The 60,948-nt window shown below is 38.9% G+C and overlaps 1 protein-coding gene and 1 non-coding gene across 2 annotated transcripts; one reads left to right on the top strand and one right to left on the bottom strand.

The window, feature by feature from the left end:
• Window positions 1-3,892: 3,892 nt before the first annotated feature.
• On the bottom strand, window positions 3,893-47,199 carry LOC138743289 (uncharacterized). Its single transcript, XM_069898387.1, has 11 exons — window positions 47,120-47,199; window positions 43,510-43,613; window positions 33,582-33,944; window positions 32,425-32,745; window positions 28,922-29,038; window positions 22,358-22,774; window positions 16,830-17,207; window positions 11,170-11,472; window positions 9,452-9,775; window positions 7,418-7,726; window positions 3,893-5,243 (listed from the first exon to the last, which is right to left on the bottom strand). The coding sequence occupies exons 3-11, from the start codon at window positions 33,922-33,924 to the stop codon at window positions 4,930-4,932; spliced, it is 2,826 nt and encodes a 941-aa protein (XP_069754488.1). The 5' UTR covers window positions 33,925-33,944; window positions 43,510-43,613; window positions 47,120-47,199; the 3' UTR covers window positions 3,893-4,929.
• On the top strand, window positions 13,066-13,172 carry LOC138752116 (U6 spliceosomal RNA). Its single transcript, XR_011350389.1, has one exon. It is a non-coding gene; the product is annotated as a U6 spliceosomal RNA (small nuclear RNA).
• Window positions 47,200-60,948: the final 13,749 nt, after the last annotated feature.

The following is a 60,948-nucleotide window of genomic DNA, read 5'->3' as shown; positions in this document are numbered from 1 at the left end:
AGGCCCTCTGCAGGTGCCTTGGGCTTTTCTATTTCTCCCAGTGGTTGCCCCATTTTTCAGACAAGGTCTGCCCACTGGCCCAAGCCACCACCTTTTTTCACCCCGCCCCAAGGCGCAAGCAACTTTCGCTCACATCAGACAGGACATCGCTGATGCCAAGATACACGCCATAGATGAGGACATCCCATTCCAGGTGGAGTGCAATGCCTCTGATGTTGCCCTTGTGGCCACTCTCAACCAAGGGGGGAGTGATCCATGGCCTTCATCTCCAGGACTCTTCATGGTTCAGAGCTCGGGCACTCCGCCATTGAAAAGGAGGCCCAGGTGATCACGAAAGCGGTCTGCCACTGGCGCCACCACCTGGCAGGCAAGAAGTTCACCCTACCCACCAACCTATGCGCAGTGGCTTTCATGTTCAGCACAACCCACAAAGGCAAAATCAAGAGAGCTGGCCACGTTCAACTACAACATCCAGTACAGACCAGGGAAGTTCAACGATTTCCTTGACACCCTGTCCCGGACCTGCACCATTGTGCAGTCCATCCAACTGTAGGCGATGCATGACACCCTTTGTCGCCCAGGCAGCACGCACCTGTACCATTTCATCAAGTCCCGGAACCTTCCCTTCACTGTCCAAGTCAGGACCATGATCGAGTCATGCAGGATCTGTGCAGAGTGCAAACGCGCTCCTTTTGCCCAACATAAGCCCTTGTCATCAAGGCCACTCGCCCTTTGAACAGCTTAACATAGACTTCAAGTGCCCCCTGCCTTCTATGAACAAGAATATCTACTTCCTTGCGGTCGTAGAGGAATACTCCCATTTTCCCTTTACAATTCCTTGCCTTGACACCTCCACAGCCACCGTTACCAGGGCACTGAGAGAGATCTTCACCATGTTCGGATACCTGGCATTCATCCAGTGATTGGGGTCCAGTTTCATGAGTGAGGACCTGTGCCAGTACCTTGTAGCGCGAGGCATTGCACCTAGTCGCACAACTAGCTACAACCTGAGGTCCAATGGGCAGGTGAAGCATGAAAATGGGTGATCTGGAAGGCAGTCCTCCTGGCCCTGAGATCCAAAGGCTGGTCCGTTGACTACCAGAAAGAGGCCCTCCCTGAGGCATTCCATGCCATTAGGTCGCTCTTGTGCAATGGCTACTAATCAGACCCCTCACGAGCGCCTTTTCTCATTCCCCAGGAAATCGGCGACTGGGGTCTCCCTCCCAGCTTGGCTCATCTCCAGGACTGGGATCCTCCACAAACACATGTGGGCCCACATCTGACCCGCTGGTAAAGCAGGTGCTCCTCCTCCACACCAACCAGAACTACACCTACATCAGGTTCCCCGTGGCCACGAGGACACTGTCTCGAGCAGAAATCTGGCACCAACAGGGGCCCCACGCCTCCAGCATCATGACTACCCAGCCCAACGAGAGCCCCACCTCTAGCGGACCACACCCACCTGGCCACCTCGCCCCGGACAGATGTACGGATAGACACCACACTGCCCACATTGACACCCACCACAGCTATGCTGGACCCAGCCAACCCTCAGGCAGCAACCACGCCCTCGCTGACCTTTGACCAGGAGCCAACCCTGCAATGGACCCAAAGACTCCAATGGCCGCCAGACTGCCTGAATCTGTAAACACCTTTCCTTCCTTTGGCTTGGCTTCGCGGACGAAGATTTATGGAGGGGTTAAAAGTCCACGTCAGCTGCAGGCTCGTTTGTGGCTGACAAGTCCGATGCGGGACAGGCAGACACGGTTGCAGCGGCTGCAGGGGAAAATTGGTTGGTTGGGGTTGGGTGTTGGGTTTTTCCTCCTTTGCCTTTTGTCAGTGAGGTGGGCTCTGCGGTCTTCTTCAAAGGAGGTTGCTGCCCGCCAAACTGTGAGGCGCCAAGATGCATGGTTTGAGGCGATATCAGCCCACTGGCGGTGGTCAATGTGGCAGGCACCAAGAGATTTCTTTAGGCAGTCCTTGTACCTTTTCTTTGGTGCACCTCTGTCACGGTGGCCAGTGGAGAGCTCACCGTTTAACACGATCTTGGGAAGGCGATGGTCCTCCATTCTGGAGACGTGACCCACCCAGCGCAGCTGGATCTTCAGCAGCGTGGACTCGATGCTGTCGACCTCTGCCATCTCGAGTACTTCGACGTTAGGGATGAAAGCGCTCCAATGGATGTTGAGGATGGAGCGGAGACAACGCTGGTGGAAGCGTTCTAGGAGCCGTAGGTGATGCCGGTAGAGGAGCCATGATTCGGAGCCGAACAGGAGTGTGGGTATGACAACGGCTCTGTATACGCTTATCTTTGTGAGGTTTTTCAGTTGGTTGTTTTTCCAGACTCTTTTGTGTAGTCTTCCAAAGGCGCTATTTGCCTTGGCGAGTCTGTTGTCTATCTCATTGTCGATCCTTGCATCTGATGAAATGGTGCAGCCGAGATCGGTAAACTGGTTGACCGTTTTGAGTTTTGTGTGCCCGATGGAGATGTGGGGGGGCTGGTAGTCATGGTGGGGAGCTGGCTGATGGAGGACCTCAGTTTTCTTCAGGCTAACTTCCAGGCCAAACACTTTGGCAGTTTCCGCAAAGCAGGACGTCAAGCGCTGAAGAGCTGGCTCTGAATGGGCAAACACCACCCAGCATTGTTTACACCCCCTCCCCAGGACAATTTTAAGGGGGTGAATATGGTGATACAACCACCAGCCTACCACAGAGGGGGACTTGTGTAACTGCAGGAAGATCACCTAAGGGGCTGACTCCACCTGGTCGGCTATCAATCAGCCGACCTGAATATAAACCTGAGCCAGCCCCTCCTGAACCAGTCACACGGGGAGCCACCAAGGCATAAACTGGTGTTCAGACTTTTACTGGAATAAAGCCTGTCTTTTGAGTTTTGTGCTTGTTTGCTGCTACCTCAGGGCACCACACCTACAGCTTAATTTCTGTGCTGCAAAAGTAATTTGATTGTTTATCTAGAACTCCCACACTTCTTGTTCCAAACAGATTCCAGAATGAGCTGTGTTTATAATAAAATCCTCTCACACCCCATGGCCTTTTCCCTTCATGTTGTTTATTTCTAAAGCACTATAAAATGTTCAGTACTTTCTTTTTTTTAAAATATATTTTGAATGCTTCAAGTCATACGTGTATTCACATTCAAAATTAATATACTGCATATTAATATATAATCATACATGATGGCTTTTAAAACCCAAATCTAATTTACCCTCCCCCCAAAAAAAAAGTTTTTAAATTCCCAAAATGAAATCGATAAAGAACACAGAAAGAAAAATAGAAAGCAATGTCTTAGAACCAACATCCAAACTAGAATAATCTATTTTTCTTGACTTTACCAAGTTCAGGAAGTCAGTATGAATTTCATAAATACAAAAAAAGGGAAGTTAAAATTACATTATTATGTTGTTAGATTCCATTATATCTCTTATCATCATTATATTGAACATTCAAAAACATCATTTCACAAATATAGGTTCCATATTTTCAAAAATATATTAGGATATCTATTTCTTACCACAGATATAATCATCTCAATAATATACAGCTTCACCTTCTTCCATTTCTGAATAATAATTATCAAGTTGCTTTTGCAAGATATTGCTAAAATAGCTCCTGCAAATTCTTTTCAAAACATATTAACTATGACCATTTCATCAAAATCCAATTATTCAAAATCTTACATCTCTTCTTCCCCACTTCTTTAACCCAGTAAATTCAACTCTCCCTTAAACATCTCTGATCCAAAAGAAAAGTAAAAAAGTAATAAAATTAATACATAACTGAAACATATAACCATTTACAACAACCTCCCCCCCCCACAGAAATACTGTACAATATCAGATAGTATTATCCACCCCCCCCCCCCCCCCCCTATTGTTGTCACAGCAAAAAGACCAAGACAGCAGGCTGTGAGCTTATTTAGTCCAACTGGTTTACTTTGAAGCTCGTGCTGCAGCCTTTAAGGCTGTCCTCAACCCATCCCTCACGTTCCAGAATTCACATCACACTGATGTAAGCACGCATGTGCTCTTCCTATCTGCACAGGAAGAGAAGGACCCGCGACGCCATATTTACCACGGCTACCCCACTGACCGCGTGTGACAAGCAGGGCTGATTTGCTGCTACAATTGTACGTTGCCACAATACAAACATTTCAAGAAAATATTCATTACTCCTATATTTCAATCCAAATGAACAGTCAACAAACAATTTCAGTTCACATTAATTTCCAAATCTTCTTAATCAGCCTCCTTCATTTGGGTGATACAAACTTATGAAGAAAGAAATATTCATTAAGTCTAGATTTTAATCTGAATGAACAGTCAATGAACAATTCAGTTCACATTAATTTCAAAATCTTCTTAATCAGCCTTCTTCATCTTTGACACTTGAACAACCTGTGTAGCACTTGACAGATCTTTTTTGAAAACTGTAGTCCACCACACCAACTGATCGATCCATATTAAACTTTGGAAGTGACTGCAAAATCCATAGCATCTTCAATGGGAGGACTGTTGTAGGGCGCCAGAAAATGGGAAGACCACCTTCCCCACTCCTTTTGAGAAGAAGCAGAGGAGATGACCCACAGGATGATGACACCGGTAGCAGACCAATGAGTGGCTCGGAGGCCCATGTAGGTTACATGCTGCAGGTGACTGTGGTCAAGGGCTCACACTAAGCTGGCTTGAGATGAGCTGAAGGGGTACCACGTATCAGAACCATGGACTGCGAGAGCACTGGAGGAGAAGCCATGGACATTCAGTGTCACTAAGGGTCTCTTTTGGTTCCCTTTCTTTCGCTGTAAGGAGTGATGATAGCAAATCTTTGCTTCACTGTAGACTAAAGGAAATTTCCTGTAACTTGTCTAAAAAGTTATTTGGAGGAAACAAATGCAACAAACTCACATTTACATCAAAATGTTAAATGGCACTTTTTTTCTATTGTTTTCTTTGACTCAAAGTGAATTATCTCACATCTTATTTCCAAGTTGTGATCAAATGGTCCTGGAGCAAATTCTATTCTTGTTGTTGAAGAGTAAAGACTATATGCATCAATTTGAGGTTGACTGTTATCCACACGTCCCATGAAGGGTTGTTCTCCTTTGAACCACCTCACTTCAATTTCTTGAGGAATATATTGAGCCAACGAAACTGTGAAAGTTGCCATTTTGTTTTCCTCTAGAGGTGTGGGGTGGCATTTGATTTCAGACACAGTTGGGAAATGACCTTAAAATGAAATAGAATATGAATCAGTTTAATTTTCTATGGCCGATAGCTTTTCTCAAAATTCTGGTAAATCAGTTATCTTAAATATCTTTCATTTAGAAAGGTCAAATACTAAACTTGGTCAGCAGGCAAGATCACGAGAAACAGTTGGAAGAAACTATGAAATAAGAGAAAAATCAGATAAACATTGAAATAACACGACCAAAAGAAGGCTAAAATAAATCTCCATGTGGCTAAATATATCCACAGCGAGCAACAAAATTGAATATTGAAAATTTATGGAGTCTAATAAAAAAAATATTAGAATAGAAATAAAAATAATATTGAATTACTGAGCAGTTGGAACTGGTTAACATCAGGAAATAGGTTGATTGTGTTTCTCATTAGTCCTTAAGATACCTAATAACACCACCAAAATTATTTTATATGATATCTCCATGTATATGTTACGATGCTCTTTATTGACTACAGTTCAGCTTCAACACCATCATCCCCTCAAAACTGATTAGAAATCTCCAAGACCTGGGCCTCAATGCCTAAACTGTGTAATTGGATCCTGGATTTCCTCACCCCAATCAATGAAAATTGGCAAGAACATCTCCTCCACATTATCATTCAGCACCAGAGCTCCCCTGCTCTACTCACTTTACACCTATGACTGCATGGCTCACTATGACAACACCATTTAGAAAATTTGCTGACAATACCACAGCCGTGGCTGTATAAAAATGGGCGATGAGGCAGCAAACAGGAGGGGCAATACTGAACTAATAACAACCTCTCACTCAATATCACCCAAACCAAGGAGCTGAATGTAAACCTCAGGAAGGAAAAACTAGAGGTGCACGATCCAGTGATCATTGTGCAAATCAACAGAAGAGAGGGCAAGCAAATTGAAATTCCTGGGAGTCAGTATCTCCTGGAACCAACACACAAATGTCATCATGAAGGAAATACATCAGCACATCTACTTCCTCAGGAGTCTGCGGAGGTTTGGTACGACATTGGAAATTTTGGCAAACTTCTTCAGCTGTGTGCTGGAAAGTGTGCTGACTGGGTGCATCACAGGGACACCGATGCTTCTGAGTGAAATGCCTTGCAAAAGGTAGTGAACATAGCCCAGTATAAAACAGGCAAATCTCTCCCCACCATATATATGGAACACTTGTCGTCGGACAGCAGCAGCAATCATCAAGGATCCACACCATCCAGCACACACTGTTCTCACTGCTGCCATCAGGAAAGTGGTATAGGTGCTATAAGACTTGTCCCACCAGGTTCAGGAACAGATGCTACCCATCCATCATCAGATTCCTAAATCACAGACTCATTTAAGGACACTTACTTTGCACATTACTGAATTTTTTTCTGTAATTACAGTTTGTTTACCATTCTTTGTTTACATTTCTCTCTTTTGTGTACGCCTTCCTTTCTTGAGTACAGTTTACATTATCGATAACTGCCTGGCCCATAGGAAAAGGAATCTCAGGGTTGCATGTGATGTCATGCATGTACTCCAACAATAAGTATGAACTTGAAATGCACCAAGTGTCTTTTTGGCTCTAAACATCACATCTTTAAAACAAGACTCAACTGTTATCATAAACCTACTGAGGGAGCAGTTAAGGTGCAGTGATTGAACAAATTTCAATCCACAAACAGAATACCACCTCATTAAGCCTAAACTTCATCGAGCTGAGAATTTTTTTCCCCCCCAGAGAGCAGCAATCTGGAGTCACAAACAAGATAGATCTGACAAGATAGCATATTTCCAATCCCAGTCCATTGGTGAATAAAGTAGGTGTTAAAAACAACAAAAGTCCTAAAGTTGATAAAGTTAGCATTCTGTTCCAAACTGGCAATACTGCACAATCTTGTTTGGTACAATATCACACATTATTTCACGGGTTCACAATTTTAGGCATTAAAAAAATAATCCTTTTGTATAAACTTGAAAAATGGATGTTCTTCGACTCAAGACTTCTTAAATGAATGAAAGTATTAAGATTTGAGGAAAATTATGCTTGTTCATTTATTTGGGGCCATACTGGAAAACAACATTCTTGTACAAAATACTTAATTCGAGGAAAACTGCACTTGGTTTATGACTATGATAAATTCAGTTCTCATTAAAAAAATCTTGGTTATCAGGGTTTTGCACGAGTTTAACATACCTGGAAGCGGTAAACGCAACTCTTTTCTAATAGGGTCAGATGAAATTCGAGGTTTCACTTCAAAAGCAAACATCTTATCGTAATGGAAAGCTGTGACTGTCATCACCAGGCTGGAGCATAACTGAGAATATCCTTTATTCTTCTCAGTGACTTGATTTGTGACTCCATCCGTGATGGGTTTTTCATCAATTAGCCAGTTAGTGGAAATTTCATCTTGATAAAAATTGGTGACATTGCACTTAAGAATAAGAGAATGGCCATAAAATGGATTTTCCGGTTCCATGATGATTTCAGAAACTTTTGGAATTCCTATTTGCGAGGGGGAGAAAAAGACAACAGTTTACATATTGTTCTTTATTATTGTTTATAGTGTGCTCTTCTGAGCAATTGTGCATTTTCCAAGAACAAGTACTCTTCTAATCTGATTAAATTTTTTTGAAAAATTCAATCCTGATAATAGTTATTAAAGCAAGCCACTATTCACTGCACTACATTTCAAGTGCACATTTGATGTGTTGGTTTGAAATTCAAAACAAAACCTAGTGTTCTTGATTAAATTCAAAGCCGGGCTGTAGAAGTGAAATGACAAAAACTTTTCCTGTATTTGAGTCAAAAACACAATCAAAATCATTAATGTAAAAGCCAAATGATTGACAAATAATCACTTTGTTCTCTAAACCACATTAAAGTCAATGTAATCTCAAATGCTAAAGCAGGTTGGGCCTGATGCAGGATTCAAGTGGCAAAAGGCCAAGGAATCCCAAGCATCAACATGGCAGTCTTTGGGCTCCAGTGGGGGAACTAATGATGGAGTGAACCTATTCTCCAGTATAATGTTAAAGAACCAGCAGTGGGTTCCACCAATGGAATTCATGGGGAATCCAACCAAACCCACAGTATGATGAGCAACACTGTGGTCCACTAATGAATTTCAAGGTGCGCCCAGCAACTGAGAGTGAAGCAGTTGTCTTCACACCTTCCAGTGAATCCTCACCTTCTATTTTTGACAATGCATGCTGAATACACAATTCTGGGCAATGGATTTTGGACGGCTGATCACAAAAATCACCTTAAATTTTTCCTATCGTGTTCCTTTTTTTAAGATGTAACCTGCTCTACTTTAAGTCCACTTCAAGTATACACAACCATGAAGCGCAACATTTCATTGAAAACTCATTTTCTGGGCATACCATTTTAATTGTGTTATTTGTATTCTCCTTATGCTGTGTACATCATGAAATGTCAATGAAAAGATTGAAAAATTCATCTTCTCACTTGGACTTCCTCCCTGCTGATCTTGGTGCAGTCAGTGACAAACATGGTGAAAGGTTTCACCAGGACGTTGTGACCATGGAGAAGTGGTATCAGGGAAACCATCACTGGTGGCCTGTTAGTGATGGGCACTGACACGAAAGGCATCAGGTGCTGAGTACAAACGAAAATCAGAGGGAAGACATTTATAGGTCAGTTGAACTAATGCAATGTATCTGCATCATTATGTGATTAAACATGCTAAATTCAATTAAAGTTGATTTAATGTTTCTCCAACTTCATGTGTGATACAGAAAATGTGACTATCTTTGTGTTCACCGTTAAGTTTTCTATCATAATTCCCAATTACTTTTCAGGAAGCAAATCTTTTTGAAAAAAAAAAATGCTGTTAGTGATATAGCATGTTTTTAAATGCAACTGCTCGATGACAGTCAGAAAGACCTGGGCATTTCTCATTTTGTTGTAATAATTACATACATTTTCTGGCAAACTTTGAAGCAAATTGCATTTCTGATTAAAATCAAGTATTGCAACTTCAAAATAGCCTTAAACAAATTTCTTCTTCAAAATTTGACTGATAAGTACAGAATATTACCATAAAGTTTGCATTCCATGTATATATCAGCTCCCTTTAAAAAAAAAACACAAATTTTCCTCTAACATCTTTGTGGCATTAAATCTTTGAAAATGTTCATATATCTTTGGAAATATAAAGATTGCTAGAATAGTATAAATGCAATTCAGTACATAAATAATTCATACCACCAAGGTGCAAGATTTGAAAGCTCTTTGTAAGTTTGTGCAAAGTCTGAATATGAAGAGCCTCCACTTTGATTTCAATTTGATGATCTTCTTGTAAAATTACATATTTCCACAAACTTTCGCTGTTGAAGAGACCAGTAGTTTTATCTATCTCCGGGATGGTGGTAGTGATTTCCCTATCATCAATCCTCTTATCATTTTTAAACCACATGAACTGGATTTCCTTTGGAAAAAATCCATGTGCACGGCATAGGAATGTTGTTTCCTCTCCTGGATTTGGGAATTGTGGTTCAAATTTTAGGTTGTCAATTAATGGTGAAGACACTGTAAAAAAAAACATATACACACTTTGGATGATAAAATGTAACAATTTAACAGTCACAATTATCTCAGATTTGAGCTATCAAGATTACTGCATGGATTAGAATCAAACTTCAATCATTGAAAAAAATATTTGGGCTGAAAGGAGTTATGCAGTCAAACAAACAGGCGAGGAGACATCAGCCTTTATCACACCCAACAGAAGTTGTAGGATCCTGACTTTTAACACATGGAACTACTGCTACTTCTTGCCAACAATGTCTCCCACTCACCATGCATCCTTGTGCCCCATAAATTCAGTGCTGGACAGCCACATAATTCGTCCTAGCCCAACCAGCATCGGCTTTTGGAAGCAGCCTCTCCACATTGCCTTGATGGCTCACTCGACCCTGAGCCATGTGACACTGTGAGCCACTGTAACCAATTCATTGCTGCAGCAGCATTAGCAGAAGGCTAATTCTATTAGTAGTCTCAGTTTTGCCCATGCACCTTGAGCCCTAAGCAAAGTACCAGTGTAGTTTGTCAATCTACCTCATTTCTCTTCTCATAGTTTGTCCTGATCAATGTCCTACTTTCAATATTTAGCTTCCCCCCTCCCCCACCCCATCCCGCTCTGATCCATAAAAAAGTTCACTAACCTTTGACAATCTCCTTGTCCCTTTCTCATCCTTCCTGCTTACTTTGACTCAGCTGTACAAACTTGGGCTTCTCCTGTTTCTGAATATATGCTTTCACAGCTCATCATCCAGTGATTGTAAAAACCAGGAAATTTCATTCACCTGTACACTGCCAAGTCTTACCAGAACAATCCCAAACAATAATGCCATGAATGCAAACAAGCTAATGGCCCTGACACACAAAATATTTTGAACCATTCATTTAATTTGCTATTTCTTGTATCGGTGTCAATTTAACTCATCTTAAGTAACAATCCAGAATTTAAGGCTGATGTATTTTAACTTAAATCTAACTTTTTGTACTCTCTTGGCAGACCCACATTCCCAGTTATGTTTGACTCAAATGGTCCAAACATATTTTTTTGTCTGATAAAACCAAAGAAATTTTTTTTTTCTTCATCCATTTTGGCACCAGTAAATCCAGAGCTTCGAATGTATCAGAGCACTAAAAAAAACAAGCTGTACTATAAATAATTTCACGTGAAAAGACAATGTTTTATTCATGTTAACTGGAGCCAAACATAAACTATCCAAACTCAAATAATGTCTTATAAAAATCAACAAGCTGATTTTTCCTTTCTCTATTTTGTTCGCAGATTATCCACATCTCCAACACCAATTAAATTATCAAAATTCCTTGCGAGAGTCCATAATGTTCTAGAAAGGGTATTGGGATCTTGCAAAATAAAACAATTGTTGACCAATAAAACATTTACTTACTCAAATGATCCAATTTACATTCAGCGTTTTGAATTTCTGTGATACTTTCATGCTGGAATTCACATCTTAATATCTTGCCAAAATAAATTCTTTCAGGGACAAATCTCAAAAGACTTGTTAAGCTATAACAACCATCCTTTCCCAAGACAGCTTCACCATCACCATCCAATATTCTGCCATCCATTTTCCAAGTAACTTTAATTTCTTTTGGAAAGAAGGAATATATTCTGCATGATGAATAAGCAAATTCTTCCACTATTGGGTTTTCTGGCTGCAGTTTTATTTCATCATATTTTGGGATTGCTAAGCAGAAAGGAAAGGAAAAACAAGCTATAAAAGATTTCAATAAACTGCATGGATCTTAATAATTAATTTTTAATAGAATTATTAAAATGCATTTAGGATACAGATATTCAACTGGATAAGACCTTAGTAGTATTTTCATCAAATCACTCTACCATTATCTAGATGTCTGGACTCATCTGGAAACTCGATATAAAATCCAATATGATGATAGGGAAAATTAAATTCTATTCATTAAATAGATCTGTAGTAAAACTTTGATATTTCAAAGGAACCAAAGGTGAAGATTTGGTTCCATGAAAAATTATGTAAAGCTTTCTTTCAGTCATATATCATCTGTCCCCCTAAATCATCCCCACTTCTACCTAAATTTTCATCAATGTGCAATTGTTGAATGACAACATTGTCTGACTGGCTTAATGCAACCTAGATTGTATACCTAAAATGGATGAGAGGGGGGAGTGGGGGGGTGGCTTGGGAGGAGGGAGGGGGGGGGGAGAAAAAGTCACTGTATATGTGTGAAAAAGAAAAAGTGTATATCATGGCTAACGTGATTTATGGTGTGAAAAATAAAAAATTTTTTTTTTAAAATGTGCAATTATTGTAACCTCAACTATTGCAGTGATTTGTGGCCAACCTCTAATTCTTGCATCCCAAGAATGAATAAAATGAAAAAGATGTTGCTGCAATCTGTGCACAGAATTCTGTGAAAGTTGGAGGCAAGAGAGGAAGTGTGGAGATTTTGAACAGGTAGATCATCGCATTATTTTGGATATTCTTGGGGATCATCAGTGGGGTCACATGTGTGGAATTTAGAAGGAGGGTGATCTCTTTGATGAAATGATACTATCGGCTCTCCAATAATCAATAGTAAGCAAATATACCAGGAGATCGAAACAAAATCTTTTTCATAAAAATAGTGCTGTAATTGCAAGTCATTTTAACTTCTCTGATATTGACTGGATCTGCCATAGTGCTGAGATTGAAAAGGTCAAATTTGTTATGTCTATACAGGAACATTTTGCAAAGCAATAAGGAGATGGCTCCATTAGAGGTGACAACACTGAACCTCTTAAGAAATCAATGAAGACAAATGACTGAAGTGTCCATGGAGGAGCATTTGGACCATAATTCCAATAGTTATGGAAAAAGATTGGACTGGTCCTCAAGTTAAAATCTTTATTAAATAGAAGGTTACATTCAATGGCATCCATCACGCAAAAAGTTGAATGAGAGAGGCAGATTTGCAGTCACCAAAGACTCTCGGAAACTCTTCAGCTGTACCATCGAGAGCATTCTGGCAGGTTGCATCATTGCTTGGTATGGAAGTGCCAACGCTCAGGACAAGAAAAATATCCAGAGAATTGTTAACTCAGCCTGCAACATCACAGACACCAGTCTACACTCCACCGAGGACATGCTCAAGAGGCGGTATCTTAAGAAAGCAGCCTCTATCCTCAAAGACCCCCACCACCCAAGCCATGCCCTCTTCACTCAACTACCATCAGGAAAAAGGTACAGGAGCCTGAAGTTGAGCACTTAGTGGCACAAGGACAGCTTCTTCCCCTCTGCCATCAGATTCCTAAATGAAACGTGCTCGCTTCAGCAGCACATATACTAAAATTGGAACGATACAGAGAAGATTAGCATGGCCCCTGCATATGGATGACATGCAAATTCGTGAAGCGTTAAAATTTAAAAAAAAAGATTCCTAAATGAAACATAGACACTACCTTACTTTGCTTTTTCTTGCACTACTTTTATTTATTTGGTAAGGTTGGTTTAGATAAATGTTTGCACTATAACGCTGCCGCTAAATAATGAATTTTGTGACATATTCATGACAATAAAAGCTGATTCTAAAAGGACGTCTGGCAAGTGCGAGGTTTTTAAAAGTGAGAAAGGAAGAGTTTAGGCACAACATGTTGCTGTTAGGGTGAAGGACAAAGTGGGCAGGATTAGTGAACCCTGGTTGAGGAGAAATATTGAGACGTTGGTCAGTAAATGGAATAATTTGTCAGGTATTTTCAGCTGGGATGAAACAAATCCCTTGAGGAGTGCAAGGGAATGCAGTGCACAAAAGCAAAATTAGGAGGACAAGAGGATGAAATAAGTTTGACAAGGTAAAAGTGAACCGTAAGAGATTCCATAATTATATTAATAAATGGGTAACTAGGGCAGTAATAAGGATCAATGTGTGGAGCCAAAGAAAACGGATGAGATCTTACTTGAATATTTTTCCATTTGCATTTACCATTGAGAAGTTCATGGAAGTTCAGGAATTCAGGATTTAAAGCACATTATAGTAGATAAATCATCAGGGTCTGTTCAAATGAGACTTTGGAGATTCTGGAAACCCTCACGAGAGAGATCTGTATCATCATGAAAGTAGCTAGTGTTCTTCCTTTATTCGAAAACAAGCCAGGGAACTTCTCACTGGCAGGTCTAATATCAGTGGTGGGAGAGTTACTGCCAGTGTCTCTGAGAAACAGTATCTACATGGAAAGGCAAGGACAGTGGGAACAGTCAGCATAGCCTTGCATGTGCGGAGTCATGTCTCACAAATCTGATTCCATTTTCTGAAGAGGTTTTTCTACATGGACTTTAGGAAGTCTTTGGGTGGGACTGTTAGCATAGCAGTTAGCAGGATGCTATTACAGAGCCAGCGATTTGGGTTTGTATCTGATGCTGTAAGGAGTTTGTACATTCTATCTATGACCTGCATGGGCTTCCCCCTGGATGTTCAGATTTCCTCCCACCCTCCAAGTCGCACGAGGTTGTAGGTCGGAGTAAACCACGAAAGTCTGCAAACGAAGTTTGTAGTTTAATTGAGCGGTACAGGCTTCAATGGCCAGAATCAGCTTTTACCACGTTGATTTATGTATACTAAAAAAAAACCCCACATTTTAGGTAGGTTGAGGAAATTTAGATCACAGGACATCCAAGTAAGCTAGCCAAATTGCCACAGGATTAGCTTGGTGGCAAAGAGTCAAAGGGTTTTATTCCTAGATTGGTGGACCAAAAAGAAGAACGTGCCACAGGGATTACATCTGGGTCCACTATTGTTTATCATCCAGATGACCAATTTGGAGAAATGTGTAGTGACATGGTTAGTAACATTGCAGGTGTTACCAAAATTGGTGGTATTAGGGGCAGTAAAGCAAATTATCTACCATTACAATACGATCCAGATTAATTGGGAATGTGGACCAAAGAATGGGAAAAGAATTTAATTCTGACAAGTGTTATGGACCATAGAATGTGGTATGTTGTTATAAGGGATGGATTTCTGCTAAGAATTCTGTGCAATTTGCGGTACATCCAAGTGCTGACTCGCCAGTTGCTTGGAACTTTCAAGAACAAAGGGAGAATCCACCTCTGAAGCAGAGAGTGGCAGTTGGAGTGGCAGAGGGCAGCTGGAGAGCTGTTGAAAATGCACATGCCTCATAAGTGAGAATTCGTAGGCTTACTGCACTCAACATTAGTCATTTCTCTCTCCAATGTTCAATACGTCATCGTTTGTTGTTCAGTTAAAGAACTGAACTTGGACATTGAATTTCTATGGACTGTATTTTTTTAGACTGACTTAATTGACTGACTGACCTGGATTTTTGGGGGGAATTTTCCTTTTTGAATATTGGGCATAGACTGTAATGTTCTGGGTTACAAGGGCACAGTTCCCTGAAAATGGCAGCAGGAATATGTGGTGGAGAAGGCACACCTGCCTTCATCAGTCAGGACTTAAGTATAGGAATTGGAACATCAAATAAGTGTACAAAATATTGGTGAGATCACACTTGAGGCTGTGGAGTGACTTTATTGAGCTATATAAAATCATGAGGGTCAGAGATCAGTTGAATGGTTACCTATTTTTTTTTTCTCCAGGACACAGCCACCAAGATATGTCACAGATCATGGAAGCTTGGGAGTTCCAGGATGGGAATAGTGCTATCTTAAAAAGAGGAGGTGCTGGCCGTCTTCAAATGAATAAACGTGAACAAATCTCTGGGGATGGGCTTCTAGCAATGATGCCAATCTGTTGTTTAAATCCTAATGTGCATCTGTCATTTCTAGCCTCAATTTTCAATTCCCTAACCAGTAAAAATCAATTTTCATGATGCATTTTTGGTTATTAGCTTCCAGTATCTTTAACACATTCAGATTTTAAATTTCTCATGAGCTTTCCCCTTTCTATACCCTCCTGTAAAACCACAATTCAAATTCCCTACTCACTAAACTCTGATTGGTATATCTCTTCATTCCCCCTCAGTCATGCCATTGGTAATCAGGGCTTCAACCACCTGACCTGTATGTTTAGGAACTTCTTTCAGAAACTTCTCAGCCTCTTTAGCACTTTGTGATTTTTTTTTCCAATTCACCTCAATACACATCAACCCTTTGGCTTAGCCCAGTTATGAATTCATAAACAATCTATTGAAACTTTTCTATGCTACACATGCCATCCAACTGCTCCTATACCATAGCAACAAACAAGAAACGAAGGAAACAGAAATGTCAAAGAATAAAGGAGTAGATGAATGGGACAAGAAAATTATTCAGAGATATCAAAATTGTTCAGTGGAGATAGAGATCAGATGCTGGCATATAGAGCAGCCATTTTCTAATAGAGGCCATGCAGCACACCTCCACACACACCCCTCCCCCAACAGGACCACAGCACATTTAAAGGGAGCATGGACTGAAATCATTTAAAAAATTCAACATAGTAGGTGAGATGTCTAGAAGAAACCAACTAAACTTGACTGCTTCGCAGGGAAGGGGGCCCGTATACTTTGAGCAGAGTCCTAAGGTCTAAAAACAGTCCAGAATGGCTGACCTGGATAACTGACATGTGGATCAAATCCGTGCTTCAGGACTAAGAAAGGAGATAGAAGACACGCAGAAAGAAAAAAAAAAATCCTTCTTAATTTCATAATAAAACAGAACCCAAACATTGGGCAAAAATGTTCAATAAGTTAACATTTGATGCAAAAATTCTGATATTTAAATTCTTACAGTGAATTTTTTTTATCCCCACAATTACAGCTGACTAGATAATATCCAACTGCAAGATGATAATTCATGAAAAGAACTTCATAAATATAGCGAACATCTTTCTGAGCCCAATTTACCATTCCAGGTTGTTCCACATAATCCCTGACATTTTAAAAGTCACGCTATTAGTTAAAGAACAATTAAATGCAAAACAGTTTTCAGCCGTTACTCTTCCTGTCATGCTTAATAAATTTAAATCTTTTTAAATTCTTTCTGGGTTAATTTTGAGTAAAACCTAAATATTCCAGTTAACACAACAGTAAAACATGATACAATATGAAAAAGGTAAATTCTGACTGTACCTTTTAGATTTAGCAGCACTTCTTTTTGTGCTTTTGAAGCCGTGGCTGGATGTTCAACTTCACAAATGTATATTGTGTCATGGTCTTCAAGAATGGTTGGTGTAAAAATTAGAACACTAGTGACACTGTAAGTATGATCTATGTTTTCCAGCTCATTTAGCTCGTGGACATATTTGGTCCGATTTGTTCCATCTTGATCAATCGAATATTGAGTGTCTAGCTCATGTTTTACAACTTTTCTCAATATGTTGTTCTCTCTTTGGTACCAAGTGATAGCCAGTGGTCTTGGTTTAAATCCATCAATTGGGCAGGTCAAAGCAATCTCTTCTTCATGAATAATCCAACGTGGTGCTAGAACCTTTGTCATCTTTGGTGCAACTGGATTTTTTTTAAATAAAAAGAAAAGGATGATGCTTTCAGAATTCGCTGAGCACAACTGACAAATCCCTCATTTCACTTTATCTATTAAAGATAGAGTATAATGTGCAGTTTAGACATTTTAACAGAAGCTGCCCCTCTGTTAAAATTTACTGCGGGGTATTCCAGGCTCATTTGTCAGATACAACTACCAGAAAGACTAAATGTAAAAGGACATACTGACACAAAGAAACAGGTCAAAAGGGAAAAAAAAGTATTCCCATTTTCAGCTTTTACGGTTGTAAGGTGAAGGGACAAATGCAAACAAAAATAAATCATCAAAGAGATTAACAAGAGTGAAGATCTTAACAATTCCAAAGATATCCCGCACTAAAACATTGTACATGGCCAGAAGTCCATGAAGTTAGCACTTACCAACTTGTAGAAAACCCTTGTTCAATATTATACCTGTTTCATTATATCTCATGAAAACTTGTACAAACTGGAGCACACAATAAGAATGCTTATATATTCAGCAAGTTACTCAATCAAACAAAACACCATCATGATCTCTCTGGCTCTTGGTTGAAGTATACACAATCAGCTTCCTCTTTCAACATTGCAAATAAAAGGGTGAAAAAATTGAAAAACTCATACTAAGGATGTTGCCTGGCTTACAGCATCCAGATTACGGAGAAAGATTAAGGAGACAAGGACTTTATTCATTGGAATGTAGATGACTGAGAGGGTATTTGATAGAGGTATTTAAAATTATGAAGGGAATAGATAGAGTAGATGTAAATAGACTCTTTCCCCTGAGGGCAGGGGAGGTTGGAACAAGAGGGCATAAGTTAAGGGTAAAGGGGCAAAACTTTACGTGAAATATTAAAGGATCCTTTTTCACTCAGAGAGTGGTGGCAGAATGGAATGATCTTCCAAAAGAGATAGTTGCAGCAGGGTCCCTTCTGTCATTTAAGAGAAGGTTGGTTGTGTACATGGATGTGAGGGGTTGGAGGGTTATGGGCGGAGAGCAGGAGGGGGAAGCTAGTGGAGTTGTTCAAGTGAACCGGCGTGGACTTAAAGGGCCGACATGGCCTGTTTCCACGCCGTAAACAGTTATATGGTTATATTCTGCATGAAAGAAAATGAAACTGCAAATTATTTCTTTTTACAAACATAAAAAAAAGCTCATGTTACTTCTTGGAATAACTGGAATAAACAGCAGCTGAGTATAATCGAATACTCACCTACAGTTAGCAATGCTACACGCTTGTCTACAAATGTAGTCTGATCACAATGTACTCTAATGTAATTCCATTTGTTGCCTTCTTCAGTTCCCTCTAGTTATTCTTTCTCTTGAACATATTGAGCCTGCATAGTCCACTGTGATAGAGAGCTCCCAAAATACACCCTCAGGAACAAGATAGTTATTCTTATTTTTGTGTATACTGGCCCACCTCCCAAGATGGTGATCCCTGGGCCTGTCTACTGGATGTACAGTATCTTGGTATCTTTTTCACCATCCAGCTTTGATTCATGAGCTATCATTCAAATCATTGATAGAAATTGTGAACAGCTGATGCCTAACACTGGTCCTTGCGGCACCCTCTTTAGCAGGGCTGCCACTGGTGTGGATCCAGGGGAGTGGAGAGCGGATATACAGCACAGGTCTGATAGCTCCCTGCAGGCTTTAAACAGCCTGTTAAAGGGTCCAGTAATGTTTTATTTTTAAATCCTGCGACCAGAAGTCAATGCCAAGATGGCAGCAGCACCCATGTTGGGAAGCATACCACAATAGGTAGCAGACTCGAGGAGAACAATGAATCGGCGCAGGGCGCCAAGCAGGATGTACAGGCATGGGAGATTACGTAAAAGACAGTGGCCACGACAGCAGACAAGCAAATGGCTTAGCTGCTTAAGAACCCAGTCTGGCTGCGGGCTGCTGGCGACTTGCAGTCCAAGGGCTCACACCAAGCTGTGGGTTGCTGGAGACTGGCTCGTGGGGACAGGGTATTTGAACTGGGATCTGAGAGGGTACTGAGAGCAAGACAGGCTTGCGTAGAGACCTCAGACGCTGAAGTCTTCCTGATTGTCCCAGAGGTTTGGATCTGGAGATCAGATTGCTGATGACCGCAGAGGCTGCAGGAGCGCTGGACGTAAATCCTTGGTCAGTGACTCGAAAGGGACGCTCTTTTGCTTCTCTTTCTCCTACTGTTAAGGCTGCCAGGTATTGTTCTAGAAGACTACTTAGAGCAGACAAATGTTGAAGCATATCATGCATATTACCTTTTTAATGTAGTATTATGTGACAGCAAAAGGAACCATTTAACCTACTTTGTCAGTGCCTCTCAGTCCAAAAATGACATGCAGTATTATTTTTCCATCTGTTAACTTAATCCTCAATTTATCTTCAAATATTTCCCCCAACCCCATGTGTTCAAATTTTGGTTTTATAACCTCACGTGTAGCACTTAGTGTAGTGGTTTTCAAACTGCCCCCCCTAAACTTGCATTCCATCTTAAGCAATCTTTTTGCCACAAGTGCTCTGTGATTACTAACAGGTTGTTTAAGTTGATATTTCAGTAAAAGGGTGAAAACCACTGTTTTAATCGTACCTAATTGATTCGTTATGTGCAGGGTTTCATAACTCCAAAAGAAATGGGCCAATGACAATTTTTCTCAAGCAAAATATTTCAGTAACTATTGGGTCTGGAGCAGTGGTTCTCCACCTCCCCCCCCCCACCCCCACTCACATACCACCTGAAGTAACCCTTACTAATCAGAGCACTGATGGCATAGGGATTGTTTCAGGTGGAATGTGTTTGGTTGGGTGGGGGGTTGTTATTTGAAAACCAATGATTTATTGAAAGCTCTCAAGGCCCAAACATATCACATTCACTGGATTTCCCTTATCTATTCTGCAACCGGTTCTCTAAATTGGGGGGATGCTCACTTCCCTTTAACACAAATCTTAATACAAGATTGAAGTTAAACACTGGTAGTACAGTGATTACAAACAATTAAGAAAACAAATATGTGGAGATATTTGTGACATCATTTGTCCATAGTAATTTTCCAATTTGTGTAATGGGGGATCATTTCATTTTTCAACTTTCTGAAACCATTCTTCAAAAAAAACTGACAATTATTCAGTTATGTTCTTTCAGAACCACGTGAAGGTCTTAGATAGACATGTTTTGATCGAGGTCTCCATGAAGAGTATCAGTAAGACGGTTAAAATCTTAAAATTAAGAATTTTTTCACAAAAATAAATGGACAAAACAATATGAAAAAGGTAAATTGTATTAAAATGAAGGTGATGCCAAGATTACAGTATCTTTTTCAATTGTTGCCTATTGCAGTACCAACAAATTTATTTAAACTATTACATAATTATGACATATCAATCAAAACATGTCTATCTAAGACCTTCACATGGCCATGCCTCCCCCAAAATGACTTTCATTTCTGAAAGAACTGAATAATTGTCAGAGATCTTTTTTTTTTAAGAATGGTTTCAGAAAGTTGAAAAATGAAATGATCCCCATTACACAAATTAGAAAATTACTATGGACAAATGATGTCACAGATATCTCCACGTATTTGTTTTCTTAATTGTTTGTAATCACTGTACTACCAATGTTTAACAAACTGTTGGCAATTTCATTGGAAAAGCTAACATAGGACTATAAACTGGGAAGAATTAGGCTTCTGGATTTTAAGAAATACTATATATCAGCACAAGCCAAGGTTTTTTATCATTCTTCTTTGAAGAAGACAGTCCCCCTTCTTGGATCTGAATGTGACTGAATTCAATAAAAGAGGAGACAGTGAAGGACTTCATTTACAAGTGGAATGTTAAATTAATAAGAAAAAAGATGGATAGCCCTATATTAAAACTTATGATTAGAATAGGACAAGAAATAAATGAGTGTATTGGGGAAAAAAACGCAGGTATATCATTAAGAACCCCATTATGTAAAAATGTGTAGCTTCCTATGAATCTAGGGAACAAAATATTGAATTCACAGTATGATTAAAGGAATAAGATATATTGATGATTGTTATGTGGAGGAATCTCTTATGTCTTTTGAACAATTAAGAACTAAATATGGAGTAGCCAATAGGACTATTTTGTTTTCTCCAGCTAAGATTGTTCCTAAGAGCAAGATGGGGGCCAATTTGGCCCCATCTGAAATTAATGAAATAGACAAAACAATTTGGCTAGGAAATACATCTAAATTTATACCTAATATGCACTATTGCTCCATGGAATATGCTTTATTACTATGGAATAACAAAGTGCTGAAAATTGAAAGTATGAAACCAAGTTTACAGAGATCAAGAGAGAGATGGGAGTCAGATCTAGGTGTTGCAATAATGGAAGATGTTGGTCTGATTGGTGTTTGGACAGCATGACATCAATTATAAATGCAAGAAATGGACTAGTACAATAAAATTTCCTACACCAATTATATCTCACACCACTGAAGTTGCATAAATCAAAACCGGAAATATCGGAGATGAGTTTTAGGTTTAGGACAGAAATAGGAACATTCTTACATGCTACATGTGAAGGTGAGACCTTTCTGGCAGGATACTGCTGAAATATTAACAAGAATAACAGGGGTGGCCTTCATGGGCAACCTGGAGCTTTATCTTTTGGGTAACTTCATAGAAATAAGCAAAAAACTAACAAAATTTCAAATTTCATTTGTTAAAATAGCCTTAGCAGTGGCTAAGAAATGTATTGTGATTACTTGGAAAAATCTGACTCCCCTCTACAGGTAGCATGATGGGCTGCCGAGATGAATAGTTAAATACCTATAGGAAAAAATATATATAACAAAGAATAAATAGGACATATTTATCAAGATATGGCAGCCATGTTTGGATCATACAGGGGCCCAATTATATTTATAGCTACTATAATAAAAAGGACAATAATGGATGCTGCTACAGTATAAATGCAAGTGATTTCCCCATATAGAATTTTTATGGTCAACATAAATGTGAGCCCTGATTGTGCATGTGCATCTATAATGTGAGGGTTGCTTTATTTTAAATATATATGAGAATTTGTTATGTATTTTTATGGGGAAAAAAAAAAATAAATAAAATATATTTTTTTAAAAGTCACTTTTAAAGAATTATTTATAGTTTATACTTACTTCCTTCAACTCTAAGTTTGATGGACTTACTAATCTTGCCTTTCACAGTGCTATGGTAAACAGAAAGCGAGAGAATGGCTTCATTATCTTTATCGATATCAGGGCAAAATTTAACTTTGCAGTTCACACTGGCACTCCCATCACTAATCTGTTTGACAACTGACATGCTAAATACAAAAGATTCATTGAAAGAGAGGTCTTCTGAAATAAGTGCATGTTGTTCATTTTCCACAGATGTGCACAAGTTCGCATTTGAAGTCCATCGGTAAATCATTTCTTTACTTCTCCCCTTTCTTTGTAGAAACCAATGTAAGTAAATGCTTTGAGGTTTATATCCTGATATCTGACAACTCAGTGTACAATTTTCCAAATGTATAATATGTGGAGGACTGCTGATATCAGAAACTTTTGGAGGCACTAGAAAAAAATAAAAAATAAAAGTTATTCCTTCCATAGAAGAAAGATTTGTTATTTCAAAAATATCAGAATTAACATCAAAGGGAACAAATAAGAAAATGACAGTACAGAGCTCAGTGTTTCATGAAATAAAAAGCCATTTCTCATGAAGGAAATGAGCCTACTCTAAATGATTGGCATTTCCAAGCTTAAAAATGAGAGACAGAGACCCACAAATACAGTAGATCAGAAACAAAAATTGAGCCAATGCAAAGTAAGAAACATCAGGTTGCAAGGAGAGTAGGACAGGAACTGCAGAAGTCACAAGAGGTATGAAAAATTATGTTAGACAAAACAAGAAATCATGGAAAAATGGAGAAATACCAGTGTACTATTAGATGAAAAGAGCAGGCAAAGTGCCAAGCCACTTTATCCCAAAGGGGAGAGGTAGCAACACAGAGATAAACCCATTGTATGAAAACAGGTAATGTTCAATGGATCAAGCCCAATCAGCATAAAGACATCAGTGAGATCAAGAGATGGGAAAATATTCACTCAAGCAACATCATGTGAAACCAACATACATGAAAAAAATTTGCACATCCTTCAGCACTTGACTCAACGCACTTTTAACACATGAGTATTTACATATTTACAAAGGGCTCAGTCTCTGAAAGCAAGCCATTGGGGGAAATTTGGGAAACAGGTTCCTACAAATCATTCACAATAATTTCTGAAATATTTTGGTATTCTAAAGCAAAAGTAAGCATTGTAACAAATTGTGTATTTGAAAAAAAAATCATGCTTCACACAAAAAAGATTAAATCAGTGGTTCTCAGCCTTTTATTTCCATTCGCATGCAACCTTAAGTAATCCCTCACTCACCACAGAGTGCATGACATACTTAAGGTGGTATGTGAGTGGAAAATAAAAGGTTGAGTACCACAGGATTAAACCTAATGCCTTAAGCAGTTGCTTAGACTCATCTTGGAGATTTTATCAAATTAAATTTCAGACTTGTGCACTGAATTTCCCATAGGTATATTAGCCCCAATCAAATGTAGCATTGGCTATTCTTATTCTCTGGGTAGTAGCATTTCTTGGAAAATAATCATTGTGCATAGACATAGCTACCTTTTTTTTTAAATTTTTTATTTTTCACACCATAAATCACATTAGCCATGATATACACTATTTCTTTTTCACACATATACAGTGACTTTTTCTCCCCCCCCCCTTTCCTCCCAAACCACCCCCCCACCCCCCCCTCTCATCCATTTTAGGTATACAATCTAGGTTGCATTAAGCCAGTCAGACAATGTTGTCATTCAACAAAATTACACCAGAAATTCTACTGAGTCCATTCTTTTCTTTCCTTCTCCTTCCATCAACTTAGGTAATGTTTGTCCCCAGTAGGTTTTCGCTATTGTATTTAATGTAAGGCTCCTATACTTGTTCAAATATTTCAATATTATTTTTTAACCTATATGTTATTTTTTCTAATGGAATACATTTATTCATTTAAATTTAGTAGTTTCTTCCTTTTAATTTGGTTATGTATTCCATTAATATTTAAAGACATATAGTTCAGCGTAGCCCTTTTATATTTTGTTTATCTTCTCTTTCCGTTTTTCCCTCATTACCTTTCCTCCTTTTCCATTTCTGTTTTCTTATTTTCAACTCTTTATAAGACAACATTCCTACAACATCCAACATTTTCCTTATTCTCCTATTTCTATCTTATTTATCCCCAATCTCCCCTTCACCTCCTGAGTTGTCCTTTATCCCTTGTCGGACAACCACATCTCCCCTCTCCATTTGGATTTGCGAATCCACTCGCAAGCGTCAACTGATTTTGCAGTGACCGCTATTTCCCCCCTCCCCGCCTCCCCCAGAAAAGATTTCACTTTTCATATGTCACAAAGGTCACTCTTTTAATTCCCTCCTTATTCTCTCTATTCCATTACCTTCCCTTATTAATTCTTGTCTATACTATCTATATTTTCCTCTAAGTACAGATACATTCATGTATGCTCATTGTCTCTATTCACTCTTATACCTCTTTACCCGCATACATATCAATCGTGATCATTTTTACTCTCGTTACCCGTCTTCATCCCTCAGTCTATTTTTGTCTTTACCCACATACATATCAATCGTGATCATTTTAACTCTCATTACCCGTCTTCCTCCCTCAGTCTATTTTTGTAATTGTTCTGCAAATTTTCGTGCTTCTTCTGGATCCGAGAATAGTCTGTTTTGTTGTCCTGGAATAAATATTTTCAAATCCGCTGGATGCTTTAGTATAAATTTATACCCTTTCTTCCATAAAATCACCTTTGCTGTATTGAACTCTTTTCTCTTCTTTAGGAGTTCAAAACTTATATCTGGATAAATGAAGATTTTTTGCCCTTTATACTCCAGTGGTTTGTTGCCCTCTCTTACTTTTTCCATTGTCTTCTCCAGTACCTTTTCTCTTGTAGTATATCTTAGGAATTTTACTACAATAGATCTTGGTTTTTGTTGTGGTTGTGGTTTAGAGGCCAATACTCTATGTGCCCTTTCTATTTCCATTTCTTGCTGTAGTTCTGGACATCCTAGGGTCTTAGGGATCCACTCTTTTATAAACTCCCTCATATTCTTGCCTTCATCTTCCTTAAGGCCCACTATCTTTATGTTATTTCTTCTGTTATGGTTTTCCATTGTATCTATTTTTTGAGCTAGTAGTTCTTGTGTCTCTTTAGTTTTTTTATTAGATTTCTCCAATTTCTTTTTTAAGTCTTCTACCTCCATTTCTGCTGCTACTGCCCGCTCTTCCATCTTGTCCATTTTCTTTCCCATTTCTGTTAAGGTCATCTCCATTTTATTTATTTTCTCTTCTGTGTTGTTTATTCTTTTTCTTAAATCCTTAAATTCCTGTGTTTGCCATTCTTTAAATGACTCCATGTATCCTTTAATAAGAGCAAGTATATCCTTTACCTTGCCTTTCTTTTCTTCTTCTATTTCCCTGTACTCTTCCTCTTCCTCTTCTTCTTCCTCTGGGTTGACCATCTGTTGTTTCTTTGGTGCCCTTTCCTCCTCTTCTTTCTTGTTTCTATTGTCTTCTGTGGTCTCTTCTTGCTGCAGGTGTTCTGCAGCTGTCGTTGCCGGCTGTGGAGATCGACTCCCCAGCTGGTCCCCCCTCCCGTCGGTGTGTTTTTTTTCATTCGCATCGCGCATGCGCGAAGTATCGCGCATGCGCGGTTGCGCACTTTTACTCGGCTCTGCGAGCCATTTTTGTAGTCCATTATTTACCGACCTGAGGGAGCGGGTTTCTCTCTCCGCAGCGGGCCTCTTCAGACAGGTAAGGCCTTCACCTTTTTCCTCCTTTGTCTTCTCTTCCTCTCTTCTTACCGTTGCTTTCGATTTTTCTTTTTTTGTCGCCATCTTCTTTCCACCTTTATACTCACTTTTCTGTAACTTTTATTTCTGTGCCTTTGTGTTTTCTTTTGTTTTTCCCGACTTTTCTGGAGAGGGCTGGAGTTCACCGTCCGGCCACTACTCCATCACATGACTCCTTCCGTGCATAGACATAGCTACCTGACGCATTTATAATATTTTCACAGTGTGGAAGTGAACAAATGAATCAAAATGCAAGAGATCACACGAGGAGTCACGGGTTGGTGGGCACAATATGATGAATATTTTATTTACATTGCATCTTTAATGCACCAAAATGGCCCAATAATATTATGTTATCATAATAAAATATTTGATTGAGAGCTTACTTTTTGCTTTGGAATACCAAAATATAACAGAAATTATGATGGGTTTCTGGAGATGATGGCCAAGTGCCTGGGCAAAATGATTGGAGGAAAAATAAGCACAGAATTCCAAAATTTTGCTCAGAGATGCAGTTAAGTTCGGGAATGATCAAAAACTCAGAACTGTGAATTTTAAAACTATGCAAATAGATGCCAAAGGAGGTTGCAAACTCCAGTGACAGCTAAACCTGACTGTACAATATGGAACACAGAATACTTTGGTTGACTTTGTTTCCAAAAGTTAGAACAAGAAACATTTTCCAGGAATGTGTCCTTCCATTTCTCATTCACTTTTTAAAAAATGGACATAGAAGCTTTAAATTGAGAAGTTCTAATGTAAATACAAAAGAGTCAAATGCAGAATAAGAGATCTAACATGGGATTTAATCACAAGAGAAAGTCTATCTTTCCTTTCTGATAAATATTATTTTGATTAAAATCATGCCTTTGAACTTTTAACTGCTCAATCAAATTGACCCATCATGTCTCTTTGCCTACAAACTGTGTCTGTATACAAAGAGATGCTTAAGGTCAACAGATCTGAAGAAATTTATACCTATTCATCACAAAGCAAAGCATTTAAAACAAATTAAAACACACAAAGCTGGAGAAACTCAGCACATCAGTGTACTTTGTATAGCAAAGAAAAAATACATAACTGACGTTTCGGGCTTGAGCCCTTCATCAAGGTATGGAAAAGTGTCAGCAGGCATCCAAGCAAGAGTAAGGGGGAGGTGTGGTCTCAAAGGTAGGAAGTGATAGGTGAAGAAGGGATAGCAGTGATCAAGGGGAGGAGGGATAGCTAGGTGAAAGGTGTAATGATAGTGATCGAATACAAGATGAAACAAAAGGAGGGAGGAGAAATGGAAAGGAGAAGGGAAGGAGGGAGGGAAAAGAGGAGAGCAGGTTAGCAGAAATCAGAAAAGTCGACATTAATGCCATCTGGCTGGAGAGTGCCCAGGTGGAAAATTAGGTGTTGTCTCTCCGATTTGTAGGTGGTCTTGGTGGGACCATGGACAAACATTGAGTATGGGAGTGTGACACAGAATGAAATGGTTGGCTCTGGTGCAGACATAGGGAAGGTGCTCAGTGAAGCAATCTCCCAATCTGCGACCAGTCTCTCCGATGTAGAGAAGGCCACAAAGAGAGCACCGGATGCAGTGAATTAGTCCTGCGGATACACAATTGAAGTGTTGCTTCACTTGAATAGCCTGTTTGGGCCCTGGACTGTGGTGAGGGGGGGGGAGGTATGGCACCTCCTGCAGCCATGGGAAGGTGCTGGAAGAGGGGAGGGGGGTGTGATGGAGATTGGTGGGTAGTGACGAGTGCACGAGGGAGTCATGGAGGGAGCGGTCCCTAGAGAAGGAAGAGAGGGGAGGGTGTGGCTTGTAGTGGGATCCTGTTGTAAGTGCCGGAAATTCCAGAGGATTATGTGTTGGATGCAGAAGTTGGTGGGGTGGTAGGTGAGGACAAGGGGGATCTATGTTTGTTGTGTCTGGGGGCAGAGGGGGCCAGGGCAGATGAACGGGTGAGGGCAGATTTGATGGTGGTGGAGGGGAAGCCACATTTGTGGAAGAAGTCAGACATTTCAAAAGATCTGGACGAGAAGACCTCATCTTGGGAACAAATGCAGCAGAGATGGAAAAATTGAGAGGTGGGAACAGAAACCTTGTAGGGGACAGGGTGTGAGGAAGTGTATTCAAGGTAGTTGTGAGAGTTGGTGCCCTTGTAATATGTCAGTGGAAAGCTTATCTCCTGAGATGGAGACAGAGAGACCCAGGAAGGGAAGAGTGCTTTCGGAGATGGACCAGGTGAGTTTGAGATTGGGGTGGAAGTTGACAAGCTCATCATGAGTACATGAGGCAGCCTCAATGTAGTCATCGATGTACCAGAGGATCAGTTGAGGGATCTTGCCCGTGTAGACTTGCAGCATGGATTGCTCCACAAACAGGTAGGCATAGCTGAGACCCATGGCTACTCCTTTGATTTGGAGGATGTGAGATGAGTTAAAGGAGTTGTTGTTTAAAGTGAGGACAAGTTCTGCTAGGCAGAGGAGGATGGTGGTAGAGGGTGGCTGGTTGGGTCTTTAGTCCAAAAAGAAGCAGAGTGCTTTGAGTCTTTCTATATGGGGGATGGAGATATAAAGGGATTGGACATCCATCGTGAAGATGAGAGTGTCCAGTTCGGGGAATCTGTATTACTTCCATTTAAAACAAATGTTTGTCCACAGATCAGTTGAAAGAATTACCTAATAGTTCAGATTAATTTGTGGCAATAAAGTGAATGAATATGTGAGGTACAGAAAGAGTTTAGTCAGACGTGTTTTAAATATTCATACTTCTAATGTAGAGAAGGGTTATCTCACCTTTTCTGAAATACTTTAAATATAGAAAAAATCCAATGACCATGATCAATGAGCATATCAGCCAACTAGCAAATACACTGCCAGCTATTATATTCCCTGGTATAACAACTTCTGGCTCTGTAAGAAAAAAAAACAAGCACAATGATTTTACATTTGCAAATCATAATTTTACAAAATTAATAAATCTTAAAAGTTGGACAGAAGTTGGGAAAGAAACATTATTTGAAAGATCTTCAGAATTATCAACATTAATACATCTTCCTTTGGCATTGATCATTTCAGCATTTCTTGGCAAAAGCCTACTCCATTATTCGTACTGTAGCGGCGGCTACGCTGCTGACTGAAGGATCGCACAACCAGACGGGTTGAGTTCAGTGAGCAAAACTGATTTATTGCAGGCTGCCTGGCTGGTCTTATACTCCCAGCCCGGACCTGGCTGGTCTTATACTCCCAGCCCGGACCTGGCTGAGAACCGTGCTGGGGGGCCCCGATGTCACCGTGGCGTCACATGGGTTGCCAAGCGCGGGCTTCTGAGCCCGATGCCGAGGTCGGGAGGAAACCCCAGCCGGCGCCATTTTGGCTGGCTCCCCTGCCGCATGCGTGACAAGTGGGGCCGGTTCACTTGCCTAATGGCGTATCGCCACAGTACCTTGTTTTGTCAAAAGTTTTGAGATTAAAGAGCTTTGTATCATTTTGTGCCAGAATATTACAATATATATTCACTGTACAAAATAATGGTCATAACCTTCAAAACTACCAGTTTTGTACAAAATCAATCTGGAAAATAAAAATGCCTCTCAGGTCATCTTTACTTGGTGCAGTCCAAATGAGTTTCCAGATCTTCCATTGTGGTTGATTCTTGTAGGCCCTCTAAAATAGCTGAACTCACTGCTCAGTGGAACAATTACAGGTATGTAATCTTTTATCTGAAACCCTTGGGACCAGACATTTCTTGGAATTCGAAATTTTTTGGATATTAGAATAATAGTAATGGCGGTTACTTTAAGTAATTGCACTGATTTCAGATTCACGCAAAACAACGACACACTCCAACTTGAAGGGTCTCTGGGCAGGGGATGGGGGAAGGGGCTGCAGCAGCACTGGATGGGGGTGGGGTTGGAGCGGCATTGGACCCAGGGTGGTGAGAAGGTGGTGGTAAATGAAGTAAGCTATGGACCATAAAATTACAGCGTACTTTTTATTTTTAATTAAAACAGTAAAATTTCAAACAAAAATTTCAACAACTTATTTTTCTGCTTCTTTAAGTCATAATATAGTGATAATTCCCACACCATAATCTTCAGTAAGACCCTGCACAGATACACCATGATCAAACTTCTCCAATAGCTCTACTTCCTGTACTATCGATAATGACAGACACTTCCTTTTCTGCTTCTCTCAGTTACCCATAAGGTACTCTGCACCTCTTTTTGACATTTTCACAATCTTCAAAGACCGTGAGCAGCAGAGGCCTGACTGGTAGGAGCACTGAGACACGGCGCTGGTCGGGGGTGGGTCGGGCCGGGTCGTGTTTGGCACCAAACGCAAGCTTGGGAGTGCAGACGACATCCATGGAAAAATGTTTGGTTTTTGGAGGTTTTGCTTTTCAGAATTTCAGATAAAAGATTATGTACCTGTACCACTATACTGACACACAGAAAGTGCAAAACCAGTGGATCTCCCAACATCAAAATCAGATACTCTCAAACTTCTCAACTTTACAAAGTTCTACACACAATCATCTGCTCACTAGGAGAGCCACTCTACAGTCTTCTTCTTCTTTCTTTCTTTGGCTTGGCTTCACGAAGTCGATAAACAGCTGATATCATTCTTCTGCAATTAAAGGATGTCAGATTATTCCATCACAATCCATGGGAACATCCTGCTCCACTCTTTCTTACAGACTCCTTTATTATGAGTCTACTAATTTCAATGTCTCATTACACCGACAAGTTACTTCAGATAGGATTTGAGCTAGACAACTCTCAGTTGCATTCAATGAATTTGGTCTGTAGCCACCCTTCATAATTGAGTTTGTCAGCTCTATACTCAAAATTAATGTACTCCACAATTAGTACTTCACAAGTTTTGTTATAAACTTCCAGATCAAAAAGTTTTATATTGTTTTGTGCTCCAGACTTTGACCGATGAATTTCCAGTTAAAGCCATAGGATTATGAAAGCAGGTAACAGAAAATCTGCAAGCTTTACAAATAGTGTTCGGGCGAGGAATCCGACATCCTTGTCCTTCCAAGGTTCTGGGTCCACAAACGTGGTTCAGTTCAGAGACAACAAATGTGAACACTGCCACCAAGTCCACATTCTACGAAGAAAACAAAATCAATACCTAAACAATTTTACAAAAGTCAACAAATTTTGTGTATCATGCACATGGACAATAAAGGAATCTTTGAAGAAGGGACCAAGAGTAGTGGATTTGCTGGTGATATTAAATTGCATGGGAAAGTAATTGTGCAGAGGATGTAGAATCTTCAGATACAGATAGGTTCATGAGAGGAAAAGGGTCTGTCAAATGGAGAGCAATATTGCTCATGAGTGGAAAAGGGTCTGTCAAATGGAGAGCAATATTGCTCATGAGTGGAAAAGGGTCTGTCAAATGGAGAGCAATATTGCTCATGAGTGGAAAAGGGTCTGTCAAATGGAGAGCAATATTGCTGAATGTGAGATCACCCAATTTGGAAGAAAATAAGATCAGAATATTATTTAAAAGGTGAAAGATTGCACCATCCTGTCGTTCAGAGGGACCTGGGAGTGCTTGTGCATTAATCGCAAAAGGTTGTTTTGAAAGTGCCACAGGAGATCCAGCAGGGAAATTTAATGTTTGTCTACATTGCTCGAAGGAATGAATTGAAGAGCAGTGAAGTTCTGCTGCAACTATATAGGGCGCAATTCTGGTCAACTGACTTGGTTTTGGAGGTGGTGCAGAGGAGGTTCACCCCGTTGATTCCAAGATGAGGGCATCAGCCTATGAGAAGAGATTGAGTCACCTGGGGACTATACTAGCTAGAATTCAGAAGAGTGAGAGGGGATCTGATAAAACATAATTACAAAAGGGATAGATAAGATAATGGCAATAAAGTGGTTTCCTTTTGACAAGTGAATCTAGAACTCGGGGACATAGTTTCAAAATTCAGGGGAGTCGATTTAGGACGGAGATGAGGAGGAACTGCTTTTCCCAGAGAGTAGCATATGTGTGGAATTCTCTGTTCAAGAAAACCGTAGAGGCATTGTTACATATATTTAAGACAGCTTTATTTAAATAGGAGAACTAAGGGTAATGGGAAATAGACAGGAAGGTGGAGTCCATGGCAGGTCAGCCATGATCTTATTGAAAGACACACCAAGCTCGATGGGTCAGATGGCCTACTCCTCTTCCATTACTTATAGTCTTATAATCTCACAGCAAAATTTTAGCTTTCACTTTGTGTCGATACTTTCTATCACATAAACTTCATGAGCTTGTGGATTAAACACAAATCTTACCTTTGACGGTCAAATGGGTAGCCAATTTTATATCACTACTAAGTGATCTATGTCTCACAAAACATACATAAGTATTATCGTTGTCAAGGAGTGATGGGCGCAACCTTATATGACTAGTAACATTGTAGGTTCCATCATTATTTTTAACTGGGGATCCTGTGCAGACATGATTTAAAATTTCTTCTTCTTTGTCCTTTGTTTTCTTTAACCATCTCATCTCAATGAGCATGGGATAAAAGTGTGCACTGTAACAATTCACTGATTTTTCCATTCCATTCTCAATTGTGACTGCAGTCAAAGATAAGGCAACTTGTGGTTTGGCTGAAAAGAAATTTAAAATATTTGTCAGTTCACATTCATGAACATTAAAAAACATTTCCATCCACTGGATCAAGTATTGAATGTCCACAACTGAAAGTAGTCTTTACCTCACAATCAAGGCGAAAAGATGTGACATGTCAGATAATCATGATTCTCTTCCCACACGAAATGAACCCGTGAGATTGTCATCCATAATTCAATATACCAAATAATAAAAATTTAAAAGGCAAGATGGAGTTGAGCATAAATATTAGGCCTGTCACCACCTTATTGAAAACCATGACACATGCAAGAGGCCAAAGGATCCATTTCTGCTCCTCTGTTTTATATTCTTAAGCACCAAATATCACTATCTATTTATACCACATCCATGCACATTCATACAACAGTGTTGTAGGAAGGATTTATTTTATCTCCTGTAAAGAAAGCATTTTATTTTTCAAGGCCACACATTCCATCCCCATCTTGCAACTACATTTCCAAGCTAATCTGTAACTGAACTGAGTAGTTTGCCATTAAAAGAAATACCAGAAAATTGGTTTCAAATTGTTGACAGAATTGCAATTGTCAGCACAAAAAAAATCAGAAGATTCTCTGTCATCAGCCTGTCCAGGTACAATATTCTGCTACAAACTTTAAAGTTCATCAATATTCAATTATAGTGTTCCAAAATTGGAAATTATGGCAACAATTTGATGTTAATGTTAAATTGACAGGTGTATCACTAAACTACTTCCCAATATATGCAGAAAGAATCAGTGAGAACCTCTTAGTGAGCTATTTCAAATGTACTGCACTAGTAATTCATCAGGGAAATAATTCAATATTAACTTCACCTGAAACAGTCATTGAAGATTTTCCGCTTCCATGGTCTGATTTGATAAAAACAACACATGTATAATCTCCTTCTTCATTAAATTGCACATGTGGAAGAAAAAGGGAAGCAATTCCCCTTTTCAACTCATCATCAAATACTGCAGCTCTGTTTCTGTATGGTGTATGCTCTCCTTGGTGGAACACGTACACTTTTTCTTTAGTAAAACCTGAAGGGCCATTTTTTTCAAAGAACCACTGAACTCCCATGGTAGTAACGTCAATTTCACTGGTTGTGTAACCAGACACTCGGCAGTCGAGAAGAACATCTTTATTTACAATGGCTTCCACAGTTCTTGAATTCATTGAGACAATTAGTTCACCTTCTGAAATAACCAAGATCAAAATTATCATTAATTGCCTGACAAATGATCAGAAATCAATTTTAGAAAAAGGCAGATTTTATTCAAGTAAAATGAATTTATGACACATTTTCACTAAGAAGGTGTATGACCATGATGGAATTCATAATAGGTACTTTCACAAAACGAGGACAAATGGAATTGGCCTCTGCAGTGGGTAGGTACTGTTAACCAATTATGGTTAAATAATATTGAATACTTAACTATGTAAGACGAGCAGAATAGAGGAATAAAGCAAGACATTTTAAATGATATTGCACATATGGCAATATACAGAATAGGTGGATGAGTACTTCTCACTGCAGTTATCTTTGGCTTGGCTTCGCGGACGAAGATTTATGGAGGGGTAAATGTCCACGTCAGCTGCAGGCTCGTTTGTGGCTGACAAGTCTGAAGCGGGACAGGCAGACACGGTTGCATATATATAGTTATAGTTTGAAAATAATTGAGTGCATGTATAATCTTATCTCAACTTTCAGCAACAGACCATTTATAGTTAACAAAGGCCTAGTGCAAGGACATCCAGACATGCAAATGATTCCCATGATATCATTAATTTCAAAATTCCAACATACATTCTTTCTACAAACAGAGGAACTAGTTTCTTGTTTCCAGTTGTAGTCCTTGCTTATTAATGCTTTTGATTCCATTCATTACAATATCATGGAGGCATAGTTATGGAGTGATTTTTGTGCATTTTAGGACTTGCAAACAAAATTACTTTTGAGGGTCTGTAAAAACAGGTATGTTAACAGATGGTCTCTTTTGAACAATGATTCTGGATGTGAATGTCAGCAGAAACAATGATAAAATACAAAGAGCTATTACAAAAAAATATCAAAGAATAACTGAATCATAGAAACGACCAGCAAAGAAATGTGCTCCTTACAGCCCAACTCATCTATGCCAGCTGCAATCCTGTATATACTAATCCCATTTGCCCTTATTAGGCCAACATCTCACCTTTCTTATCCAAGTATGTCCTTTTAAATGTGGAAAATAGCATCTCACTCCTAGTATCCACTGCTCTCTGTGTGAAAAGCTTATCCCCACAGATTGCCTTTAAATTTTTCCCCCTTAAACTTAAACATGTGCCCTCAAGTCCTGGGCCCTCCCATCCAAGGAAATTGATTCTGATTATTACTGCTATCAGAATTCTGAAAACCTTTCCAAGGCACCCCTTAGCTTGCTATGGTCCAGTGAGAATAAACCTAGCCTATCTAATTCCTTCTTAGAATGACCACCTTCCATTACAGTCAACATCTTAGTGAATCTCTTCTGCATCCTCTTTATGCCACATCCTTATTGAAGTGTGCCATTCAGGACGCCACATAGTTTAACCAATGTTTTATGCAAATGCAACATGATGTCCCAACTCTAAATTTCATTGCCTTACCCTATAAAAGCAGATACCAAATGCCTTTTTCTGAATATTTTATTTATAGTTTTTCCACACAAACTCTAACAATCGTCAGTATCATTATCAATCAATTTTCTTCAATTTAACAATTTTATACATTTTTATTTTGAATAAGTTCAGTGTTTTTAAATTGCAGATGACACCTCAGACTAATCTAATTTATGGGAATTCTTCCTGGATAGGACTGTATGTTAATAATTTGGGAAATAATGGCTAAGGCAGTTAAGATATTAATTTTTAATATTAATGGGATTAACAGACACATAAAAAGAAAGAAGGTATTAGGGTATATTACAAAATTAGGGGTAGATATTGCCTTTTCACAATAGATTCATTTAACTGAAGCAACCATTTAAAATTGAAGAGATTGGGTAGTCAAGTAGCTTTTTCTACATTTAATTCTAAAGCTTGGGGAGCGGCAATTTTATTCAAGAAAAACATTACCATTTAAAATCCTAGATGTAATTACAGATCCAGTGAGAAGGTATAGTAAATTGTCAAATATTTTCAGAAGAATGCACTTTATTAAATATTTATGTACCGAATTTGGAAGATCAGAAATTTATACATGATTTTTTTTTAATTTAGTGGATGTACATGAAAATGTTTTAGAGGGAGGAGATTTTAATTTCTATTTATAACCTATATTAGATAAGTCTTCAAGACATTTAGTGAAATCAAAAGCAGCTAAAACATTGTTATCTTTAATGAAAGATTTTAATTTAATTGATATATGGAGACAAATGCCTCAGGAAAGGGATTGTTCTTTTTATTCTAGCAGATTTGATATGTACTCTAGAATTGATTTTTTCTTACTCTCTGCTCAAAATCAATCAAAAAAGTGATTGCTGTGGATTATAAACCTTGATTATTATATGGCCATTCTCCTCTTTTAAGTTGGATTTTTTAGAAAAACAACATGTAGTTTACAGATGGAGATTGAATTCTTTATTATTGAAAAGACCAAATTTTTGTTTATCTATAAGACAACATATTCAATTGTTCTGTGAAACTAATTTAAATTCAGTCGATAATATGTTTGTTATTTCGGATATACTGAAATCTTATTTAAGAAGTCAAATTAAAAGTTATTCTTAAAAACTTAAAAAAGAATATACAAAAGATAGACAAATTGGAAAAGGAGGTAACTTTATTGGAAAAAAACATTCAAAAATCATTTTCTAAGGATAAATATAGAATTTTATTAAATAAAAAAATTACAGTATAGCACAATGTTAACATATAGAATAGAGAAAATTATATTACGATCTAAGCAAAAATATTATGAGTTAGGGGAAAGATCACAAAGTTTTGGCTTGGCAATTAAAAGCAGAACAATCTTCTAGAACAATTAATGTTATACAACAAGATAACAATGATATATAAGCCACAAAGAATTATTGAGGTATTTAAGGGATTTTATGAGAATTTATATACATCTGATTCATTACAAGATGAAGAAACAAGAGACAATTAACATTACCACCTTCGACTCAGGAAAGTTTAGATCAGTTAGAGATTCCCTTTACTGAGCAAGAGATTTATGCTGCACTTAATAGTTTAAATAATAATAAATCTCTGGGTGAAGATGGGTTTCCATTGAATTTTTATAGCGTTGAAAGATTTATTGATTCCATTATTTATTAAAGTAATAGATCAGGCTTCTAAACAACATAGCTTTCCAGAAACTTTCTATGGTGATAATTACTGTTATTCCTAAAAAAGATAGGAATCCATTAAAACCTACTTCATATAGACCTATATCTTTATTAAATGTAGATTATAAAATTGTAGCAAAAGCATTGGCAAATAGGATTAATGAATATCTTCCTGATTTAATAAATAGGATCAGACTTTTATTTAAAAAAAAAGTAGGCAAACTTCGGAGAATATAGTAAGGTTGTTAAGTACAGCTCAGAAAAAAGAATTTGAGTCTTATTGTAGCTTTAGATGCTAAAAAAGCTTTTGTTAGGTTAGAGTGGGATTTTTTAATTTAAGATGTTAAGTACAAATTTTATAAATTGGATTAAGGCCTTATATACAAGTCCTAAAGCTAAAGTGATTACTAATGGTCAGATATCTCATTAATTAATCTAGTAGGCAGGGGTGTCCTTTGTTTGCTTTAGCTTTAGAACCACTTGCACAAAAAATTAGAGATGATCAACAATTGAAGGGATTTGAGATATATCAGGTACAACATTAAATTAGTTTATTTGCTAATGATGTATTAGTTTATTTAACTTAATCACAAATGTCATTACCAAGACTTTATAGACATTTGTTAGACTATGGGAACATTTTGGGATACAAAGATAAATTAGGATAAAAGTGAAATAATGGAGCTTGTAGAAGGAGATTATTCACAATGTAGACCAGAGGTTTGCTTTAAATGGACAGATAAGATTAAATATTTAGGTATACATATTGATACTAATTTTAAAAATTTATATAAATTAAATTATATTCCATTATTTAAAAGGATAAAGCAAGATTTAAAGAAACAAGTTGGTTTACCAATTACATTAATTGAGAGAGTTTTATTTATTTCAAACTTTACTTATACCTCAATTTTTTTCAGGATTCAAATAAACAAGTTAGGAAATTTATTTGGAAAGGGAAGATAGTGAGAAAGTCATTAGAAAAATTAACATAGAAATATGAACAGGGAGGATTACAACTTCCCAATTTTAAAAATTATTATAGAGCAGCAAAATTATATTTTTTTGTCTTATGTTTGGTAAGATTAAACCATGATGGGTGGATATTGAAATATATACGATAGGAGAGGTTAAATCAGATGAATTTATTTATAAATGAGATTTTAAATCTAATGCAATAAATAAGGGAGGTCCAATATTAAAACATTTGTTGACTATTTGGAATAAAGTTAAATTAGAAGTTGATGGATATATTCTTTCATTAAAAACACCAATAATTATTCCTTTGTTTTTTTTTCCCCAAAAGATAATCCTTTTTTAAATATATGGTACAATAAGGGAATTTCTAATTTAGGGGACTGTTATCATAATAATAATTGATGTCTTCTGATCAGTTAATGGTTAAATATGGTATACCTCTTAATACATTATTTTGTTATTTTCAATGGAGGGCTTTTTTGAGGGACAAATTGGGACCGGAAATTATTTTAAAAGATCTTTCAAATTTGGAACAAATTATGGTTGGTGAAATTGTTAAAAATGTATTTCAATTGCATATATATTATTACAAGAACAGACACCTAAAATAGGTTTGTTTAATTCAAAGGAAAGATGGGAATGAGATTTGGACATGGTAGAAGTTATGACAAATACTATTAATGTATGATATAGATTACTTCATTATAATTTTTTTACATTAATTGTACATTACTCCTCAGAAATTGAGTAGATGGAGATCGGATTTATCAGATCAGTGTTTTAGATGTGGAACAGGAATTGGAACTTTCCTTCATTCTGCCTGGTCTTGTTTAAAGGGTAATACATTTTGGAAATTAATATGGGTAGCCTTTCTTTTCTGATAGCAATTTAGCATCCCATTTATAAATAAAGTCCTCTGCTACCTGCTTGCCTCTCACGTGCAGATCGATTTGTGTCCAGGATAGTACACATCCCCCCTCGAAGAGGGAGGCGATGCATCTTGATTGGGCTGCCCAATAGTATTTGGGCATTCACAATCTGCCCAGATTATAATCCCAGGTCAATTTTTTTTCTCATAAAGATCCTGGCTACCTTTCATTTCCATAGGAATCTCCTCACTCCAAGTAAATTCTTGAAGAATCACTGGACAAACAGTCCAGGCAGTTTCTGAAGTTTTGGCAACAAGTTCAACTTAAATTTTTTTTTCAAAATTATACATAGTGATATTTTGAATATACAATCACAAACACAACAAACAAAAAACAGTCCCGTTCCCCCCCCCCACCCCCAAATACAGATCCATTCACCATCAGAGTTTACATATATTTTAAGATATAGAGTACAGTAGAGGGAAACTATATTTTATATATAATTACTTTTATACCCTTTTTTCTTCCTATGTGGTCCAGGTATGGCTGACAGACCTTTACAAAAGTGTCATATTTATTCTTTAAGCTATATGTGATTTTATTTTCCATAGGTATACAGCTGTTCATTTCTGCAATCCATCGTGCTATAATTAGAGGTGAGTCAGACTTCCAAATGATCGAGATACATTTTTTTTGCTATCACCAATGTTATTTTCATAAATAAGATTTGATATTTGGTCAATTTGTCACTTATTTTCATGAAATTACCCAATCGATACAACTCTGGGTCGCCCATGTTGGCCACTCCTGTTATCATGATTAATTTTTATGCAATTTCTTGCCAAAATGGCCTCACTTTCACACAAGACCACATCAAAAAGTTCCTGTCTCAGTCCAACATCTGAAACACATCTCTGAAATTTTGGCTTTTGATCTGTGTAACTTTTGTGGGGTAAGATATAATTGGTGTAAAAAAATTATACTGAACCAGTCCATATCTTGAATTTATAACTGATGTATTGCTGTCCTTGCACCAATCTGACCAGCTTCTTTCTGAAATCACCCAGGTCCGACTCTCATCTTTCCCCTGATCTCTGCAACCCTGGTTTTGCACTTTCACTGGAGAGCATAATACATTTTTGTTATAAATTTGGATATATTTCCCATCCAAACCGTTCATTTGCTTGCTCTAATTTCAGGTGGGGTCAATGTTGGTCCTCATCATTCTCTTAAGAATGATCTAAGCTGGAGAAAACAGAAAGTGGCCACTCCTTATTTGTGTTTTAATTGTTCAAAGGACATAAGAGTTCCTTCCATGTAAACAGTCCTTAATCACTCTTATACCTTTGTCATACCACAAATTTAATATTCTATTCCCCATGTTCATAGGCAATAGCACATTTTTACACAATTTTATTGATATCCCTACTTTTTTTCCTTATACATTCATTCATTTCTTGCCACGTTCTAATCAGATGTATTAGAATGGAGTTATCCATATTTTACTTTAGTGATTTGACACTCCATTCATAGATAAAGTCCTTTGCTTCAAATATAGTACATCTATTTTAACAACATTTATCTCACAATTCTCCCAAGAACTCATTCACTGAATCCAACACCAACCCTCACTCTCAACCTCACCCCATCACTCAGATATCAATTAAAGTACCACATATCTCGCAAACTTACCTACTCATATTATGCCAAATCACATACACGAGTGACTTCATGGTCACTGAGTCCATGCTGATGATCAAGTACTCATTTACACTAATTGTTTTTTAATCTCTCCCAAATTCGGATCACCCTCCCCAGATTCCAGCATTTAGTCCACCAATCTGCTGGTCGTTGGGATGTGGGCGGAAACCAGAGCACTCAGGGAATATTCACATGGACACAGGCAGAAGCATGGGAGCATCATATAGCATTGATGATCAGAATTGAACCAGGGTGTCCACTGGCAGAAATCTGTGTCAGCCAATGTGCCACCATGTTTCCATTGTCATTGCCCTTCTCCTAGCCACAAGCATTATGTGACACATCTCCAACAGACTCAACCAATCAACCTCACTTATAGTCAATAATATTGTCCGGTGGCAGTCTCCACCTGAAATGTCCGCTATCACTTTGCCTCCACAGAGGCTGTTTGAGCAGTTGAGATCTTTGCTCAGTAATGTTTTATCAGCATTGTGAAATCGGCCAACAATGGTCAGGAATCCTAAGGATAGCAGTTCTGAAGGACAATCATAAAAATCTTTCCTCCTGGTTTCCCAATTTGAAAGAGGCTCATTAAGCCCACCTTCAGGCTTCCATTTTGACATGATTTCAGAAAATGGTGGAAACAGTAAAGTATGCAATGGGACAGATCCCCCGACATAATGGGAAGCTGCCATGGGAACATGCAAAAATAAGAACTGGAATAAGATACTCAGCCATTTGTTTGCCCTACTATATGATCATGGATTATTGACCCAAGGTCTTAACTGCTTTTCTGTTCAATTTCCCCAACAACCTCAATTTCCTGATTATTTAAAAATGCATCCACTTCCTCATTCAATACCCACAATATCCACACACCATGGGATAGGGAATTTAGAACACATTTTGAGCAATTATTCTCATTCATATGGTCACAATATTTATCTGATTGTTCCCTTCTATCTGGATTGCTACAATAATGTCATGCAATTTAACTTAAATGGCTGATGGCTTTATCCACCTGGAATGCAAAGATCAAATTCAAATTTCACTGATATGCTTCCTCCTTTACATATGAATTTTTAAAAAATAACAATTTAAAGTGACCTAAAGATTATTGGTGATAGCAGAGTTCCCAATCCTCACTTTCAACCCTCACACCCCTTACATTCAATTCTTTACCATTTCCAATATTTGCAATGAGATACTACCACTAGTCACAACTTTCTCTCCTTTTCTTTCACCATTCTGAAGATATAGTTTTCTTTGGAAATCCTTGGTCTGCTCTTCCTTTCCCCCCTCCAAAAAAAAAACTCTCCTTCTCATGGCACTTCCCAAGCAACCACTGGATATGCAACATCTGTCTTTTCTGCCATTTAGAATACAAACTTTCTAAGTGAAATGATTCATTTGTACTTTTTCCAATCCAGTGTAATACAGTCAATGCGTGGAATGTTGTCTCCTGTACTTTGGAGAATCCAAGCGATATCTGATGTCTGCTTTCTGAATCACCGTTGTTCAGTGTATGGAGAAGATTTTGAACTTTCCGCTTCCTGCCAATTCAGTTTTCCATTCCACTCTCATATTGATCTGTCCTGTGGTCTTCTGAACAGCTGGAATCAGGCCTAACTCAAGGTTGACGAATAACACTTTGTCTTTTATCCAGGCAAATAGAATTGTGAATTCAACAGCTTGGGCCATTAACCTGTGTTATTGGCTCAGTTTTTCAGCTCTCCATTGGCAAGGTCTGACCTCCTTGGCATTCCCTTATTCCACACATGTCAAACTCAGGCCCGCGGGCCAAATTTGGCCCATGATATAATTATATTTGGCCCGCAAGATCATATCAAATATGTATTAGAGCTGGCCCGCTGGCCGCCGCGCCAGTATAGCGCATGCACAGCTAATACTACAAATCCCAGAATGCTTTGCAAATGCATTGGCGCCGGCCCATCAGCCGCTAAACGCCCCCACCTCCTCTCTTTACTTTCATTAGCATCTGCGACCTGTCGCCCAACTCACATGTAATAAACCCCTTATGAAAAATGGCCAAACGAAAGACAGAAAACAGGACCTTTCAACACAGGTGGGAGGCAAACTCTGACCCCAGAGTTTGATGAACTTGCATCTAAGAAGAGATGCCAAGTATTTGGTTTAGACCCAGGTGCATCAGAGTAAATCACAGTGTAGCAAGCTAAGCTTGGATTAATATTTTCTTTGGTTAACTTTCGACTGTTCATAGTTGAAAGATTGGATTTTCATTGAAGCAAGTTATTTTTTTGACTTGTTGGCTTGTGAAAAAAAATACATTTAAAAGGAGCTTAAATGCTATAGAGAAATATAATTTATTGAATATTTTATTTCTCATTTGTTAATGCTTCTTCTGGAAAGAGTTTAACCAAAACTATTATTAAACATTTATTTTAATAAGAAAAAGTTTAACATTACATATGTTGAAAGAAGATAAAACATGCAGATGTTGTTGAAAATTTTCAATAAATATTTAGTTTGGCCCACGACTTAGTCCAAGTTTTTAATTTTGGCCCTCTGTGAATTTGAGTTTGACACCCCTGCCTTATTCTTTACATTTCACAGCTTTTACACTTCTTTGTGTTTTTCTCAAATTCCCTTCATCTTTTTCTCAAGTTTTCTTGTTTGAATTATTGAACTCCAATTGTCCTAATGAATCCATCAAGCAGATTATTTCATCAACGTCTTATTCTTGTTGTAATTCTCGTCATCCTCCTTCCACAACTTCAAGCTAACTTGGTTTCTCCCTTTCCTGGCTCGAACATATTCTCTTTGACTGTAAACTAACTATATCCATATTTTCATATTTTCCATGATTTTTTTTTCATCATTTTCTCTTTTCATACATACTGACACATTTTCTTTTTCCAAACCTTTGTTATAGTTAGATGTGGAATGTTTGGCAGTGCAGCTATACCCCTGAGCACAAAGCTGGTTGATAGGAGACACTGACGACTTCGAGAAACTACATTCCTTTCTGAAACAGAGAGAAATTGCCAATGTCTGGTATGGACAAAATAAATATTTCAAAATTCTTGTTCAAAACCCATATGACATACTCATTCCATTTTAAATGATAAACCAGAATAATAATATATTTGGGATGTATAGAACAGAGTACCAAAATATTTTGCGACATGCTCACTTCACAGAAGTGAAGTTCAATGGATTCTTTTGAACACCACGGGTATTGCCCATGTCATGAGCAGATTCTGTTTTTATAACGTCCTTAAATCAATTATGCCCACAAGTCAGAAAATTTTCTCAATATGGTAACTATACCTGCACAGTATTATAATGAATGGCATCAAAAACTGATAAGAACAATTTATAAAAATGGAAAGAGAGGAAATTAGTTCTACAGTTGTTTTTTTTTTAATTTAATTATGTTATGGGAGTATGTTCATATGTATTGGTGTCTGCAAATTGCTCATTTGTAAACTGGAGGAAATGTGTGTGCAGTTTTTAGCATTGACACACATCAACTTAAGTTTATTTTTTAACAATTAGAAGGCTAACTTATACAAAGTTACAATTGATGGGTGATTTAATCAAATGGTTTAAAACAACAAAAAAAGGATTCAATAGTACGGATAAATCATGAAGAATGAAGCAAGAAATTAAAGTCTGGCCATTCAGGAAAAATTTCAGTGTCTCATGGGGGGGGGGGGGGGAGGGGGAGAAAGGGGCTTATCAACCAAAAAAAAATTGGAGTAGAGGAGTTCAGAACTGGAACTGACAGTTTAGAATATCCAAAAAGTAAATAAATCTAGAGTTGAAAAATATTCTGGATTTCAGTAAATAGTGACCAGAAACATCCTGTAAAAAAAAATCATTAAAAGTTACTTGGGGGAAGGAAATCCCCACCATGTGGTTAACTCTAAATCACCTTCTTAGTTTACAGGTAATTCAGGATGTCAATAGATACAGACATTGGCAGTGATGCGATATCCCGGGGGAGGGGAAATTAAAAAAAAAAATCAAGATACAAATACAGATCCACTGTGGTCTCGCTGAAACAACTCCAGGAAAGTTTCATTTCACTGGAAATAAAAATTCCCTTGGTCTCACAATTATCAAAAAGGGTCTCTTTTTAAACAAAAAAAGCCCGGGAAAAGAGATATTACATCATTAAATTAAATGAGAAACATGGCCCGATGCAAGGCAGGTAATTCCACCTGTAAGGGATACTGGAATGTGAGGAGTCAAGCAAGTGCTAATTAAGGATGAAGTATTATGGGTTAAATCAGGGTGAAGGGATGCTGGAATGGGAGGAGTCAGCAGAGAACAAAACAAAGGACTCTACATCACCTTTGTTGACCTCACCAAAGCCTTCAACACCGTGAGCAGGAAAGGGCTTTGGCAAATACTAGAGCGCCTCGGATGCCCCCCAAAGTTCCTCAACATGGTTATCCAACTGCACGAAAACCAACAAGGTCGGGTCAGATACAGCAATGAGCTCTCTGAACCCTTCTCCATTAACAATGGCGTGAAGCAAGGCTGTGTTCTCGCACCAACCCTCTTTACAATCTTCTTCAGCATGATGCTGAACCAAGCCATGAAAGACCTCAACAATGAAGACGCTGTTTACATCCGGTACCGCACGGATGGCAGTCTCTTCAATCTGAGGCGCCTGCAAGCTCACACCAAGACACAAGAGAAACTTGTCCGTGAACTACTCTTTGCAGACGATGCCGCTTTAGTTGCCCATTCAGAGCCAGCTCTTCAGCGCTTGACGTCCTGTTTTGCGGAAACTGCCAAAATGTTTGGCCTGGAAGTCAGCCTGAAGAAAACTGAGGTCCTCCATCAGCCAGCTCCCCACCATGACTACCAGCCCCCCCACATCTCCATCGGGCACACAAAACTCAAAACGGTCAACCAGTTTACCTATCTCGGCTGCACCATTTCATCAGATGCAAGGATCGACAATGAGATAGACAACAGACTCGCCAAGGCAAATAGCGCCTTTGGAAGACTACCAAAAGAGTCTGGAAAAACAACCAACTGAAAAACCTCACAAAGATAAGCGTATACAGAGCCGTTGTCATACCCACACTCCTGTTCGGCTCCGAATCATGGGTCCTCTACCGGCATCACCTACGGCTCCTAGAACGCTTCCACCAGCGTTGTCTCCGCTCCATCCTCAACATTCATTGGAGCGCCTTCATCCCTAACATCGAAGTACTCGAGATGGCATTGGCCGACAGCATCGAGTCCACGCTGCTGAAGATCCAGCTGCGCTGGGAGGGTCACGTCTCTAGAATGGAGGACCATCGCCTTCCCAAGATCGTATTATACGGCGAGCTCTCCACTGGCCACCATGACAGAGGTGCACCAAAGAAGAGGTACAAGGACTGCCTAAAGAAATCTCTTGGTGCCTGCCACATTGACCACCGCCAGTGGGCTGATATCGCCTCCAACCGTGCATCTTGGCGCCTCACAGTTCGGCGGGCAGCAACCTCCTTTGAAGAAGACCGCAGAGCCCACCTCACTGACAAAAGACAAAGGAGGAAAAACCCAACACCCAACCCCAACCCACCAATTTTCCCCTGCAACCGCTGCAACCGTGTCTGCCTGTCCCGCATCGGACTTGTCAGCCACAATCGAGCCTGCAGCTGACGTGGACTTTTACCCCCTCCATAAATCTTCGTCCGCGAAGCCAAGCCAAAGAAAAAGAATTATGGGTTAAATCAGGGTGAAGGGATGCTGGAATGGGAGGAAGGGTTATAAAAGTATAATAAAATAAGGATCTTCAAAACAGGATAGCAAGTAAATAGCTTTAGCAAGTCTTGAGGATTGATTAATGAGTCAAGAACAAAGACATGATATTTCCTGGCTAACAAGTTTGCAGGAAGGCACATAAACTGATAAGAAGTTAGAATCCACGTGGGCAGAATTACCTAATGCTAAACCAATCCAGGAGGCAGAAGAATGTTAGGGGGAAGGTATCTCTGGACTGAAATGAAATGTATAAAAGTTGGGTCAGCCTCAGTATCTGTGTGTATTCCCAGGGTAAGCACCCAACTTTGCATTGTTGTAATAGTAGAATAAAAGTTCTTTGTTCTCAATTTTTGTCTCAAGCAAATTCTGTGAAGGTACTTCTGTTTCTCACACACCTGTGGGAACCTGGAAACGTGGTTCCGACGTGGGAGTAGTGGTTGGACCCCCACCACCCCAAAACACCTCGTTGTATCAGTTTCTGCTACTGCTGGAGTAATTGCAATTGTTCGCAATGTATCGCGTACGTTCTGGGGAAGGTGGGGGGAGGGGGGTCCAATCACCACTCCCACGTCGGAACCAGTTTCCAGTCAAAGAGCCTCAGGGCGCAGTAACAACCCACACGACTTCGATACAATTATGAAACCGGTGATTAATCGTTAAAGCCATTAACTGGTGGATTCACTTGGCCTTCATTGTGCCTGGAAGTCGCGGCCAGGGCCGCTCCAGCGCCGTCCGTCTGCCGGCTCTCGCCACGCATCTTACCTGAAAGTCGGGGCAGAGCGAGGAGCGCGACCATCCCCAGGACGAGGCGCAGCATCGGCTTCCCGGTGCCCACCATTGCCCCCCCACCCCCAGCTCCCTTTCCCTCGGTTGAAGCCTTGGTCGCTCCGGCACAGCCTGTGTCCTTTCACTTTCGGGAACGACGCACTGCGCCGCGCAGCCACGCTCCCCAGTCGCGGCCGGGCCAACGCCCACCCTGAGCGACAGTGAGCTTCCAACCACTCCGGGGGGGGGGGGGGGGGGGTTGTTTCACTGCTCGGACGGCTCCCCCACCCCAAGTGCGCCCTGAAAGTTGCTGCATCGGTGGAGTTAATGGGATTGCAACAGACACTGGTGGCCCCACACACACCATTTCCTGTTAGTCGACGGCAGCCTGGGTTAGTGTAGCTAACTCTAAGTCAATGTTGCCATTAGTAGCGCCTTCGTCAGTAAACCCCAGTTTTACGCCCAGCAACAGCCATCAAACTTCATTCCTCTCCTTCTTCCCCGTTCTGATGAAGGGTCTTCTCAGTTTGAAATATTCTGCTTCTCTTCCCACAGGTGTGACCTACCCCTGTTCACCACTTCCAACTTTTTCTTTAAATTTTAGATTTCTAGCATTTGTACTTTAAAAAAAAATTCAGAGATGATACATTTGTAAATCGTGCTTATATTATTTTATAGATTGTTGATACATTGTTTTCATTTTCCAAAATGCTAAATTCAAGGATGTTCCAATAGGAGCTGGATGGAGAAAACCTACACCTTTAGTTCCCAAAGGGGTGGGGGGGGGAGTAGGCACTAGTGCCTACAGCTAATCCCATGACAAGGGATCTGCCTAGTGTCTCACGGTTCTATATTTATACAGAAAAATTTATTGGACATGTAGGAGTAGGATTCACGTGATGGAGTAGTGGCCGGTCAGGGAACTCCAGCCTTCGCCGGAAAAGTCTACAAAAAATACACAAAACACAGAGGTGCAAGAATAAAAATTAAAATAAAGTAAAAGTAAAGGTGGGAAGAAAATGGCAGCGAAGAGAGAAAAGTCGAAAGCAATGGGAAGAAGAGAAGAAGAAAGAACGTCAGAAGAAGAAGGTGAAGGCCTTCCCTGTCCGAGGAGGCCCGCTGCAGAGAGAGAAGCCCGCTCCCTAAGGTTGGTGGAAGTCCCGAGCTCGGGACTACAAAAATGGCTCGCAGAGCCGAGTAAAAGTGCGCAACCGCGCATGCGCATGAAAAAAAACACTGACGGGAGGGGGGAACAGCTGAGGAGTCGATCTCTACAGCTGAGGATGACAGCTGCAACACAGCAACAGGAAGAGAACACAGAAAACAACGAGGAGAACAAGAAAGAAGAGAGTTAAAAGAAAACAAGGAAACAACAGATGGCCAACCCAGAGGAAGGAGAAGAAGAACATAGAGAAATGGAAGAAGAAGGGAAAGGCAAGACAATGGATATTTTTTTTTAAAGAATATATGGAATCAGTAAAAGAATGGCAATTACAAGAATTTAATGAAATAAAAAGAAGAATTAAAAGTGCAGAAGAAAAAAATGAATAAAATAGAGATGGTCGTGTCAGATATAGGAAAAAGAGTGAACAATGTGGAAGAATGAGAAACAATCGTAGAAATGGAAATAGAGGACTTAAAAGAGAAATTAGAAGAATCTAATAAAAAAGTTAAAGAGGCACAAGAGCTGTTAGCTCAGAAGATCGATATAATGGAAAACTATAATAGAAGAAATAATATAAAGATAGTGGGCCTTAAGGAAGATGAAGAAGGCAAGAATATGAGAGAATTTATAAAAGATTGGATCCCCAGGGTCCTAGGAAAACCAGAATTACAGGAAGAAATGGAAATAGAAAGGGCACATAGAACATTAGCCCCGAAACCACAGCCGCACCAAAAACCAAGATCCATTTTAGTAAAATTCTTAAGATATACAACAAGAGAAAATATATTGGAGAAAGCAATGAAGAAAATAAGAGAAGACAAAAAGCCACTGGAATACAAAGGTCAAAATTTTTTTTTTATCCAGACATAAGTTTTGAACTCCTGAAGAAGAGAAAGGAGTTTTATACAGCAAAAACGATCCTATGGAAAAAAAGGATATAAATTTATGTTGAAGTACCCAGCGGTACATAAAATAGTTATTCCAGGGCAGCAAAACAGACTATTCTCGGATCCGGAGGAAGCACGAAAATTTGCAGAACAACTACAAAACAGGCAGAGATGAAGACATGTAACGAGAGTAAAAATGACCACGAACTATATGTATGTGTGTATATGGGTATATATATATATATATATATTTTGGCAGTTTCCGCAAAGCAGGACGTCAAGCGCTGAAGAGCTGGCTCTGAATGGGCAACTAAAGCGGCATCGTCTGCAAAGAGTAGTTCATGGACAAGTTTCTCTTGTGTCTTGGTGTGAGCTTGCAGGCGCCTCAGATTGAAGAGACTGCCATCCGTGCGGTACCGGATGTAAACAGCGTCTTCATTGTTGGGGTCTTTCATGGCTTGGTTCAGCATCATGCTGAAGAAGATTGAAAAGAGGGTTGGTGCGAGAACACAGCCTTGCTTCACGCCATTGTTAATGGAGAAGGGTTCAGAGAGCTCATTGCTGTATCTGACCCGACCTTGTTGGTTTTCGTGCAGTTGGATAATCATGTTGAGGAACTTTGGGGGACATCCGATGCACTCTAGTATTTGCCAAAGCCCTTTCCTGCTCACGGTGTCGAAGGCTTTGGTGAGGTCAACAAAGGTGATGTAGAGTCCTTTGTTTTGTTCTCTGCACTTTTCTTGGAGCTGTCTGAGGGCAAAGACCATGTCAGTAGTTCCTCTGTTTGCGCGAAAGCCGCACTGTGATTCTGGGAGAATATTCTCGGCGACACTAGGTATTATTCTATTTAGTAGAATCCTAGCAAAGATTTTGCCTGCAATGGAGAGCAACGTGATTCCCCTGTAGTTTGGCCTGGAAGTCAGCCTGAAGAAAACTGAAGTCCTCCATCAGCCAGCTCCCCACCATGACTACCAGCCCCCCCACATCTCCATCGGGCACACAAAACTCAAAACGGTCAACCAGTTTACCTATCTCGGCTGCACCATTTCATCAGATGCAAGGATCGACAATGAGATAGACAACAGACTCGCCAAGGCAAATAGCGCCTTTGGAAGACTACACAAAAGAGTCTGGAAAAACAACCAACTGAAAAACCTCACAAAGATAAGCGTATACAGAGCCGTTGTCATACCCACACTCCTGTTCGGCTCCAAATCATGGGTCCTCCACCGGCACCACCTACAGCTCCTAGAACGCTTCCACCAGCGTTGTCTCCGCTCCATCCTCAACATCCATTGGAGCGCTTACATCCCTAACGTCGAAGTACTTGAGATGGCAGAGGTCGACAGCATCGAGTCCACGCTGCTGAAGATCCAGCTGCGCTGGATGGGTCACGTCTCCAGAATGGAGGACCATCGCCTTCCCAAGATCGTGTTATATGGCGAGCTCTCCACTGGCCACCGTGACAGAGCTGCACCAAAGAAAATGTACAAGGACTGCCTAAAGAAATCTCTTGGTGCCTGCCACATTGACCACCGCCAGTGGGCTGATAACGCCTCAAACCGTGCATCTTGGCGCCTCACAGTTTGGCGGGCAGCAACCTCCTTTGAAGAAGACCGCAGAGCCCACCTCACTGACAAAAGGCAAAGGAGGAAAAACCCAACACCCAACCCCAACCAACCAATTTTCCCCTGCAACCGCTGCAATCGTGTCTGCCTGTCCCGCATCGGACTTGTCAGCCACAAACGAGCCTGCAGCTGACGTGGACTTTTTACCCCCTCCATAAATCTTCGTCCGCGAAGCCAAGCCAAAGAACATATTATATATATATATATATATAGATGTGTAGGTATATATGTGTGTACATGAGTGTAAACGTATTTAGATGAAAATATATAGAGTATATATAAGAATAAATAAGGGAATGAAAGGGAAGAGAGGAAGTAAGGAGGGAATTAAAAGAGTGACCTTTGTTATATATGAAAATTGAAATCTTTTCCGGGGGGTCTGGGTGGGGGGAAGTTACGGTCACTGCAAAATCAAATGACGCTTGCGAGTGAATTCGCAAATCCAAATGGAGAGGGGAGATGTGGTTGCCCGACAAAGGATAAAGGGCAACTTAGGAGGGGGAGGGGAGAATGGGGTTAAAGAAATTTTAGATAGGAGAATAAGGGAAATGTTTGATATTTTAGAAATGTTGTCTTATAAAGTGTTCATCAGAGGGCAAATAATAAGCTATGTAACCAAGATGAAGAAAAACTACAATCAGGAAACAGAGCAGTTGGAAAGGTAAATAGTAAATATAGAAAAAGAATTAGCAATGAAGGAAGACACAACTAAAAGAAGAGAATTGGCAGATAAAAAAATAAAATATGAAATACTACAAACATATAAGGTGGAGAAGAACATAATGAAGACAAAACAGAAATATTATGAACTAGTAGAAAAAACGCACAAAATTCTAGCATGGCAGCTTAAGACAGAACAAGCTAAGAGAATGGTATTGGCATGAAGGAAAAAAGACAAACAAATCACATATAATCCAACGGAGATTAATGAAAACTTCAGAGAATTCTATGAACAATTACACCAAACAGAAAACGAAGGGAAAGAAGACAAAATAGATGAATTTTTAACTAAAATTGAACTACCAAAATTACAAATAGAGGAACAAAATAAATTAACAGAACCATTTGAAATAGTAGAAATACAAGACATAATAAAAAAAACTACCAAATAATAAAACACCAAGTAATCAACCACATTGACAAAACACAAAGCTTACCAGATTCATGCAAAACAGCAATAATTACAGTAATACCAAAGACAAGGAAAGATCCACTCGCACCAGCGTCATATAGACCAATATCTTTACTTAACACAGATTATAAGATAATAGCTAAACTATTAGCAAACAGATTAGCCGACTATGTACCTAAAATAGTAAATCTAGACCAAACTGGATTTATTAAAAAAAGACAAACAACAGACAATATTTGTAAATTTATTAACTTAATTCATGCAGTAGAAGGGAGTAAAGCGCCAACAGTAGCAGTTGCCTCAGACGCAGAAAAGGCCTTTGACAGAGTAGAATGGAATTATTTATTCAAAGTATTACAAAAATTCAGTTTACCAGAGAAGTATATTAATTGGATTAAAGCATTATATAAGGGGCCATTGGCAAAAGTGACAGTAAATGGATATATATCAAAGCAATTTAACTTAAGCAGATCAACAAGGCAGGGATGCCCACTTTCATCCTTATTGTTCACGTTAGCTATAGAACCACTAGCAGAATCGATAAGAACAGAAAATAAAATAAAAGGGATAAAAATAAAAGACAGAGAATATAAAATCAGTTTATTTGCAGATGACGTTATAGTATACTTAACAGAACCAGAATTATCAATAAAAGAATTACATAAGAAATTGAAGGAATATGGAGAAGTGTCGGGTTACAAGATTAACGGAAATAAAAGTGAAGCAATGCCAATGAATAATGCGGATTTCTCAAAATTTAAGAAAGAATCACCATTCAGATGGCAAATGCAAGCAATAAGATACCTAGGTATACAAATAAATAAAAACCTTGGCCATCTATATAAATTCAATTATTATCCACTAATGAAAAAAATTACAGGACAACTTAGAGCATTGGAAAGATTTATGACTAACACTAATAGGAAGGATAAACTGTATTAAAATGAACATTTTCCCAAGGATACAATAGCTATTTCAGGCATTGCCAATACACTTGACAGAGAAATTCTTCAAGGAGTTAAAGAAAAGAATAAGGAAATTTTTATGGAAAGGGGGGAAACCGAGGATAGCACGAGATAAATTAACAGAATGGTATAAACAAGGAGGCTTACAACTGCCAAACTTTAAAAAAATATTATAGAGCCGCACAATTAAGACACCTATCAGATTTTTATCAAACAAGGGAAAAGCCAGATTGGACTAGATTAGAACTAGATAAAATAGGGGAGAAGATACCTGAACATATATTATATAAATGGGATGAAAAATTGGTACAACGTAGGAATTCTCCAGTATTACAGCATCTGCTCAATATTTGGAAGAAGATTCATGTAGAAAGGAATAAAACAAATTACCAATTACCAAACTAATACTGACGCAAAATCAGTTAATACCTTTTAGAATAGATAATCTTTCCTTTAGAGAATGGGAGAAAAAAGGGATCAAAAGAATAGAAAATTGTTTTTCAGGAAATAAATTACTATCCTTTGAACAAATGAAGGATAAATATAATATAACTCAAAATACAGTGTTGGCATACTACCAACTGAGATCCCACTTGAAGGACAAATTGGGAAGCAGTCTGAGGTTACCAGAGGGAAGTAATTTTGAATATGTGATTACAGATACAATGATAATCAAAAAATTTATAACAAATATGTATATTAAACTGCAAGAAAAAGGAGAATGAGGAAACAAATGGTAAAACTAAACAAAAATGGGAACAAGATTTAAACATAAAGATAAAGAATGAAACATGGGAGAAGTTATGCTCTGGAACTATGAGAAATACAATAAACACAAGGTTACGTATGATACAATATAACTGGATACACAGGCTATACATTACACCTCAAAAGTTAAAAAATGGGACCCAACAGTATCTGACAGATGTTTTCGTGGTAAAAAAGAAATGGGAACAACAATTCATGCAATCTGGACATGTGTGAAAGTGAAAAAATGTTGGGAAGATCTAAACCAGATATTAAATAAAATTACAGAAAACAATATACCAAAAAACCCAGAGATCTTCCTCTTAAGTAACATAAAAAACAAAGAATTTGGACTTGATTTGGATGGTGCACAAAAAAGATTTGTTACGATAGCTCTAGCCGTAGCAAAGAAGTGTATTATGTCAGCCTGGAAATTAGAGGATAGCTTGAGAGTGCAGCAATGGTATATGGAAATGAATAAATGTATTCCATTGGAAAAAATAACATAATTTAAGAAATAATATTGAAATATTTGAACAAATGTGGGAGTCATACATGAAACACAATAGAGAAAACCTACCGGGGACATCTACCACCTAAGATAATGGAAGGAGAAGGAAATGAAAAGAAGAATTTCTTGTTTATTTTTATTGAGTAACAACATTGTTTGACTGGTTTAATGTATCTTAGATTCTGTACTTTAAATGAATGGGAGGGGAGGTAGGGAGGGTGGGATGGGAAGAGGAGGGGGGAGAAAACGACACTGTATATATTTGAAAAGGAAAATGTATGTATCTTGGTCAATGTGGTTTATGGTGTGAAAAATTTTAAAAAAATTTAAAAAAGCTAAAAAAAAAGACATGTCAACATCAAAACCTTTGTAATGTACAATGGGGGAAGGAGGGGTGAATTATCTGAGACTACATAAAGCAAGAAAACCGCCTTAACACATTTCATTTCCACTGCCTCAGATGTATCCTTGGCTACTCATGGCGTGACAGTCACAAACGTCCAAGTCCTGAGAAGACTAAAGTTCAGAGGCAGTGTTCTTCCTTTTTGCTGGGATATCAGTCCAATTTTTTGCCCATTTGAAACCTTGTTTGGTATCCAACTCCAAGCCTGGAAACAACTCAGGTGACTTTCTGTTTGTGAAAGTCTCAGCAACAATCTCAATGCACATTCAACAAAATAATAGTGATCATCAATGCAATGCATTAAAATTCAGTATAATCCACATTATCTGGATTTCAAGCAACAGGCAGCCCCCAGCAACTAGCAAAAATACAACAGAAAATAAATACTGCAGGTAAAAAATAAGAAAGTTTAAAATTGACACAAGTAGTGGTCAGTTCACCAATCGTGCAACATGCAATCTCGAGTAACCAGAGAATTCACTTATTCAGCATCTACCAATCCCCATAGGTGCTGGATACTAGGGGTTTTACTGTAATTAAACATGAATTTTTAAGATATTTTTACCAATTTCCAGAATGATTTTGTTAACCAAGGCTGACTCTTCCCTCTCTTACTACCCTTATTTTTTTTAATCGGATTATATTTTTGTTGAGCACTGAAAAATCTTTGAAAGTCTTCCACTGTTCCTCAATTGTTCTGCCAACTGGCCTCTGCTCCCAGTCCATGCTGACCAATTAAAAAAAAAATTTTTAACCACATAACAGTTTATGGGATGGAAACAGGCCATCTCAGCTCTACAAGTGCACGCCAGTTTACTCAAACAACTCCGCTAGCTCCCCTCACCTATTCTCCTCCCATAACCCTCTAACCCCCTCTTATCCATGTATATATTCAGCCTCCTCTTAAATGAAAGAATTAACTCTGCCTCAACTATTTCCTCCAGAAGATTATTCCATTCAGCCGCCATTCTCTGAGTGAAGAACCATCCTCTAATATTTCTCCTAAAATTTGGCCCCCTTACCCTCAACTAATGTCCTCGTTTCAAATTCCCCTGCTCTCAGAGGGGAGAGTTTACTTGCATCTAGTCTATCTATTCCCTTCATAATTTTAAACACCTCTATCAAATCCCCTCTCAACTGTCTACATTCCAAGGAATAAAGTCCTAACTTCTTCAATCTTTCTCTGTACTCTAGGCATTTTAAGCCAGACATCATCCTTGTAAATCTTCTATGCACCCTTTCCACCTTATCTATATCCTTCCTATAATTTGGAGACCAGAACTGAACACAATACTCCAAACTTGGCTTCACTAATGCCTTAAACAGTCGCAACATCACTTCCCAGCTCCGATACTCTATGCTATGATTTATGAAGGCCAGCATTCCAAATGCCTTCTTAACCACTCTGTCAACGTGAGAATCCACCTTCAAGGAACCCTGCACCATAACTCCAAGATCTCTTTGTACTTGTGCATTCCCCAATGTTCTCCCCTTTACTACACATGTCCTATTTCGATTATTTTTACGAAAATGAAGCACCTCACACTTCTCTACATGAAATTCCATCTGCCATCTTTCAGCCCAACTCTCCAAACCAAATTCCTCTGTAATCCCTGAAAACCTTCCTCGCTATCCCTATTTTTGTATTGTTTGTGTATTTACTAACCCAGTTAACCACCCCATCATCCAAATCATTAATATTAATTATGAACAACAGGCTTCCATCCTGACAGACAGTTGTCCACTCTGACCCTCTGTTGTCTCTCCTCAAGCCACCTTTGGACCCATCTTTCTATTTCTCTATTAATCCCTTGTGACTGAACCTTCCTTACTAACCTTTCATGTGGAACCTTATCAAAAGCTTTGCTAAAATCCAGATAGACTACATTAACTGCCCAACCTTCATCCGCCTTTCTTGTTACTTCTTCGAAAAACTCAACAAGGTTCGTCAAACACAACTTCTTCACAAACCCATGCTGGGTGCTCCTGATCAATCCCTGCTTATCCAGATATTCATACACACCATCTCTAAGAATACCCTCCATAACTTTCCCTACCACTGAAGTCAAGCTTACAGGCCTATAATTACTTGGCCGACACCTCATGCCTTTTTTAAACAATGGAACTACATTAGCAACCCTCCAAACCCGTGGCATCACACCCTCTTCCAGTGATCTTTAAAAATCACTGACAGTGGCTCCGCTATTTGCTCCCTGACCTCCCTTAACATCCTGGGGAAAATCCCATCAGGACCAGGAGACTTATCCACTTTTACTGACTCTAGAAGCTCCAAACCCCTCTCTTTACTAATCCCTATCTTTTCCATAACTAAGCTATTTGCCTCTTTTATCTCACATAGTCTGATGTCCTTTTCCTTCATGAACACAGATGAGAAAAAAAATTATTTAATATCTCTCCCATCTGATACAGTTCCTCGTACAGTTCACCCACAGTTCCTTCCCCATCATGTTGCAGTCTCCCCTTTTCAAGAATAATAAACTAGTTTTAGATCTAACTATTGCACACTCCATCTGTATGAGAAATTTAATCATACTATGATCGCTTTTTCCAAGAGGGTCCCTAACGACTAGATTGTTAATTTTACCTATCTCATTGCAAATACTAGATCTAAAATAGCATTATCCCTTGTTGGTTCCTTAATGTGCTGCTCAAGAAAGCTATCATGGATGCATTCTTTGAAGTCATTATCCAGACTCCATTGACCAACAAGGTTTTCCCAATCGACATGGAGGTTATAGCCCCCCCCACCCCTCGCCCCCGCCCCAACTGCCTTTCCATTTTTACATGCCTCAGTTATCTCTCGGTTAATTGCCTGTGCCACTGTTCTATTGTGATTTGGTTTACAATGGACAACCCTCACAAGTGATTTTTTTCCCCTTTATTATTCTTAATCTCTACCCAAATGAACTCAACATTTTGTTCCTTAGATCTTATATCATCTCTCACTATTGCCCTGATCTTAACCTTGATTAAGAGCACCACCCTACCATCTTTACCATCCTGTCTATCTTTTCATACTACCTGATACCCTTGAAAGTTTAATTCCTAATCATGACCATCTTGCCACCATGTTTCTCTGTTTGTCACTAAATCATATGCCTGGGGACTGATATATGTCTCAAGTTCACTTACTTTGTTTCTAATCCTACGGGCATTCAGAAAAACTGCCCTTATGCTCATTGTCCTTTTAGAATCTAGTGGGCTCGGTGTCCTTTGCTTTTGATGTTTCGGCCCTCTATTTTCCTTTTTCTTTTTCCTAACTCTAGCTTTGGTCTGTGTATCACCTTCCCCATTCTTTCTTTGTAAGTCCCATTAGTTTAAACCTTCCCCAATATCAGTAGCAAACAATCTCCCTAGGACTGTGGTTCTCAACCCTTTTTCTTTGCACCCACATACCACTTTAAGTATTCCCTATGCCATAGGTGCTCTGTAATTAGTAAGGGATTAAGGTGGTATGTGGGTAGTGTCGGACTCTGGCTTTACCTTACTCTTAATTTAGTCTATGTGTAGTCTGAGTCCAGCGTGTTCTTTGAATGAAGTGATAGGAGAAGGTATTCGGTTCAACAGTCAGTTTATTACACAGCACAAGAATAAAACTTAACAGAGCTCTGGGTCAGTCATTAGTTCATAGGTCACCTGCACAGTGAGCTACTCCCCAAGACTGACCCCTATTGTCCAGTTGGCTCAGTTTATATAGATCAACCTTATCATACAGAACAAAAGTTGGCTTCCTTTGCTAGATTTCATTATCATACAGAACAAAAGTTGTCTTCCTTTGCTAGATCTTTTTGCATAAGGGTTATCACCAGTCATCTCCTGTTTTGCAGATATCTGGGGTGTAGCACTCCCATCTTAATCCTCCAGGCCAGACTAAGCTGTTGTGTTGATCAGAAATTAATTCATCCCCAGATATTTCTAATCACCATTCTGTTCTTGTCTGGCCAATTTCTGCTGTTCTCTTTAACACCTCCTCCTGCCTTAATCTTCCTCCTAGACTGGTTTTCCATTCCCTTTGTTTCTTGCAGGCCATTCTTTGTTCTGATCTGGCCTGTGTCTCCTGTGCTACTCACCACCTCCTTTAGTTTGAGCATTCCTCCTAAATCGTTTTATGCATTTCCTCTCCCTGTATTTTGGAGAAGACCGCAGAGCCCACCTCACTGACAAAAGGCAAAGGAGGAAAAACCCAACACCTAACCCCAACCAACCAATTTTCCCCTGCAACCGCTGCAATCGTGTCTGCCTGTCCCGCATCGGACTTGTCAGCCACAAACGAGCCTGCAGCTGACGTGGACTTTTTACCCCCTCCATAAATCTTTGTCCGCGAAGCCAAGCCAAAGAACAATTTTGGAGCAGACAATTTTGCTCAGCCAACTTTGCTCCATGCTGTGATTGCCACTTAATCACATTCCTCTTTTCCCCTGAACCATGCAGTAAATATACACTTATTAATTAATCATTTATTTCATAATGTTTTCACCCCTAGATTCCAACAGTAGAAAGAAAAAGGTTGAAAACCACTGTTTAAATTGTACCTAATTGACTCGTTATGTGCACGGTTTCACAACTCCAAAGGAAATGGGCCAATGACAATTTTTCTCAAGCAAAATATTTCAGTAAAAATTGGGTCTCGAGCAGTGGTTCTCAGCCTTCCTTCCCACTCACATACCACCTTAAGCAATTCCTTACTAATCACAGAGCACTTATGGCATAGGGATTACTTAAAGTGGTATGTGAGTGGAAAGAAAAAGGTTGAGAACTACTGCCCTAGGACATTGATCCCACCCTGTCCAGATGTAGGCAGTCTGGTTTGTACCGGTCCCATCTGCCCCAGAACCACTTCCAATGCCTCAAGAAACTGAAACCCTCCCTCCTGCACTACTGTTCAAGGCACATATTCATTCTAACTATCCTGCTATTTCTAATCTGACTAGCTCCTGGCATCGGCAATAATCTTTTTTTTTTAAACTTTATTTATTTGAAAAATAATTAATAATAATACAAGATACATTCCATGAAGAACATTTTATGAATATACATTAAAAAAAAAACAAAAAAAAAAAACAAGACAACTAAAGAAAAAAAATTAAATCCCCACCACCTTCTCACTTCATCAGCCAACTCTCTTAAGGAGAGTGTTGGAACCAAGGGTTAAGTAATCATAGAAAATATGCCTATGTACTATTCATTATGTATTCATTAATCCAGTACTATGTAACAATTTACTATTTACTTCAAGCAATTAAGTAACAGCCACAGTATGTAGCAAAGTTGGCAGAGTATAGTACGTGCAGAATTTGCTGTCTCCAAACACAAAAGAGAGAAAATGTATGAACCAATCTAGGAGGAATGCTAAGACTTGAGGAGGTGTTGAGTAGAACAGAAGACTATGGCCAAACGAGAACAAAGAGTACCATGACTGAGAAAGTCGGAGACAAAGAAAATGTATAAACCAATTCAGTAGGAAGGCATAAGGAGGTGTTGAGTAGAACAGAAGGCTATGGCCAGATGAGTACAAAGAAATAATTAAAAATATATGGGGTAAGAATTGATTTCTGATCAAGACAACAGGATGTTCTGGCCTTGAGGATTAAGATGGGAGGTCTACACCCTAGATAACTGCAGAGCAGGAAATTGCTTGAGATAAATCTTATGCAAGGAATCTAGCAAAGAAAGCCAACTTTTGTTCAGTGTAATAATGTTGATCTATATAAACAGAAGAGACTGGACAGTAGGAGTCAGTCTTGGGGAATAGCTCACTGTGCAGGTGACCTATGAACTAACGACTGAACCTGAGCTCTGTTAAGCTTTATTTTTGTGCTGTGATTGTTAAACCGAATACCTTCTCCTATTACTTCATTCACCGAGCACGCTGGACTCAAACGACACATAGACTAAATTGAGGGTAGGGTAAAGACAGAGTCCGACAAGAGATAAAAATATATAAACAGAAACTAAAAGTATATAATAAATCAAAATATATCTAAATGCCTATATTCCAAATATGATAACCACTTATTAACAAAAAAAGAATAATTGTCATGTATATTATGTGTAATTTTTTCCCATAACAATACAAGCTTTCAATTCATTATGCCATTGCATTATATTAATCACTATATTACCTTTCCATGTACTTGCTACACATTTTCGAGCTACAGACAATGCTAAATATATAAATGTAATTTGAAATTTATCCAACCCTAATTCCCTTAAAGGAATCATATAACCCATTAAAAAAAATAGATGGATCTAATGGTAACTTAAAATTATATAATTTTTCCAAAATTAACTTAATTTCATCCCAGAATGGTTGTACATACATACAAGACCAGACAGCATGTAAAAAAGTTCCAGTACATACACATCT

The sequence above is a fragment of the Narcine bancroftii genome, chromosome 1, assembly GCF_036971445.1.
Source record: "Narcine bancroftii isolate sNarBan1 chromosome 1, sNarBan1.hap1, whole genome shotgun sequence".
In the NCBI taxonomy this organism is placed as follows: domain Eukaryota; kingdom Metazoa; phylum Chordata; class Chondrichthyes; order Torpediniformes; family Narcinidae; genus Narcine; species Narcine bancroftii.
This window is presented reverse-complemented; position numbering and strand designations above follow the sequence as displayed.

What these genes read in the sequence shown, in the direction of transcription:
- LOC138743289 (XM_069898387.1), bottom strand. Translation starts at nt 33,924, where the DNA reads ATGAATTCAAGAACTGTGGAAGCCATTGTAAATAAAGATGTTCTTCTC. An exon ending in TACCCATTTGACCGTCAAAG is followed by an intron (nt 29,039 to 32,424) that starts GTAAGATTTGTG and finishes TTTTTCTTACAG; the next exon opens with AGCCAGAAGTTGTTATACCA. An exon ending in ATGTAAATTGGATCATTTGA is followed by an intron (nt 9,776 to 11,169) that starts GTAAGTAAATGT and finishes TTTTTTTTACAG; the next exon opens with TGTCTTCACCATTAATTGAC.